This window comes from Artemia sp. Qi Xiang Cuo, unplaced genomic scaffold, assembly GCF_049724085.1.
Source record: "Artemia sp. Qi Xiang Cuo unplaced genomic scaffold, ASM4972408v1 HiC_scaffold_3132, whole genome shotgun sequence".
In the NCBI taxonomy this organism is placed as follows: Eukaryota; Metazoa; Arthropoda; class Branchiopoda; order Anostraca; family Artemiidae; genus Artemia; species Artemia sp. Qi Xiang Cuo.
In genome coordinates this window covers 144559-216647 of record NW_028300527.1, presented here as the reverse complement: position 1 = coordinate 216647, position 72089 = coordinate 144559, and positions in this window count along the sequence as shown.

The following is a 72089-nucleotide window of genomic DNA, read 5'->3' as shown; positions in this document are numbered from 1 at the left end:
ATCCAAGAAAAGAAGTTGATAGAGAATTTATTCACTCTGATACTTACATTTTGACAATGCTATCCGATATATCTGACCAAAGATGCTGATAAGGAATTTATTAAATCTGATACTTAGATTTTGTCAATTTTATCCAGATAACCGATGTATCCGGCATAGGATGCTGATAAAAAAATTTTTCGCGCTGATACTTAGATTTTGTTAATTTTATCTGACATATCCGAAAAAAGTGTTGATAAAGAATTTATTTATTCTGATACTTCGATTATGTAAATTTTATGCAATGTATCTGACAAAGATGATGATAAAAAATATATCAACTCTGATACTTAGATTTTCTTAATGTTATCCTACGTATTCGACAAATGATCTCGATAAATAGTGTTAATAAAGAATTTATTCACTCTGGTACTTAGATTTTCTCAATTTAATCAAGCGTGTCTGACAAATGTTGATGATAATAAATTTATTTGTTCTGATACTTAGATTTTGAGAATGTTATCCGACGTATCCAACAAAAGAAGTGGATAAAGAATTTACTCACTCTGATACTTAGATTTTGACAATTTTATTCGATGTAGTTGACAAAAAGTGTTGATAAAGAATTTATTCACTCTGATACTTAGAATTTGTCAATTTTATCCGATGTATCCGAAAAATGATGTTGATAAAGAATGTTAACAAGGAATGTATTCACTCTGATACTTTGATTTTGTCATTGTTATCAAACGTATTTGTCAAAGGACATTGATAAAGAACTTGTTCACTCTGATGCTTAGATTTTCTGTATTTTATAAGGCTTATCTGACAAAATATGATGATAAAAATTTATTCACTGATTTTGTGAATGTTATCTGATGTAACTGATAAAGGAAGTTGATACAAGAATTTATTCACTCTTATACTTAGATTTTGACAATGTTATCCAACGTATCCAAAAAAAGGTTGATGATAAAGAATTTATTCAGTCTGATAGTTCAATTTTTGTCAGTTTTATCCGATGTAATTGATAGAGTTGTTGATAGAAATCATTTATTCATTCTAATACTTAGATTTTGTCGATATTATCCTAAGTATCCGAGAATAGATGTTGATATAGAATTTAATCACTCTGATAGTTAGATTTTGATAATGTTAATCGATGTATCCAGTAAATTATGCTGATAAAGAATTTATCAGGAGGCCTTAGGTAGTGAATGACTAGACTGTTGCTCAAGCGCTAACCATCCACCATCCATTAATCACGCTCAATTTTTCTTTTATATAGTGACCCCCTTATATAAGGTCTTTGGATAATCGGCAGGGGTTCAGGATGCAAATTTGTAATTAATTATTAAAAACAGTTTAAACATTTTAAGAATATGAGTCTCGATTTCACCAGCCTGAGTGAATGAAATACACTAGCCCGCTCATATCATACCTTTTACTCAGTGGTAGTATACAATTTCTCTCGCCCGCCATTGCTAACCTATATTTTTTTATTGGGGTCCCATCTCCACCGCTTCTATTGCTAATCATTGCTAACCCAAAAGTCTCAGTCCAACAGCCTGAATTTTTGAAATCCACTAGATCAGAATTCGGGTCTCAGTCCACCAGCCTGAATATATTAAATCCCCTAGCTCATAATCGGGGTCTCAGTCGACCAGCCTGAATGGTTGAAATGCAATAGCTCAGAATTCTTAGTCCACCAGCCTGAATTGCTCAAAGCCGCCACCTCAGAATTGAGATCTCAATCCACCAACCTAAATGGTTGAAATCCAATAGCTCGGAATTGGGGTCTTTGTACACTAGCTTGAGTGGCTGAAATCGACCCCCAAAAAACTGTCCCAAACTCTTCTCTTACCTAAGCAGTGGTTAGCGGAAGCCTTAGGCAGTGAATGACTAGACTGTTGCTCTAGTACCAACAATCCGCCCTTTATCCATCACATTCATATTTTATACTCTACAGTGAGCACCTCACATATGGTGCGCGGATTATTGGCAGGGGTTCAGGGTGGAAATTTTTAATTAATTATTCAATAAAATTTTGATTATTTAAGACTTAGGGTCTCAAGTCCACCAGCCTAAATGGTTGAAATCCACTAGCCATTTCATCTCATACCATACACTCAGTGGTGGTACACCACTTCTAACGCTAACTATTGATAGCCCAATTTTTTTTTTCGTATGGGGTGTAATGTGCACAAGCTCAATCACTAACCATCGCTAACAAAAAAGTCTCAGTCCACCAGCCTGAATTGTTGAAATCAACTAGCTCAGAATTGGGGTCTTCAGAATTGTGCTATTTCATTCAAATAGCACAAAAAACAGCACCTTTTGTGCCACTTCTTAAGTTGAAAAGCTTTTAAGTATAAAACGGCACCATTGTGATAATTATTTTCCAAAACCCTTCACCGGAGATTTACAAGAGATTACCTTCCATATTACCCGTCCCGTAGACTCCCCCTCCCCGTCCCCTAAATAAGGCTAATTAGTGTGTTGGGAGACCTTACTATAAACTCTTTATGCTGTGAAACGGATAAGACAACACTCATGTCTAAACTAAGGGAGATTCTGGAGGGGACGTATCTCTGGATTTATACTAACCGACTTGTTATTAATGTTGAGAAATTTTGCGTTCTATTTTTTTCCCGGGTTGGAAGTTTCCCTCTGGAGATATGTGGTGTCCAGACATCCAGTGGTGTGATTTCTCGGCCAGAAAAGCGTTTTCCAAAATACCTAGGAATCCTCCTCGATGAGAACCTATCTTTCGTGCATCATATTCTAGCAGTAGAGTTGAAGCTATCCCGGAATTTTGGAATAATAAAAAAACTGAAAAGCGCCTTGCCGCAGAAAACGCTGGTCCTCCTGTACAACGCTCTTATAAAACCCCATTTACAGTATTGTGCAATGACCTTGCAATTAACTTTTAAATCCCACCTGCAAAAACTGAATTTGATTCATCAAAGATGCCTGATATTAATTGGAAAAAATGAAGAGTACTTGTCATTAGGGTCCCTGCATTAATTATCATGCTTGACCTTTGTGTTCAAGTTTTTAGCTGGAGAGTTGCAATCTGCGTTTAAAAGATTATTTCGACCTATTTCAGACCAGCATAATTTGCATACCCGATCATCATCAAACCTGCAAATACCCCTCACCCCGACCTTGTGATCAGATTTTGCTCCTAACGTAGCTTGTGCAAAGATATGGAACCTGATCCCAGAAGAGCTGAGAGGTAGGAGCTCCCTCGCATCATTTAAAAAAGAGTAATTAATTATTTAATAGCATTACGATAGAAAAGTTAATAAAAAAACAGAAAAAAAGAATTAAATGTAAGTAGTAAACTTAAATTACAAATGTATGATTTTTAATTATGACGGGGTGGTTTCCCCCGAGGTTAAGGAACGGGAAGGTAATAGTTTTAGTTATTTGGATAATGGGAGGTATGGTTGTGTCTGAGATTAGGAGTGGTGATCATTCTTCGTATTATGTTAAATTGTACAGATTTTGGTTCTCGGCGTCCAGGAATGGACTGAGTATTTTGGTTATGCGTTATTTATTATTTTTTTTGTTAATAAACCCATTGAACATTGAACCTAGCTTTACACCTTGACTTTATTCTGTATAATACGCAAGGACTATTTGAGCAGTGTCGTCAATATAAAATATGTCTTAGCATTGGGGTTTACTAAAACGTTGAAACTAATAAAGATGTAGATGCCAAGAAAAGAATTTTAATAGAGAAATTCAGAATAATCATTAGAAATCCGTAGACATCAACTATTTCGATGATATTGGATTCGAACCATCAAGGACCACAACCACCAATGAACCTAACCACCAAGAACCTCAACCTCCAAGGGCCCCCCTACCCCCAATCTCCATGGGGCCCCCTCGCTCTAACTTTTTGGGCCCCTCCCTCCATTTTTATACCTTTTCCGGAAGTTTTTTTTTATTTTTTTCTTCTTTTGTTAACATGGTATTTTTTCAACTTTTTTTTAAAGGTCTTAGAATAATATATAACATTGCATTATTTTTTACGTACCTTAAAATTAAATAAAATATTTATGCGGCTCTACCAAACGTAATCTATGCTTGCTCATAGACACGACGCAGCTTTTCCACTGGTACTCTCAGCCGTTGTCGGATACATCGAATAAAATTGAGGAATTCTAAGTATTATAGTGAATAAAATCTTTATCAGCATCATTTACTGGATACCTCAGTTAACATTATCAAAATCTAAGTATCAGAGTGATTAAATTCTATATCAACATTTATTCTCGGATACATAGGATAACATTGACAAAATGTAAGTATTTGATTGACTAAATGTTTTCTATCACCTTATCTGTCAGTTACATCGGATACAATTGACAAACTCGAACTATCAGATTGAATAAATTCTTTAACAAAATCTTTTGTCGGATATGTCAGATAACATTGTGAAAATCTAAGTATCAGAGTTTATAAATCCTTTTTTCATCTTCCATTGTCGGTTACATCAGATAATATTTACAAAAACTAAGTATAAACTCTTTATAAGCATCATTTACTGGATACAACGGTTAACATTATCAGAATCAAACTATCAGAGTGATTAAATTCTATCTCAACATCTATTATCGGATACATAGGATAATATCGACAAAATCTAAGTATTAGAGTGAATAAATGTTTTCTATCAACATCTCTATTAATTACATTGGATAAAATTGACAAAATCAAGATTTAAAATTGAATAAATTTTTTATCATGATCCTTTGTCGGATACGTCGGATAACATTTTCAAAATTTAAGTATCAGAGTGAATAAATTCTTTTATCAACTTCCTTTGTCAGTTACATCAGATAAAATTCACAAAATCTAAGTATCAGAGTGAATAAATTCTTTATCATCATCTTTTGTCAGATACGCTTGATAAAATTGAGAAAATCTAAGTATCAGAGTGAACAAATTCTTTGTAGGTGTCTTTTGACGAATACGTTTGATAACATTGACAAAATCTAAGCATCAGAGTGAATATATGCCTTATTAACATTCTTTATCAACTTCTTTTGTTGGACACATCGGATAACATTCACAGAATCTAAGTATCAGAGCAAATAAATTCATTATCATCGTCATTTGTCAGATAAGCTTGATAAATAATTTCTTAGACCACACTGCTTTTCCATTAAAAACAAAAAAAATTTTAAACAAGAAAAACGGGTTTTAATTTTCTATAAAGCAGTGAAATACAAAACAATTAATTATGCGCAAAAGCTCCGAATATTTCGGCCCCATATCCGGGAGTCTTTCTCAACGGAAAAAAATAAAATAAGATAAATAAATAAAAAAAAACTTAACTTACATCACAATAAAACATACTAAACACATAAAGTGAAAGAAAAAAAAACAAAAGAAAAATTATAAATAAATAAGAAACAAAACTCACATATTAAATAAACACTTCCATGCACTGAATGTCTATAATGGTTCAACTCGCCTCCTCCCAGTATATAAATGAAAAATATATTAAATAAACACTTCCATGCACTGAATGTCTATAATGATTCAACTCGCCTCCTCCCAGTATATAAATGGAAATCTATCAAAAATGAAGAATATATTTATACTTAGACCAAAACAATAAAAGGTCAACTAACCTCCCGACCCATAACCCCTAATTAAATTTCACAAGTTCTACTTGTGAAATTTCACAACTTGTGAAATTTAATTAGGGGTTATGGGCCGGGGGGTTAGTTGACCTTTTATTGTTTTGGTCTAAGTATAAATATATTCTTCATTTTTTAAAGATTTCCATTTATATACTGGGAGGAGGCGAGTTGAATCATTATAGACATTCAGTGCATGGAAGTTTTTATTTAATATATTTCCATTTATATACTGGGAGGAGGCGAGTTGAATCATTATAGACATTCAGTGCATGGAAGTGTTTATTTAATATGTGAGTTTTGTTTCTTATTTATTTATAATTTTTCTTTTGTTTTTTTTTCTTTCTCTTTATGTGTTTAGTATGTTTTATTGTGATGTAAGTTAAGTTTTTTTTTTATTTATTTATTTTATTTTTTTTTCCGTTGAGAAAGGCTCCCGGATGTGGGGCCGAAATATTCGGAGGTTTTGTGCATAATTAATTGTTTTGTATTTCACTGTTTTATAGAAAATCAAAACCCGTTTTTCTTGTTTAAATTTTTTTTTGTTTTTAAGCTTGATAATTTTGAGAAAATTTAAGTATCAGAGTAAATAAGTTTGTTATCAATGTCTTTTGACCGATACATTTCATAACATTGACAAAATCTAAGTATTGGAGTGAATAAGTTCTTTATTAACATTTTTATCGAAATCATTTGTCGGATACGTAAGATAACATTGAGAAAATCTATGTATCAGAGTGAATAAATTTTTTTCATCATCTTTGTAAGATTTTTCTTCTAAAATTTACAAAATCTAAGCATCAGAATGAATAAATTCTTTATCAAAATCTTTTGTCGGTTATGTCGGATAAAAGTGACAAAATCTAAGTATCAGATTGAATCAATTTCTTATAAAGATCATATGCCGGATACATCAATTATCCGGATAACATTGACAAAATCTAAGTATTAGAAGGAATAAATTCTTTATCAACATCTTTTGTTAGATATGTCGGATAGCATTGTCACAGTCAAAGCATCAGAGTGAATAAATTCTTTATTGATTTCTTTTGTTGGATACATCGGATAAAATTCCCAAAGTTTAATTATCAGAGTGAATCAATTTATTATCATCGTCATTTGTCAAATACGCTTGATAAAATTGAGAAAACCTAAGTAACAGAGTGAATAAATTCATTATCAATGTCTCTTGACAGATACATTTAATAATATTGAGAAAATATAAGTATCAGAACGAATTCACATTTTTCACATTTTTTATCAAGATCATTTTTCGGATACGTTAGATAAAATTGACAAAATCTATGTATTAGAATGAATAAATACTTTATCAACATCTTTTGTCGGATACGACGAAATCTAAGTGTAAGAGTGAATAAATTCTTTATCAATGTTCAAAAAGTTAGGTTAATTTAGGTTACTTAGTGCGGCTTACCAATATAAGTGAACCTAAATTAACCTAATTTTTTACACGTTGATAAAGAATTTATTCAATCTGAAACTTAGATTTTGTCGTATCCGACAAAAGATGTTAATAAAAAATTTATTCATTCTAATACATAGATTTTGTAAATGTTATCCAACGTATCCGACAAATGATGTCGATAAAAAATGTTAATAAATAATTTATTCACTCTGATACTTAGATTTTCTCAATGTTATTAAATATTTCTTTGAAAAGACCTTGATAACGAATTTATTTATTTTGACACATGGATTTTCTCAATTTTATCAAGCGTATCTGACAAATGACGATGATAATGAAGTCATTCGCTCTGATACTTAGATTTTGAGAATTTTAACCAATGTATCCAACAGATGAATTTGATAAAGAATTTATTCACCCTGATACTTAGATTTTGACAATGTTATCCGACATATCTGACAAAAGATGCTGATAAAGAATTTATTCAATGTGATACTTAGATTTTGTCAATTTTATCCGGATAACCGATGTATCCGGCATAGGATGTTGATAAAGAATTTATTCACTCTGATACTTACATTTTGTCAATTTTATCCGACATAACTGACAAAAGATGTTGATAAATAATTTATTCAGTCTGATACCTTGATTATGTAAATTTTATACAATTTATCTGACAAAGATTATGATAATAAATATATTAACTCTGATACTTAGATTTTCTTAATGTTATCCTACGTATACGACAAATGATCTTGATAAAAAATGTTAATAGCGAATTTATTCTCTCTGATACTTAGATTTTGTCAATGTTATTAAACATATCGGTCAAAAGACATCGATAACAAATTTAATCAGACTGATACTTAGATTTTCTCAATTTCTTCAAGTGTGTCTGACAAATGTTGATGATAATAAATTTATTCGCTCCGATACTTAGATTTCGTGAATGTCATCTGACGTATCCAACAAAAGAAGTGGATAAAGAATTTACTCACTCTGATACTTTGATTTTGACAATTGTATTCGATGTAGTTGACAAAAATTGTTGATAAAGAATTTATTCACGCTGATACTTAGAATTTGTCAATTTTATCCGATGTATCCGACAAATGATGTTGATAAAAATGTTAATAAGGAATGTATCTACTCTGTTACTTAGATTTTGTCAATGTCATCAAACTTATTCGTCAAAGAACATTGATAAAGAACTTATTCACTCTGATGCTTAGATCTTCTTAATTTCATCAAGCGTGTCTGACAAATGTTGATGATAATAAATTCATTCGCTCTGATACTTAGATTTTGTGAATATTATCCGATGTATCCAATAAAAAAAGTGGATAAAGAATTTACTCACTCTGATACTTAGATTTTGACAATTTTATTCGATGTAGTTGACAAAAAGTGTTGATAAAGAATTTATTCACTCTGTTACTTAGATTTTGTCAATGTTATCAAACGTATTTGTCAAAGGACATTGATAAAGAACTAATTCACTCTGATGCTTAGATTTTCTCAATTTTATCAAACGTATCTTACAAAAGATGATGATAAGAATTTATTCACTGATTTTGTGAATGTTATCTGATGTAACTGACAAAGGAAGTTGATAAAAGAATTTATTCATTCTGATTAGTATCAGAGTGAATAAATTCTTTATCAATATCATTTGACTGATAAGTTTGATAGTATCAGAGTGAATAAATTCTTTATCATCGTCTTTTGTCAGATATGATTCATTTAATTAAGAAAATCTAGGCATCAGAGTGATAAATTCTTTATCAATGTCTTGTGACAAATGCGTTTGATACCACTTACCAAATCTAAGTATCACAGTGAATAAATTCCTTATCAACTTCTTTTGTCGGATACATCAGATTACATTCAAAAAATCTAAGTGTCAGATTGGAAAAATTCTTTTTCATCGTCCTTTGTCAGATATACTTGATAAAATTGAGAAAATCTAAGTATCAGAGTGAATAAAATCTTTATCAATGACTTTTGACAGATATTACCCGTTGTCAGATACGTCGGATAAAATTGAGAAATTCTAAGTATTATAGTGAATAAATTCTTTATCAGCATCATTTACTGGATACCTCAGTTAACATTAGCAAAATATAAGTATCAGATTGATTAAATTCTATATTAACATCTATTCTCGGATACATAGGATAACTTTGACAAAATCTAAGTATTCGATTGATTAAATGTTTTCTATCACCTTATCTGTCAGTTCCATCGGATAAAATTGACAAACTCGAGCTATCAGATTGAATAAATTCTTTAACAAAATCTTTTGTCGGATATGTCAGATAACATTGTGAAAATCTAAGTATCAGAGTTTATAAATCCTTTTTTCATCTTCCATTGTCGGTTACATCAGATAATATTTACAAAAACTAAGTATAAACTCTTTATAAGCATCATTTACTGGATACAACGGTTAACATTATCAGAATCAAACTATCAGAGTGATTAAATTCTATCTCAACATCTATTATCGGATACATAGGATAATATCGACAAAATCTAAGTATTAGAGTGAATAAATGTTTTCTATCAACATCTCTATTAATTACATTGGATAAAATTGACAAAATCAAGATTTAAAATTGAATAAATTTTTTATCATGATCCTTTGTCGGATACGTCGGATAACATTTTCAAAATTTAAGTATCAGAGTGAATAAATTCTTTTATCAACTTCCTTTGTCAGTTACATCAGATAAAATTCACAAAATCTAAGTATCAGAGTGAATAAATTCTTTATCATCATCTTTTGTCAGATACGCTTGATAAAATTGAGAAAATCTAAGCATCAGAGTGAACAAATTCTTTGTAGGTGTCTTTTGACGAATACGTTTGATAACATTGACAAAATCTAAGCATCAGAGTGAATATATGCCTTATTAACATTCTTTATCAACTTCTTTTGTTGGACACATCGGATAACATTCACAGAAACTAAGTATCAGAGCGAATAAATTCATTATCATCGTCATTTGTCAGATAAGCTTGATAAATAATTTCTTAGACCACACTGCTTTTCCATTAAAACCAAAAAAAATTTAAACAAGAAAAACGGGTTTTAATTTTCTATAAAGCAGTGAAATACAAAACAATTAATTATGCACAAAAGCTCCGAATATTTCGGCCCCATATCCGGGAGCCTTTCTCAACGGAAAAAAAAAATAAATAAAAAAAAAAAAACTTAATTTACATCACAATAAAACCTACTAAACACATAAAGTGAAAGAAAAAAAAACAAACGAAAAATTATAAATAAATAAGAAACAAAACTCACATATTAAATAAACACTTCCATGCACTGAATGTCTATAATGATTCAACTCGCCTCCTCCCAGTATATAAATGGAAATATATTAAATAAGCACTTCCGTGCACTGAATGTATATAATGATTCAACTCGCCTCCTCCCAGTATATAAATGAAAATCTATCAAAAATGAAGAATATATTTATACTTAGACCACAACAATAAAAGGTCAACTAACCCCCCGGCCCATAACCCCTAATTATATTTCACAAGTTCTACTTGTGAAATTTCACAACTTGTGAAATTTAATTAGGGGTTATGGGCCGGGGGTTTAGTTGACCTTTTATTGTTTTGGTCTAAGTATAAATATATTCTTCACTTTTGATAGATTTCCATTTATATACTGGGAGGAGGCGAGTTGAATCATTATAGACATTCAGTGCATGGAAGTTCTTATTTAATATATTTCAATTTATATACTGGGAGGAGGCGAATTGAATCATTATAGACATTCAGTGCATGGACGGGTTTATTTAATATGTAAGTTTTGTTTCTTATTTATTTATATTTTTTCTTTTGTTTTTTTCTTTCTCTTTATGTGTTTAGTATGTTTTATTGTGATGTAAGTTAAGTTTTTTTGTTTTTTTTTATTTATTTTATTTTTTTTTACGTTTATAAATGCTAACGGATGTGGGGCCGAAATATTCGGAGCTTTTGTGCATAATTAATTGTTTTGTATTTCACTGCTTTATAGAAAATTAAACCCGTTTTTCTTGTTTAAATTTTTTTTTGTTTTTAAGCTTGATAATTTTGAGAAAATTTAAGTATCAGAGTAAATAAGTTTGTTATCAATGTCTTTTGACCGATACATTTAATAACATTGACAAAATCTAGGTATTGGAGTGAATAAGTTCTTTATTAACATTTTTATCGAAATCATTTGTCGGATACGTAAGATAACATTGAGAAAATCTATGTATCAGAGTGAATAAATTTTTTTCATCATCTTTGTAAGATTTTTCGTCAAAAATTTACAAAATCTAAGCATCAGAATGAATAAATTCTTTATCAAAATCTTTTGTCGGTTATGTCGGATAAAAGTGACAAAATCTAAGTATCAGATTGAATCAATTTCTTATAAAGATCATATGCCGGATACATCAATTATCCGGATAACATTGACAAAATCTAAGTATTAGAAGGAATAAATTCTTTATCAACATCTTTTGTTAGATATGTCGGATAGCATTGTCAAAGTCAAAGCATCAGAGTGAATAAATTCTTTATTGATTTCTTTTGTTAGATACATCAGATAAAATTCCCAAAGTTTAATTATCAGAGTGAATCAATTCATTATCATCGTCATTTGTCAAATACGCTTGATAAAATTGAGAAAACCTAAGTAACAGAGTGAAAAAATTCGTTATCAATGTCTCTTGACAGATACATTTAATAATATTGAGAAAATATAAGTATCAGAACGAATTCACATTTTTCACATTTTTATCAAGATCATTTTTCGGATACGTTAGATAAAATTGACAAAATCTATGTATTAGAATGAATAAATACTTTATCAACATCTTTTGTCGGATACGACGAAATCTAAGTGTAAGAGTGAATAAATTCTTTATCAATGTTCAAAAAGTTAGGTTAATTTAGGTTACTTAGTGCGGCGTACCAATATAAGTGAACCGAAATTAACCTAATTTTTTACACGGTGATAAAGAATTTATTCAATCTGAAACTTAGATTTTGTCGTATCCGACAAAAGATGTTAATAAACAATTTATTCATTCTAATACATAGATTTTGTAAATGTTATCCAACGTATCCCACAAATGATGTCGATAAAAAAATGTTAATAAATAATTTATTCACTCTGATACTTAGATTCTCTCAATTTTATTAAACATTTCTTTGAAAAGACCTTGATAACGAATTTATTTATTTTGACACATGTATTTTCTCAATTTTATCAAGCGTATCTGACAAATGACGATGATAATGAAGTCATTCGCTCTGATACTTAGATTTTGAGAATGTTATCCAATGTATCCAACAGAAGAAGTTGATAAAGAATTTATTCACTCTGATACTTAGATTTTGACAATGCTATCCGACATATCCGACAAAAGATGTTGATAAAGAGTTTATTCAATCTGATATTTAGATTTTGTCAATTTTATCCGGATAACCGATGTATCCGGCATAGGATGTTGATAATGAATTTATTCACTCTGATTCTTAGATTTTGTCAATTTTATCCGACATAACTGACAAAAGATGTTGATAAATAATTTATTCAGTCTGATACCTTGATTATGTAAATTTTATAAAATTTATCTGACAAAGATGATGATAATAAATATATTAACTCTGATACTTAGATTTTCTTAATGTTATCCTACGTATACGACAAATGATCTGGATAAAAAATGTTAATAGCGAATTTATTCTCTCTGATACTTAGATTTTGTCAATGTTATTAAACATATCGGTCAAAAGACATCGATAACGAATTTAATCAGACTGATACTTAGAGTTTCTCAATTTCTTCAAGTGTGTCTGACAAATGTTGATGATAATAAATTTATTCGCTCTGATACTTAGATTTTGTGAATGTCATCCGACGTATCCAATAAAAGAAGTGTATAAAGAATTTACTCACTCTGATACTTTGATTTTGACAATTGTATTCGATGTAGTTGACAAAAATTGTTGATAAAGAATTTATTCACGCTGATACTTAGAATTTGTAAATTTTATCCGATGTATCCGACGTTGATAAAATTGTTAATAAGGAATGTATCTACTCTGTTACTTAGATTTTGTCAATGTTATCAAACTTATTCGTCAAAGAACATTGATAAAGAACTTATTCACTCTGATGCTTAGATTTTCTTAATTTCATCAAGCGTGTCTGACAAATGTTGATGATAATAAATTCATTCGCTCTGATACTTAGATTTTGTGAATATTATCCGATGTATCCAATAAAAAAGTGGATAAAGAATTTACTCACTCTGATACTTAGATTTTGACAATTTTATTCGATGTAGTTGACAAAAAGTGTTGATAAAGAATTTATTCACTCTGTTACTTAGATTTTGTCAATGTTATCAAACGTATTCGTCAAAGGACATTGATAAAGAACTTATTCACTCTGATGCTTAGATTTTCTCAATTTTATCAAACGTATCTTACAAAAGATGATGATAAGAATTTATTCACTGATTTTGTGAATGTTATCTGATGTAACTGACAAAGGAAGTTGATAAAAGAATTTATTCACTCTGATTAGTATCAGATGAATAAATTCTTTATCAATATCATTTGACAGGTACGTTTGATAGTATCAGAGTGAATAAATTCTTTATCATCGTCTTTTGTCAGATATGATTGATTTAATTGAGAAAATCTAAGCATCAGAGTGAATAAATTCTTTATAAATGTCTTTTGACAAATGCGTTTGATACCACTTACCAAATCTAAGTATCACAGTGAATAAATTCCTTATCAACTTCTTTTGTCGGATACATCAGATTACATTCAAAAAATCTAAGTGTCAGATTGGAAAAATTCTTTTTCATCGTCCTTTGTCAGATATACTTGATAAAATTGAGAAAACCTAAGTATCAGAGTGAATAAAATCTTTATCAATGACTTTTGACAGATATTACCCGTTGTCAGATACGTCGGATAAAATTGAGAAATTCTAAGTATTATAGTGAATAAATTCTTTATCAGCATCATTTACTGGATACCTCAGTTAACATTAGTAAAATATAAGTATCAGAGTGATTAAATGCTATATCAATATCTATTCTAAGATACATAGGATAACACTGACAAAATCTAAGTATTCGAGTGAATAAATGTTTTCTATCACCATATCTTTCAGTTACATCGGATAAAATCGACAAAATCGAACTATCAGATTGAATAAATTCTTTAACAAATCTTTTGTCGGATATGTCGGATAACATTGTCAAAATCTAAGTATCAGAGTGGATAAATTCTTTTATCACCTTTCTTTGTTGGTTAAATCAGATAACATTAAAAAAAACTAAGTATAAATTCTTTATCAGCATCATTTACTGGATACAACGGTTAACATTATCAGAATCTAACTATCAGAGTGATTAAATTCTATATCAACATCTATTCTCGGATACATAGGATATTAACGACAAAATCTAAGTATTAGAATGAATAAATGTTTTCTATCAGCATCTCTATTAATTACATCGAATAACACTGACAAAATCGAGCAATAAGATTGAATCAATTTTTTATCATGATCCTTTGTCGGATACGTCAGATAACATTGTCAAAATCTAAGTATCAGATTGAATAAATTCTTTTATCAACTTCATTTGTCAGTTACATCAGATAATAATCACAAAATCCAAGTTTCAGATTGAATAGAATTCTTTGTCATCATCTTTTTTCCGAAACGCTTGATAAAATTGAGAAAATCTAAGCATCAGAGCGAACAAATTCTTTTTAAATGTCCTTTGACAAATACGTTTGATAACATTGACAAAGTCTAAGTATCAGAGTGAATACATTCCTTATTAACACTCTTTATCAACTTTTTTGTTGGATACATCGGATAGCATTCACAGAATCTAAGTATCAGAGCGAATAAATTCATGATCATCGTCATTTGTCAGATACGCTTGATAATTTTGAGAAAATTTAAGTATCAGAGTGAATAAATTCACTATTAATGTCTTTTGACTGATACATTTCATAAAAGTGTCAAAATATAAGTATTAGAGTGAATAATTTCTCTATTAGCATTTTTATCGAAATCATTTGTCGGATACGTAGGATAGCATTGAGAAAATCTAAGTATCAGAGTGAATAAATTTTTTTCATCATCTTTGTAAGATTTATCGTGTAAAATTTACAAAATCTAAGCATCAAAATGAATAAATTCTGTATCAAAATCTTTTGTCGGTTATGTCGGATAAAAGTGACAAAATCTAAGTATCAGAGTGAATCCATTTTTTATCAACTTCCTATGCTAGATCTATCAACTATCCGGATAACATTGAAAAAATTTAAGTATCAGATTGAATAAATTCCTTATCAGTATCTTTTGTCAGATATGTCGGATAGCATTGTCAAAATCTAAGTATCAGATTGAATAAATTCTTTATCAACTTCTTTTGTTGGATAACTCAGATAACATTCTCCAAGTTTAATTATCAGAGTGAATCAATTTATTATCGTCGTCATTTGTAAGATACGCTTGATAAAATTGAGAAAACCCAAGTATCAGACTAAATAAATTCGTTATCAATGTATTTTGACAGATATGTTTAATAATATTGAGAAAATATAAGCATCAGAGGGTATAAATTTTTATTCACATTTTTTATCGAGAAAATTTGTCGGATACGTTAGATAACATTGACAAAATCTATGTATTAGAATGAATAAATACTTTATCAACATCTTTTGTCGGATACGACAAAATCTAAGTGTTAGAGCGAATAAATTCTTTATCAACATGCAAAAAGTTAGGTTAATTTAGGTTCACGTAATGTGGTGCACCAATATAAATGAACCTAAATTAACCTAATTTTTTGCACGTTGATAAAGAATTTATTCACTCTGACACTTAGATATCGTCGTACCCGACAAAAGATGTTTATAAAAATTTATTCATTCTAATACATAGATTTTGTAAATAATATCCAACGTATCCGACAAATGATCTCGATAAAAAGTTTTTAATAAAGAATTTTTTCACTCTGATACTTAGATTTCATCAATGTTATTAAATATATCTTTCAAAAGACATTGATAATGAATTTATTCAATTTGACATATAGTTTTTATCAATTTTAACAAGCGCATCTGAAAAATGACGATGATAATGAACTCATTCACTCTGATACTTAGATTTTGAGAATGTTATCCAATGTATCCAAGAAAAGAAGTTGATAGAGAATTTATTCACTCTGATACTTACATTTTGACAATGCTATCCGATATATCTGACCAAAGATGCTGATAAGGAATTTATTAAATCTGATACTTAGATTTTGTCAATTTTATCCAGATAACCGATGTATCCGGCATAGGATGCTGAAAAAAATTTTTTTCGCGCTGATACTTAGATTTTGTTAATTTTATCTGACATATCCGAAAAAAGTGTTGATAAAGAATTTATTTATTCTGATACTTCGATTATGTAAATTTTATGCAATGTATCTGACAAAGATGATGATAAAAAATATATCAACTCAGATACTTAGATTTTCTCAATGTTATCCTACATATACGACAAATGATCTCGATAAAAAATTTTAATAAAGAATTTATTCACTCTGATACTTAGATTTTCTCAATTTAATCAAGCGTGTCTGACAAATGTTGATGATAATAAATTTATTTGTTCTGATACTTAGATTTTGAGAATGTTATCCAACGTATCCAACAAAAGAAGTGGATAAAGAATTTACTCACTCTGATACTTAGATTTTGACAATTTTATTCGATGTAGTTGACAAAAAGTGTTGATAAAGAATTTATTCACTCTGATACTTAGAATTTGTCAATTTTATCCGATGTATCCGAAAAATGATGTTGATAAAGAATGTTAACAAGGAATGTATTCACTCTGATACTTTGATTTTGTCATTGTTATCAAACGTATTTGTCAAAGGACATTGATAAAGAACTTGTTCACTCTGATGCTTAGATTTTCTGTATTTTATAAGGCTTATCTGACAAAATATGATGATAAAAATTTATTCACTGATTTTGTGAATGTTATCTGATGTAACTGATAAAGGAAGTTGATACAAGAATTTATTCACTCTTATACTTAGATTTTGACAATGTTATCCAACGTATCCAAAAAAAGGTTGATGATAAAGAATTTATTCAGTCTGATAGTTCAATTTTTGTCAGTTTTATCCGATGTAATTGATAGAGTTGTTGATAGAAATCATTTATTCATTCTAATACTTAGATTTTGTAGATATTATCCTAAGTATCCGAGAATAGATGTTGATATAGAATTTAATCACTCTGATAGTTAGATTTTGATAATGTTAATCGATGTATCCAGTAAATTATGCTGATAAAGAATTTATACTTAGATTTTGTGAATTTTATCTAATGTATCCGACAAAGGAAGTTTATAAAAGAATTTATTCAATCTGATGCTTAGATTTTGATAATGTTAACCGAGGTATCCAGTAAATGATGCTGATAAGGATTTTATTCACTATAATACTTAGAATTTTTCAATTTTATCCGACGTATCCAATAAAGGATGATAATAAAGAATCTATTCATTCTCATACATAAATTTTTTCAATGTTATCCGATTTATCCGACAAATGATACCGATAAAGAATGTTAATAGAGAATTTTTGTTCACTTTGATACTTATATTTTGTCATTATGATCAAACATATCTGTCAAAAGACATTGATAATGAACTTATTCACTCTGATGCTTAGATTTTCTTAATTTTATCAGACCTATCAGAAAAAGGACGATGATAAAGAATTTATTCACTCTGATACATAGATTTCGTGAATTTTATCTAATATATCCGACAAAAGAAGATGATAAAGAATTTTTTCACTATGATAAATAGATTTGGTCAGTGTTATCAAACATATCTGTCAAAAGACACTAATAACCAATTTGTTCACTCTGATACTTATATTTTCTCAATTTTATCAAGCATATCTGACAAAAGACGATAATAAAGAATTTATTCACTTTGATACTTAGATTTTGTGAATGTTATCTGATGTATCAGACAAAGAAAGTTGATAAAAAATTTTTCACTCTAATATTTCGATTTTGACAATGTTATCCGACGTATCCGACAAAAGATGTTGATGAAGAATTCATTCAATATGATACTTAGATTGAGTCAATTTTATCTAGTGTATCTGACAAACATGTTCATAGGAAAAATTTGTTCCCTCTGATGCTTAGATTTTATGAATGGTATCCCATGTATCTGACAATAGGTGTTGATACAGAATTTTATCATTCTGATACTTAGTTTTTGATAACGTTAACCGATAACGTTAACCATTAACGTTAACCGGGGAATGATGGGCATGGGGGGGGGCGAGTTACCGTCCAATCCCTTTTGACTATTAAAAAGGGCACTAGCACTTTGAATTTCCAACTGAATGAGCTTTTTTGAAGTTTCTACAACACCTTCTATAAAAAATTCATATTCCCCCCGTGCATAACTTAAAACCCTTTCCCTGAGGGCTGTGGGGGAGTATCCCCCTCAAAAACATATTTTATATCTGGAAATAAGCTGCGCTGAACAAAATGGCTATCTCAAAATTTTGATTGGATGTGTTTGCAGGAATGATGGGCGTGGGGGAGGGGGGCTAGTTGCCCTTCCATCACTTTCGAATATTATAAATGGCACTAGCCCTTTGAATTTCCAATAGAATGAGCCCTTTTTGAAGTTTCTACGACAACGCCTTCTATAAAAATCTTATATGCCCCCAGGGCATAATTTAAAAACCCTTGCCCTGAGGGTTGTGGGGGAGTGGCCTCCTAAAAACATATTTTGTATCTGGAAATCAACTATGCTGAACAAAATGGCTATCTCAAAATTTTGATTGGATGCGTTTGGGGAAACAATGGGTGTGGGGGAGCTAGTTGCCCTTCAATCACTTTCGACTATTAAAAAAGGAACTAGCCCTTTGAATTTCCAATCGAATGAGCCTCTTTTGAAGTTTCTACGACAACGCCTTCTATGAAAAACCTTATATGTCCCCAGGGCATAACTTAAAACCCTCGCCCTGAGGGTTGTGGGGGAGTGTTCTCCTCAAAAACATATTTTCTATCTGCAATCTCAATATTTTGATTGCACGTGTTTGGGGGAATGATGGGCGGAGGGGCGAGGGGCTAGTTGCCCTCCAATCACTTTCGACTATTAAAAAGCGCACTAGCCCTTTGAATTTCAAATTGAATGAGCCTGTTTTGAGGTTTCCACGACAACACCTTCTATAAAAACCATATATACCCCAAGGGCATAACCTAAAACCCTTGCCCTGAGGGTTGCGTTGGACTGTTCTCCTCAAAAAATATTTTCTATCTGTTCTCGTTTAATTTGGTATCACTTCTGCACGATGGCTCATTTTAATGCCTGGCTGTCGTTTTGGTTTTAAAAAGGACATGCCAGGATTACTTTGTAGACAAGTTTGAAGTATAGCAATCTTTATAGCATTACGATAAGAACTATAGAAGAGCTTTAGAATTTGTATCATAGCTTGAAATTTACTGCTGTATAGAGACAAATAACAATATTTTCAAAATTCATATTATGTCTTATTTGATCTTCATTTCAAGTAATACTAAAGCATATTTCTTAAATTTGAAGATTGTTTATTAATCACTATTGATATTATAGCTTAAAGTACTATTGAATATTATTCCGAATTGCTACCTGTTAAATCAATCCAATAATCTGTATGCTTCAATGACTTTGCGGTATTAAAACAATATATAATTATTTGCTTATGTTTTTAAGATAATTTTAATTGTATATGGAAAGTTACTGATGTCACAGCTGGTGCAAGAAAATGAAAAGCTTTATAGATTCGCTGATTTTTGTGTTTTCAGTAAAGCGCTAGTATTTTATAATCCTAGATACACAACATACACAAATATAGTTGGTTGGTTTATTTGTACTAGTTTGATTGATATGCATTAGATAGGCTGTGAAGCAATAATTTTTGTCCGTTTTAAGTTTCAACATCGCTCTTTACTTCCCTTGGGAAAACTTTGTATTTTAGATTAATCCATGCTCATTTTTTATTCAAGTAGAAACAGCCCTACCATGATCTTTTTTATTTATATTTTATAATTTTTTTTTAATATTTAATCCTAGAAACTACATTAACCGCTCTACTGAAAACACAAAAGTCAAGTATATAAAACAGGATTTTTTTTTATTTAATTGTCAAATCTTAGTATGTATCCTGACAAGACTAAACAAATCTATAAGGCATTTTATAGTCTTAAACCAGTTTCGACATTAGTAAATTTCAGTATACAATTACAATTATCTTAAAACATAAGTATAAAACTGAATATTTTTTAATAACCCCAAAGTAATTGAACAGAATACATAAATGTTTGATTTATTTATCAATCTGAATTTCCATCTCACCATCTATAATAAAAGTAATTCTTACAAAATCGCTCGATCAGCTGATAAATTACTCTATTATTGACTATAAATCACTAGAATTCTAATACTCATTATCTGTGTAATTAACAATTATTTTGCTTCTTTACCATGTTCTATTTTCTATACAGGTGCCCATATAGTAAGGGGGTAAAATTACCCCCCTATGTAATTAAAAATAACTTTAGATTGATTTTTTGTTGTTTCTCAAGCGAGAAATAACCTTGGAACTTTGGAAAATGTCTTTTCGGATTTTTATGAAGATAATAGGACAAAAATCCCTGCTCCCTCCATGTATTTTCCCAAATTGACACCATTGTATTATAACCAGATCACTGAAAATTTGTTATCGGTGATGTAATTGAAATATTTACTTTTTCTTTTTATTTTTTGTTATTTTATATTCAAAAAACTCCTGTTTTATCCAAAGAAAACATAATACTATTTCCTAGTGTGTTAACCTTTCAACTATACTAAGCTAAACGGCTATCTTAAGCTTTTAGTCGAGCAATTTGAGGGAAAAGATGGACATTAAGGGGGGCTAGTAGCCCTCAGATCTGTTTGGTCAAATTAAAGTGGCACTATAAATTTTGTATTCAGTTAATTTAGCATTATATCTATGTTATTTAACTGTAGTTTCTATATGAGCCCCCTGGTAAAAAATGACACAAATCCGGGATTTTTCTTCCGGCAATAAAAAATTAAAGTTTTTGCAGACAAGAACTTGAAACCGGTACTGCAGGGTTCGCTTACGCGGTTTCTCAGGGTGTGGTTTTATTGAAAATGATTTTACTTTCAGGACCATAACTGACGCCTGGAAGTCATAACGTAGAGAAGACCACCATATAACAAAGATAAACATTCAGGGGACATCAACTCCACATAAAAAAAAGAAAAAAAAAGCAACTATTCTGTTTGATTCTTAACTAAATGGTCCTTAAGAATCCTCTTGAAAGTGCCAAACGAGTGGCATTTCTGTACTGAAGAAGGCAGGGAGTTCTAAACCTGATGACAAGCGATGAGGGGATTCAAATCTGACCGCTCAGTGGGGAGTAGGAGAAAAGCAGATATTATGTGACGAACGAGGGTTATATGAAGCTGAATCAGAAATAAAACTGAGGAGTTTTTGAAGAGATTTTGGAAGATTACCATGAAGCTGATGAAAGAAAAAAGAAGCACAAGAAGAAAAGTAGATAAACTGTAGATTTAGAAGCGGTCTTGGTGAAAAACGGTTGTTGTCCATAACCAGACGCCGTGCTTTGTTATACATCATAGAAAGCGACCACAGTGTAGAAGGAAAAGTAGACATCCATACTATGGGGCAATAAGAGACATATGACTGGACAAGGCAGAAAAAAATAAGCTTCAGAATAGATCCAGGAAAGGTGTGTTTGAGTTTTCAAATGACACCCAAACTCCGTGAGACCTTAACCCTAATAATGGCTTTGTGGTGTCTAAACAAAAGGTTCTCATAAAGCAGGATACCAAGAAACTGGACCAACCGATTTTTTGGTCTACAAAAGGAGCCTTGTGACACTTGAAGCTGTGTCAGTCGAGGGAAAGCTACACCTATTCAAGAAAAATTAAGAAAATGGGACTTGGCGAAATTCAAGGCCAAGTAATTCGTATCAAACCATGAAACTACTCTCTCAAATATTGCCACCAGGTTAGACCTGATATCACATCCCGCCTTCCCTAGAGTCCCAAAAGTGCTGTCGTCAGCAAAATCAACGAGGCAATCTTCATTAGAAGTAGCATTAGGACACAAAAAATTATCCGGATGACACAGATTGCAGCATACTAGAAGAATGGTAATCTTGACTGCTGAAATCAGATCATTGACGTAAATCCGAAATAAAACGGGGCCAAGAACAGATCCCTTGGGGACGCCACATTCTACTTCAGAAGGGTTCCGGAAAAGCGGATCAATTGAAATAAGTCTACCAGAAAGATATGATTCAAAACAAAAGAAAGCATTTGATCTTAACCAATATGCGATAGTTTCCAAAGAAGAATTTGATGAGTCAAACAATTAAAAGCTTTACGAACATCCAAAAATAAAGCTGCCGGGATAATACCAAAATATACTGCCAAATGAACTAAATTCAAAAGAGATGCGTAAGCATGCTCTGTAGAGTGATTCACTCGGAATCCGAACTGGAAATCATGGACAAATATCTTTACATCCAGAAAACTAAGAAGCCTGGTTAACATAGCCTTCTCAAAAATTTTGCTGAAAACAGATAGAAGAGAAATTTACCTATAATTAGCAGGATCACTCCGGGACCCACTTTTGTATAGCACTATAACCTAAGCTCACTTGAGTAATTCAGGGAAAATTTCTTTCACGAAAGACGCATTGACAAGCTTAGTCAATGGTGACAGAATAGCAGGCAGAACGGCACGGATAACCCTTGTAGGAATTCTGTCTGGCCCTGAAGACGATGAACCTTTAAGAGCATTTACGATCCGAGCTACCTCAAACTCAGAAACAGCGTGCAAGACCATTGACTTTAAACATGGGGGTCCAAGATAGGCTCTAAAATCGCAACGAGGAGTTGCAGAGCTCACAGAGGAAGCTGTCGTCTTTTCTATATTAGCAAACTAAGACATAAGCTCTAGCTGAACATTTTCTTCTCCTTGGGCAATTTTACCATCGACTATCAGCGTTGTTGGAACTGGCGGCAGAGCGGGAGTAGGTCTAAGTACAGAATCAATAATTTTCCATGTCCTCCCTAAATCTTTTCCAAACTCAGAAAATTTCCTGTGATAAAACTGAGACTTGACCTTCCGACACAGAGAATTAAATATACTCCTATAGACCTTGAACCGCTGATGATGAAAAGCAGATGACGAAGCCTTGTATAGCTTCTACAGATAATTTTTCCTTTTACAGCTTTTATAGAGACCTGGAGTCATCCACGGATTCAGCAGTACTATCCTTTTCGAGGTAGGAGGCGCTGAATTCTAGTTGCAAACTTCTAGGATACCTTCTTTTACTGAATCATAAGAGAAATCAAAAGAGCGATTAAAATCCAATTCAGAATCCAAACCATTCCAAGGCTAATCAGACAATTGAAATTTAAGTAGACTGATCTCACTGACAACAAAACGGAAAAATGGGAGATTAGATGGCGAAGCTTACGCTGTGATCGATCTCTAGTCCTATATCGTGAAATAGCAGATAAATGATCAGAAATATCACTAACCATCACCGAATTATCTAAGATATCTAGTGATGAAAAAAATATTATCAATAAGTATCCATAAGATTTCAAAATATCACTTGAAACACTGCAAGCTTCATTGCTACCAGTCCGTGGGGGCTGTTTCAGGAGAAAGTACCATCTTGCATTTCAGAAATTTTAGAACACGCTATTGCAGAGCAACAAGGTATCATTAGATATTGAAGCTGCACTCACGGATTTGTACAATCTGTCAAATTTGAATCATGTTAAAGAACAAGAAGCCAAGGCAATCTCCTTTTCCTATGCGCGAAGAAATTCTAGTAATACCATGCAATTGATAGATTTAGTTGAGACGATGGCCTGGGAAGATTGTGTTGGCACAGCTGTGGTTTCATTTATTGAAACAGCAAATGGTACAGTTTAATGGCTGTGTCATACACATTATCCAAAGAATCTATCACCAGAAAACGATTTGGCTATTAAAAATCTAGATTTTTGTTAGGTTTGCAAGAAAAAAATCAATGAGGGGATGCAAAAGCCAGCGATCATGACCATTTATGGCAAGGAATTCCATCAAGGGGAAGTAACTTTCGGGGAGTTGCGCACAAATTGTCTAATGTAAATGTTAGACAACAATACTTTTTACCGGTTTACAAGCACAATTTCAACTGTGATTTCAAATTCATATTGCCAGCGTTGGCACAATTGCGGAAAGGTGAAGTTGTAGATATCACATGCGTAGATGACTTTTTTTTCTTATGGTATCATACCTAAATCATCTGAAAAGTGGCTAGTACTATAAATAAAACCGTAAATGATTGATAATTGTAAAATGGTATTATAAAATCAGTTTTTTAGAGTAATATAGTTTCTTCCCCAAATCTCACAGTCAACACATCAAAGTACAGACAATTCAAGATATTAATAGTTTCCCTCTCCTCAAACAGTACTTTCTAGATGAGAAAATGTATGATTTATTAATGTGTGAGGGCATATACCCATACTAGCACGACAGCTCCATCTTGAAGCTAAGTGAGGAAAAATTACTCCCCATCACCAATCTTTATGATTCACTTCGCGATCGTCAGTGTACCACCGCTGATTATGAATTTGTCAAGATGGTTTGGGAAAAGCGAGGGTGTAAAAATAACTGGGATTAGTTTTAAAATGTACATGGAAAGTGATGTATTGACGTTGTTGGACATTTTCTGTAAAAACACGCACAAAATTCACGAAGAATTTGGGTTTGATGTTCGGTGGTATTTTTCAATTACTCATCTGATGATGGATTTAATTCTTAAAATTAGTGGAGCAGAAATAAGTCTGATATCTGACGAGTATCAGCAATTATTTGCAGAGAGATCCATGTGGGGAGGGTATATTTTCCACGGGGATTATATCCATGAGACTGACCCGACCGGACAACGCACCGGTGAAAAGTCGAATGCCATTTTCTGGATATGAATTCTCTTTATCCGTCAGCAACTTTTCACTTGTGTTTGCGCTGTGGGAATTACCAATGGATTGAAAATTATTCTGCTCCAGATTGTCCTAGCATTCACACTGTTGAGGAGAATAAGCCACAAGGATGGTTTTGCATACTTTACAGTTAAAAATCTTTTGAATGTCAGGACTCTGTAAAAGACTTTGTTTTACCGTGCATAAATTTACCAGTGCCTCGGGACTCTTTCAGTCCCTAAAATTATCTTTGGTACAAAACAAAGGTATGCATTGGACACCTTCAAAGCAAAAGCTTATTGCCGACCTTGAACCGAAACGAAATATTGTTGTTCACCATGTTCTTTTACGTTGGCAGCTGGCCAATAATTTCAATGTCTCAAAGATTGATAGAGCCCTCTAGTTTGATTAAAAACATTATACGGAGACGTTTGTTGATACTTAAAGATTGATATAGCCCTCCAGTTTGATCAAAAATATTATATGAAGACGTTTGTTGACACTTTTGTCAACAAACAGTCTCAGGCAAAAACAAAGGTCGACAAAGAAATCTTTAAGCTCATTTTGAATTCAGTTTAGGTAAGATGTGTGATCATGTTGGAGTTTCATTACAATTTGTGTAAGCGCCAATCGCCAAGGGGGGCTGGGCAAGTTCAGGAGGATGTTGGAGACACCTAGTCACGACTGGTGGAAATTAACACGGATAATCTGTTAGAAAAGTTGAAAAATGGAGAGTATATTAGCTCCCGGATGGACTACCCCAAATGGGATGAGTCAGTTTATCCGGAGCTGGTGAAGCGTCAGGCCCCAAATCAATTGCTGAAATAAAATCCAAGATGAGGAGTAACTTGGCATCCCAGGGTGTGTTTTCTAGTCCGAAGGTGTACTGCGTAGAAACGCACAATGAGGTTACCAAAAAAATTTGAAAGGGGGTGCCGTCACACTATTTAAAAAAATGTTTTCCTATTAGTTTTAATAAGAACAGTATAGACAACAATTTAGCTCCAAAAGTGAGTGTCCTGGCCAGTCCCTCTTTAAAAAATAAAAACTATACAGTTATGGTTGAAAAAATGCTATGTCAACTATATCGAGTAAAAACTAAGTGCGCGCGAGCGGTATAGAGGTACTACCACACGGTCATTACTTTACTTCAGATTTAATTGAATGTTAAAATTCCAGAAAGAAACTCGGTCTGTATACCACCCTATAGGGGAGGGAGGGGGGAAGGGTGGGCAGGGGAGGGAAAAAGACCGTGTGTCCATCTCCATCTCAGAACGGCCTATATTTTTTACCTAGTAATTTTTACAGTGTCTTTATATAAATTTTTTCGTTGCGAAAAGCGTTAATTTTTAAGTGTTTATTTTAAAGTGTTTTTACTTGTTGTTGCTAACCCATCGCGGGGAACTTCTGTACACCAGCCAGCACGGGTGTAGGTCGGGTCGCCGAGGGGACCTTTCGTCTGCTGGCCGCTGTGGGGCACCACCCCTAGCATGGGCATATTCAACATGTTATCAAAAGACGGGGAAGTGGTTATGCATTTTTCAAACAAGAAACAATATAGGATTTTCGATCCTGTTGGCCTACCGTATATATTCTATACATCTCACATTAAAAATTATTTTGAGCAAATTGGCACATCTATTATTCAAAATTGAAAGCGGGTACAAGATCTATCGATTAAAAGCTGTGGTTTTCAAGCAGTATTATATTTTATTTTTCGATGTTGTATACATACAAACAATCAATTCATCAAGATTTATGGCGAGAGTCTAAGATTGAAAGATATTCTTGTTGAAAATACTCTTTCTCACCTCTATAGCATAGATTTCGTCCCCTTAACAGTGAAAGGCTTTAAAAATGTTTTTTAAATTTGTTTATTCATATAATTTGTGTATAAAGGAAATACTTTGTCCTTTTACATTTATTTTTCTATTAACTGTTAATCATCAGGCTCGCCAAGTGGCAGCAGCTCTTCAGGATTTAACTTGTATTCATCATGGCAAGCAAATCCTGAGTCCTATTTTCTACAATAGATAGTAGTCAATAAAGTCATCTTTTTAAAGTCAATAAGAATATTCTGATTCATGTTATAAAATACACATATTTCAACTGGCTTGTTTGAAGCAATGTTACATACAAAATTATCATATAAAGAATTACTTTCTGTAACAGCCAAATTAAAGCCTGTAGGTTTATTATCAAAGTAGGCGGTATCTTCACAGCGATCTAGTAAAAACCAGAATCTTTTATTATTTCAATAATTGAAGCTTGGATCATGTTCTTCTTCCCAAAACAATTTAAAGCCATGACCATATCAGTCACTTAAAAATATGTTGAACACAAGTTTAGGGTTTTTTGCAATCATCCCAGGGTAAGCATTTTCCCCTTGATCGCATTTGCCACAGTAACAATTGGAGCATAAGATTTCTCTAATAACAGATCACAAATCTCTTCAAGACAGGACTTACAGTCTTTAATTTGCACAGAATATCCTTTATGCTATTTAAATGCATTGCATAAATAACGCCTTTCATTATGCTCATCAGCAAAAATACAATTCTAAAAGTATATCCAAATGCCCAATGTAAACAATCATTATGGTCCTGTGTAAAACATTTGTTTATGTTGACTGTCTCACTTCAACAAATAATCTGACTTACGATCAATAAAAATGGATTTTAGGACATAAAAAAATGGCAATCATAGTATTTTATGAGATCAAAACTACACTATAATTTTGTTTCGTCTCAATTAGAATATCTATAAATTGAGCAAAAGCAGCTGGAGAACGACGGCAGAGTCTCATACAATAGTCCAAAGATGGAGAATTAGTTCCCATTGTGTTGTTAAGGAGTTCTCGAGAAAATATTTCCCGTTGAAGAGATAATTCCTGAAATTTGTCATCTAAAATTAAACTTTTTTCCAATTTTACTAGATTACGTAAAATTTTCTGGTTCTCAAATCTAGCCACTTTAACACTCTCACTACCAAATACAGAGTAGCAATTGCTAGTAACAAAACATTTTCTATAAATTGTTTTCTTCAATATATTTAGCTAACACATTTAATCCGTCTTGTAGTCTCTGTATATGCACTATATTCAATGTAGCTGCAAGGAATAATTAGTTTTCCGAATTGAACTTCCTTGATGATGAAACATATTCTGCGTACATAGTATCTCATTAAAAGGTTAATAAGCAACCCCTTGCACTGTTCACTGCTACTTTAGGCACTGTAGGTTCCATCTCGTTAATACTTTCAATGTCCAGTAATTTGTAAGCATCCATTTTGATGTTGGCACTCTGAAATAATTAATAATACTGGAGAAATACCAGAACACCTGGATATCCGCCGGGGATTAATGAAAAAATCTTTCCGATAAATCAGTTTTTCAAAGAAAAGTAAAGGTTATTTTAAACTTAAGCTCTGAAAATACAAATACCTTTTAAAATTAAAACTCAAAACGACCAGAAATTACTATTAAAGAATAAATGAAACCCAAAACGAACAGAATTAAATAAACAATCATAGCAAAAAACACACAAAAAGTAATAATACGAATGAATAAATAGATCTTGAAGCGAGTATTTCTTAGACTTAGTATTAAAATCAATCTTAAGACGAAAAAAATATTTAGAAATTGAAGAATAAATGAAAATTAATACGAAGAGAAATTAAATAAATAATCAATAAGAACAACATATAATAGATATTAATGTAAATGAATAAATAAATCATAAAACAAGTGAAACTGAAATTCAATACGCAAATCAAGCCTGAATCGAATAAAAATAACTACAAACAAGAGTTTAGGTATCGCCTCACTGCAGAAGCGTAAAACTTACTGCGTCATTGGCGCTTTACTTGTATTTTAAAACGTATTGACCTTTATTTTTATTTGTAAAACTGATTTTTGGTAAAGTTTTTTTTTAATTAATTTTTGTTCGTTTTTGATTGCAAAAATTTTCTAGTTTTTAAGGCATGGGGGGCCTCCTTACTTCCGTTATTCTTGACTTTAAAAAACGGAACTAGAACTTTTGATTTAAATCAAATGAGCCTTTTTTAAAGTTTTTATGATTATCTCTTTGATAAAAACTTATATATGAATAATGGACAGCTTGCATAACTTGTGGACAGCGATTGACAACAATGACTGGATTGAAAAAAATAGTTTCAATAAGGGTGCTTAGACCATTCCACGTGCTGAAACAGAGAGATCAGGACTATTTGGAATTGACCTTAATAGGATTTTGTATGCCAAAGCAATTTTGAATTTATCGCAGAGTATTTTAACCTTATTCTAAGTATGGCAGTAATTTTATTTATTTATGCATTTTCAGTTTCAGAGAATTTCTGGGAGTAGCTGTATAGCCAATTATTTATCTAGTTCTAATTAGTGTATTTTAATATGTCTTAACGTCCCCTCAGAATTTCTATATACAGTTATACAGAATAGTTACAGTTAATGGAACCTTTGAAAAAATCAAAACGGATACCGTAATTTCATTTTTTATTGGATATTTTTTGCATACTATGGAGAAAGACTTGTTCTCTAAACATGTTTATTTATTAATAGCCCTTATGTAGGCTAAATAGAAAAATTGAAAACCTCTTATATAGAAATTTTTAGGGGACCTTAAGACACATCAAAATACACTAATTAGAACTAGACAAAGAATTGGCTATACAACTACACCCGGAAATTCTCTCAAACTGAAAATTCTAAAATAATTAAAATTGCTGCCATACTTAAAATAAGGTTAAAATACATACTCTGCGATAGATTCAAAATTGCTTTGGCACGCAAAATCCTATTAAGGTCAATTCCAAACAGTCCTGATCTCTCTGTTTCAGCACGTGGAATGGTCTAAACATCCTTATTGAAACTATTTTTTTCAATTAAGTCATTGTTGTCAATTGCTGTCCACAAGTTATGCAAGATGTCCATTATTCATATCTAAGTTTTTGTAAAAACTTTAATCTTAAAAACTTTTAAAAATGATAATTTTTTTCAAATCAAAAGTCTAGGTTATTTTGTTGAAGTATATAATAATCGTAGATTAAGCAGCCCCCCCCATTAATTTAAAAAGATAAAAATTTTGAAATCAAAAACGAACAAAAATTTCGTGCAAAAAAAATTTCAGGAAATTCATTTTTCCGAAGTAAAATAAACGTCAAAAAGTTTTCAATAAACGTAACTCGCCAATGACGCAGTCCGTTTTATGCTGCTGAAGTGAGGCGATACCTAAATTCTGGTTTGTAGTTATTTTTATTCGATTCAGGCTTGATTTGCGTATTCAATTGAAGTTTCACTTGTTTTAAGATTTATTTATTCATTTACATTAATATCTATTGTATGTTTGTTTGAATTGATTGTTTATTTAATTTCTGTTCGTTTTAAGTTTCATTTATACTTCAATAGCTAAATATTTATTTTCGTCTTAAGCTTGATTTTCATATTCAGTCTAAGCATTAGTCGCTTTAAGATCCATTTATTCATTCGTATTAATACTTGTTGAATTTTTTTGTTATTATTGTTTATTTAATTTCTGTTCGCTTTGGGTTTAATTTATTCTTTAATAGTAATTTATGGTCGTTTTTAGTTTTAATTTTTAAAGGTATTTTTATCTTCCGATCTTAAGTTTAAAAAGGCCATTACATTTACTTTAAAAACTTATTTTTCGGAAAGTTTTTTTTTAACTAATACATGGAAGATATACAGGTTCTCTAGTTTTTCTCCAGTATTAAAAAATACTTCAGCGTGTCAACATCAAAATGGATGCTTACACATTACTGGACATTGAAAGTATTAGCAAGATGGAACCTAGAGTGCCTAAAGTAGCAGTGGACATTGCAAGGGGATGATTATTAACCTTTGAATGGGAAAAAATGTACGCAGGATATGTTACATCATGAAGGAAGTTCAAGTCGAAAGACTAATTATTACTTACAGCTAAATTAAATATAGTGTACATACAGAGACTAGAAGATAGATTAAATGTGTTATGAAAATATTCTAAATAAAAGAATCGATAGAGTATCTTTTATTACGACCAATTTCTAGTATCTATTTGGTAGTGAAAGTGTTAAAATCGCTAGATTTTAGAAAATGAGAATTTTAATTACTCTAGTAAAATTTTAAAAAAGTTTAATTTTAGATGATAAACTTCAGGAATTATCTCTTAAACGTGAAATATTTTCTCGAGAAATCCTTAACAACTCAATGGTAACTAATTCCCCATCTTTGGACTATTGTATTAAAGTTTGCCGTCATTCTTCAGCTGCTTTTGCTCAATTTATAGATATTTTAATTGAGACGAAACAAAATGATATTGTTGTTTTGCTCTTATCAACTACTCTGATGGACATTTTTTGAAGTCCTAGAAGACAATTTTATTGATCGTGAGTCAGTTTCTTGATGCTTGTATACATTTGGCAGTTGGACATACTGTGAGAATTGTACTTTTGCTGATGAGTATAATGAAAGGTGTTAATTATGCAATACATTTAAATTGCATAAAGGATATTCTGTGCAAACTAAAGACTGTAAGAGATCTGTCTTGAAGAGATTTTTGACTCTCATATTAGAGGATTCTTATGCTCCAATTGTCACTGTGGGAAATGCGATCAATGGGAAAATGATTACCCTGGGATGATTGCAAAAAACCCTAAACTTGTGTTAAATATATTTTTTAGAGACTGATATGTTCATGGCTTTAAATTGTTTTGGGAAGAAGATGATCCAATATTCAATTATTGGAATAATAAAAGATTCTGGTTTTTACTACATCGCTGTGAATATACCAGCTACTTTGATTATAAACCTTAAGACTTTGATTTGGCTGTTACAGAAAGTGGTTCTTTATATGAGAATTTTGTGTGTGAAATTTCTTCAAACAAGCCAGTTGAAATACGTGAATTTTATAACATGAATCAAAATAGTCTTATTGACTTTAAAAAGATGACTTTATTGACTACAATATATTGTAGAAAATGGGACCCTGACTTTGCATGCCAAGATGAATACAAGTTGAATCCCGACGATCTGCTACCACCTATCGTTTCTGATGATTACCTGTAAATAGAAGAATAAATGTAAAAGGACAAAGTATTTTCTTTATATATAAATTTTATTAATAAACAAATTTATATACATTTTTAAATAATTTAACTGTTAAGGGGGCTAAATCTATATTATAGAGGTGAGAAAGAGTATTTTAAACAAGAATGTCTTTCAGTCTTGGATTCTCGCCATAAATCTTGACGAATTGATTGCATGTATGTATATGACATCAAAAAATAAAATATAATCGTGCATGAAAACCACAGCTTTTCGTCGATAGATCTGGTACCCGCTTCCGATTTTGAATAATAGATTTGCCAATTTGCTCAAAATAATTTTTAATGTGAGATGTATAGAATGTATACGATAGCCCAACAGGATCGAGAATCCTATATTGTTTCTTGTTTGAAAAATGCATAACCACTTTCCCGTCTTTTGATAACATGTTTAATATGCCCATGCTAGGGGTGGTGCCCCGCAGTGGCCAGCAAACCAAAGGTCCCCGTGGTAATGGGGCCTGTACCCGCGCTGGCCGGCGTACGGAAGGTCCCCGTGGTGGGTTAGCAACAACAAGTAAAACACTTTGAAATATACACTTAAAAATTACCTCTTTTCGCACCGAAAAAATTTATATAAAGACACTTTAAAAATTACTAGTTAAAAAAATTAGGCAGTGCTCAGCTGGAGACGGAAAAACGGCCCTTCTCTCCCCACTGACCACCCCTCCCACCCTCCCGCAACGATAGGGTTTTCTCCAGTCCAAGAGTCTTTCTGTAATTTACACATTTAACTCGATCTGAAGTAAAGTAATGACCGCGCGCTAGTACCTCTTCACCGCCCGCGCGTACTTAGATTTTATTGGATATAGTGGAAATAGCATTTTTCAACCATAACTGTATAGTTTTTATATTTTAAAGAACGAATGGCCCTGACACTCACTCTTGGAACTAAATTATTTTTTATACAGTTCCTATAAAAACTAATGGGAAAATATTCTTTTAAATAGTGTGACGGCACCCCCTTTCTACATTTTTGGTAACCTCATTGTGTGTTTATAAACAGTACACCTTCGGACCGGAAAAAACACCCAGGGATGCCAAGTTACTCCTCGTCTTTGAGTTTAATTTACTCCCGTGATGTGTGGCCTGGCGTTTCACCAGCTCCTGATACACGGACTCCTACCAGTTGGTTTTGTTCCTCCGGGAGCTACTGTACTCTAGATTTTTAAAATGTTTTACCAAATTCTCTGTTGTAATTTTCAACCGGCGTGACTCGGTGTTTCCATAATACACCTGAACTTGTCCCCCCCCCCTCGGCCCGGGGCGCGTACACACATGGTAATAAAACTCCACCATGAGTTTTTTCAAAATGTCAATCCGCGCCCGGCCAGCGGCAATGTGTCTATTTAAAACTACCGGTCTTTTCTTTCTTTTTAGTAGGATAATATTGGAGTCTATGATCGTGAACGATGTGAAGTTCGGATGTGCAGTGATTCGGGCTCATTTTTTTGGGTAATTTACAATTTCACAACGGTTCCTGGTGCGCACAATCTCAAACATATGACCTACACCGACTTCAAAATAAGATTAAAGATCTCTTTGTCGACCTATGCTTGTGTCTAAGATTGTTTGTTGACAAAAGTTTAAAAAAACGTCTTTATAGACATTTTGTGTTCAAACTGGAGGGATCTATCAGTCTTTGAGACATTTAAAGTATTGAACAGCTCCCAACGCAAAAGAATATGGTGAACAACAAAATTCTGTTTCGGTTCAAGGTCGACAATAAACTTTTGCTTTGAAGGTGTCCAATGCATACCTTTGTTTTGTACCAAAGAATAAATTTTAGGGACTGAAAGAGTCCCTAGGGACTGGTAAATTTATGCACGGGAAAACGAAGTCTTTTACAGAGTCCTGACATTCTAAAGATTTTTCACTGTAAAGTTTGCAAAACCATCCTTGTGGCACATTCTCCTCAACAGTGTGAATGCTAAGAAAATCTAGAGCTGAATAATTTTCAAGCCATTGGTAATTCCCACAGTGCAAATAGAAGTGAGAAATTGCTGAGGGATAAAGAGAATTCATATCCAGAAAATGGCACTCGACTTTTCACCGATGCATTGTCCGGTCGGGTCAGTCTCATGGATACGATCCCCGTGGAAAATATACCCTCCCCGCATGGATCTTTCTGCAAATAATTGCTGATCCTCGTCAGAGATCAGACTTATTTCTGCTCCACTAATTTTAAGAATTAAATCTATCTGCAGAAGAGTAATTGAAAAATGCCACCCAAAATCCAACCCAAATTCTTCGTGACTTTTGTGCGTGTTTTTACAGAAAATGTCCAACAACGTCAATACATTACTTGCCAGGTACATTTTAAAACTAATCCCAGTTATTTATACACCATCCCTTTGCCCAAACTATCTTGGAAAATTCATAATCAGCGGTGGTACACTGATGATCGTAAAGTGAATCATGAAATTCGGTGATGGGTAGTAAGTTTTCCTCACTTAGCTTCAACGTGGACCTGTAGTGCTAGTATGGGTATATACCCTTACACATTAATAAATCATACATTTTCTCATCTAGAAAGTACTGTTTGAGGAGGGGGAAACTATTAAAATCTTTAATTTTCTGTACTTTAATCAATTGACTTAGGGATTTGGGGAAGAAACTATAGGAATCTGAGAAACGGATTTTATTCTAGCACATTTTAACATTATCAATTGTTTTCGGTTTGAACTCTAAGACTAGCAACTTTTCAGATGATTAATTAAAAAAAAACTTTCCGAAAAATAAGTTTTTCAAAGAAAAGTAAAGGCCATTTTAAACGTAAGCTCAGGAAATACAAATACCTGTTAAAATTCCAACTAAAAACGACCAGAAATTACTATTAAAGAATAAATGTACCCCAAAACGAACAGAAATTAAATAAACAATCATAGCAAAAAAATACAAGTAATATGAAATACAAGCTTAAAACGAAAACAAATATTTTGCTATTAAAGTATACATGAAACTTAAAATGAATAAAAATTAAATAAACAATCAATGCGAACAACCATACAATATTTATTAATGTAAATGAATAAATAAATCTTCAAACGTGTGAAACTTAAATTGAATATGCAAATCAAGTTTGAATCGAATAAAAACAACTACAAACAAGAGTTTGGGTATCGTCTCACTGCAGGAGTCTAAAACCTGCTGCGTCATTGGCGCTTTACTGAAAACAATTCTTTGAAATATTTTCACTTTTGTAACTTTAAGAAATCAAAAATTAATTAAGATTTTAGGGAATAAATATCAGCATATGTATATTAAATTGACGATGCACTCTTTTTCAGTAAATTCATTTGAATTTTTATTCAGTAGAGTACAAATTATATTCTGGCTTTTAGAAAGCATAGGGGTTTTGAACCCTACTCACATTAATTTATGCTCATTTTCAGTTTGACTCTAATATTTATTTAAATTTTTGTTCGTTTTGGGTTTTATTTATTTATTGATACTGATTTGGGGTAGTTTTATGCTTGGTAGATTATATGATAGTCCGGACGCCAGGTGTTGAAAATGTGAACCATACCAAGATGGAAGGGGGCTGCTAAGAGAATTAGCCTACCCTCCACCCCCTAAATTGACCATGCAGACTCAAAAATACCAATAGCACTTGCTTGCAAGGGGGGGGGGAAAACTCCGAAACTTGAAATTTAATTATATTTTGGTGTTTCATGCAAGAAAATGCATGTTCCGCAAAGTTTGAGGTGCAGTTTTCCGCTCAAATAGAAATGCCTAGAAGCCATAGAATGTTTTATAACAAACTAAGTTACAAAAAATGTTATAAGTTACATAAACACGATAAGTTACAAAAAATGGCAGAGTTAAAAAAATGGCAAAACTGTATGAGTCTGGAGCAGTCTTGGAAAGTATAAACAGAATCAAATTGAATATTAGATATATAATGATATTAATTGTTGAAAGATCCATCAGTTAAAGATTTTTTTTCTCTGTAATTTTTATTTTCATTTTCAATGCTGTAAGAACTGGAAAATAATAAATTTGTAGTATAGGAGTAATTCGTTTTCAGTGAAGCACCAATGACGCAGAAGGCTTTAGCTTTTTACAGTTAAAGAAGGGGGCGGTATCCAAATTTTGCTTGTAGTTAAACTATATTTGTATTGACCAATGTCGAAAACAACTAATAAATTAAACTGAGTATTTGATGCATAATAATATTAATTTCTAAAAGCTCATCAGTTCAAAATTTTACTGTAATTTTAATATTTATTTTCAATATTAAGTAAAAAAGAAAACATTTGTAATATAATTCGTTTTCAGTAAAGCACCAATGATGCAGTAGGTCTTAGGCTTCTGCAGTGAGACGATACCAAAACTCTTGTTTGTAGTTATTTTTATTCGATTCAAACTTGATTTGCATATTCAATTTAAGTTTCATACGTTTTAAGATTTATTTATTCATTTAAATTAATATATATTGTATGGTTTTTCGCATTGATTGTTTATTTAATTTATGTTTGTTTTAAGTTTCATTTATACTTTAATAGCAAAATATTTGTTTTCATTTTAAGCTTGATTTTCATATTACTTGTTGTATGTTTTTTGCTATGATTGTTTATTTAATTTCGGTTCGTTTTGGGAATCATTTATTCTTTAATAGTAATTTCTGGTCGTTTTGAGTTTGAATTTTAACAGGAGTTTGTATCTCCTGAGCTTAAGTTTAAAATGGCCCATACTTTTCTTTGAAAAACTTATTTTTCGGAAAGTTTTTTTTAATTAATTTTTTTCGTTTTTGATTGCAAGAAGTTTCAAGTTTTTATGGCATGGGGGGTGCTTAATTTCCGATTATTCTTGACTTTAAAAAACGGACCTAGAACTTTTTATTTAATTCGAATGAGGCTTTTTTCAAAGTCTATACGATTACCTCTTTGATATAACCCTTATATATGAACAATAGACAGCTTGCATAACTTGTGGACAGCGATTGACAACAATGAATTGATTGAAAAAAATAGTTTCGAAAGGGGGTTTAGACCATTTAACTTGCTGACACAAAGGGATCACGACTGCTTGGAATTTAGCTTAATAGGATTTTGTGTGTCAAAGCAATTTTGCATCTATCACAGAGTATGTATTTTAACCTTATAATTTGGATAATTATAATAGGTTTCCTATGAGTTCTTCCCATACAAAAACCCTTCCCGTAAGTTATAAGCCCCCCTTAATAAGTTATGCCCCATGGCATAACTTACAACGCCTACCCTTGGGCCCTGGTGGGCTATGTCGACACCGGAGTAATTTTGTGATCAGAACTTTGAACTATTTTAACAAAATGTCTATCTAAATTTTTATATCTGATGCATTTAGGGCGTGGAGGAGGGAGAGGGGCTATTTGCCCTTCAATCTCTCTTGACTCTTAAAAAGTTAACAAGAACATTCAATTTTCAACCAAATGAGCCCTCTCTAAAGTTTATACGAGCATCCCTTCCATAAGAAATAATATGAAGGATTCGGAGAATCCTTAAATTACAACCCTTGCCCTGAGGGCTTTGGATGAGTTGTAATCCTCAAAGACCTAATTTCCAGAACTTAAAACTACGTTAAATAAAATGGCTGTCTTACAATTTTGATTGAATGTGTGTGGGGAAAAGGTGGGCGTCAGAGGGGGGTTAGTTGCCCTCAAATCACTTTCGACTATTACAAAGGGCACTAGCCCTCGGAATTTCTAATCAAATGAGCCTTTTTTTGAAGTTTCTACGACACCGCCTTCTATAAAAACCTTATATGCCTCCAGGGCATAATTTAAAACCCTTGCCCTGAGGGTTTTGGGGGATTATCCTCCTCAAAAACATATTATCCATCTGGAAATCAACTACGCTGAACAAAATAGCTATCTCAAAATTTTGATTGGATGTTTGGGGGAATGATGGGCATGGGGCGGGGGTTAGTTGCCCTCCAATCACTTTCGACTATTATAAAGGGCACTAGCCCTTTGAATTTCCAATTGAATCTGCCTGTTTTGAAGTTTCTAAGACAACACCTTTTATAAAAACCTTATATGCAGCCAGGGCATAACTTAAAACCTTTGCCCTGAGGGTTATGGGGGAGTGTCCTCCTCAAAACATATTTTCTATCTGGAAATCAACTACACTGAACAAAATGGCTGTCTCAAAAGTTTGATTGAATGTGCTTGGGTAAATGATGGGCATGGGGGGGCTAGTTGCCCTCCAATCACTTTAGACTATTAGCCCTTAATTAATGGGCACTAGCCCTTTAATTTCCAATTGCATAAGCCTGTTTTGAAGTTTCTACGACAACGCCTTCTATAAAAACCTTATTTGCCCCCAGGGCATAACTTAAAACCCTTGCCCTGAGGGTTGTGGGGGAGTGTCCTCCTCAAAAATATATTTTCAATCTGGAGTTCAACTACGCTTAACAAAAATGGCTATCTCAAAATTTTTATTGGATGTGTTTGGGGGAATGATAGGCGTAGGGAAGACTAGTTCCCCTCCAATCACTTTCGACTAATGAAAAGGGTAGTAACCCTTTAATTTTCAATTGAATGAGCCTGTTTTGAAATTTCTACGACAACATCTTCTATAAAAGCCTTATATGCCCCCAGGGCATAACTTAAAACCCTTGCCCTGAGGGGTGTGGGGGAGTGTCCTCCTCAAAAATATATTTTCAATTTGGAAATCAACTACGCTGAACAAAATGGCTATCTCAAAATTTTGATTGGATGTGTTTGGGGGAATAATAGGCGTGGGGGGGGGGGGTGGCTAGTTGCCCTCTAATCATTTTCGACTATTAAAAATGGCACTAGCTTTTTGAATTTCCAATCGAATGAGTCTTTTTTGAAGTTTTAACAACAACGCCTTCTATAAAAACCTGATGTGTCCGCAGGGTATAACTTAAAACCCTTACACTGAGGGTTGTGGGGGAATGTCCTCCGCAAAACTACATTTTCGATCTGGAAATCAACTACGCTGAACAAAATGGCTATCTCAAAATTTTGATTGGATGTGTTTGCGGAAATGATGGGCGTTGGGGGGGGGGGGGGGGGGGGCTATTTGCACTCCAATCACTTTCAACCACTAAATAGGGCACTGGCACCTTAATTTACAATCGAATGAGCCTGTTTTTAAGTTTCTACGACAACGTCTTCTATAAAAACCTTATATGCCCCCAGGGCATAACTTAAAACCCTTGTCCTGAAGGTTTTGGGGGAGTTTCCTCCTCAAAAACATATTTTCTATCTGAAAATCAACTACGCTGAACAAAATACATATCTTAAAATTTTGATTGTATGTGTTTGGGGGATTAATGGGCGTGGGGGGATAGTTGCCCTCCAATCACTTTCGACTATTAAAACGGGCACTAACTTTTAGAATTTCCAATCGAATGAGCCTGTTTTGAAGTTCCTACGACAACGCCTTCTATAAAAACCTTATATGCCCCCAGGGTATAACTTAAAACCCTTGCCCTGAGGGTCGCGGGGAAGTATCATCCTCAAAAATATATTTTTTAACTTGAAATCAACTACGCTGAACAAAATGGCTATCTCAAAATTTTGATTGGATGTGTTTGGGGAAGTGATGGGTGTGGGGGGGGGGGAGGAGGGCTAGTTACACTCCAATCATTTTCGACGATTAAAGAAGGCACTAGTCCTTTAATTTCCAATAGATTGAGCCTGTTTTGAAGTTTTTATGACAACGCCTTCCATAAAACCTTATATGCCCCCAAGGCATAACTTAAAACCCTTGCCTTGAGGGATGTGGGGGAGTGTCCTCCTCAAAAATATATTTTCTATCTGGAAATCAACTACGCTGATCAAAATGGCTATTTCAAAATTTTGATTGGTTGTGTTTGGGGGAATGATGGGCGTGGAAGGGGGGGGGGGCTAGTTGCCCTCTGATAATTTTTGACTAATAAAAAGGGCATTAGAACTCTCGATTTCCAATCGAATGAGCCCCTTTTGAAGTTTCTACGACGACCCCTTCCGTATGAAGTGCCTCTGGGAAAAAAAATATAATAAAACATTGGAGCCGTATGGCCTTTACTATAGGCAACGCTACAGCGTTGCCTTTGATTTAAGTATGATGTTATAAGAAAAAAGCCATCTACTTATGTGCCATCTACAACTTCTCTTTTCTGCAATCGTGCCAACGCTGGTAATATGTATTTCAAATCACAGTTGAAATTGTGCATTTGCAAACCGGTAAAAAGTATTGTTGTCTAACATTTATATTACACGATTTGTGCGCAACTACCCGAAAGTTACTTCCCCATGATGCAATTCATTGCCATAAATGGTCATGATCACTGGATTTTGCATCCCCTTCATTGATTTTTTTCTTGTGAACCCAGCAAAAATCTAGATTTTTAATAGCCGAATCGTGTTCTGGTGATAGATTCTTTGGATAATGTGTATGACACAGCCGTGAAATTGCATCATTTGCTGTTTCAATAAGTGAAACCACAGCTGCGCCAGCACAATTTTCTCCAGCTAAAGTCTCAACTACATCTTTTAATTGCAAGGTATTACTAGAATCTCTTTGTTCATTGGAAAAAGAGACTGAAATGGCATCATGTTCTTTAACATGATTCAAATTTGATAGATTGTACGCATCCGTGGATGCAGCCTCATGTCTAATAATATCTTGTTGCTCTGCAAGAGCGTGATCTGAGAACTTCTGAATCGCAAAATGGTGTTGTCTCCTGAAACAGCACCCACGGACTGGTAGCCATGACGCTTGCAGTGTTTCAAGTGATATTTTGAAATCTTATTGATACTTACTGATAATATTTTGTCGTCACTAGATGTCTTAGATAATTCGGTGATGGTTAGTGATATTTCTGATCATTTCCCTGCTATTTCACGATATAGGACTGCTGATTGATCGCAGCTTAAAGCTTCGCCATCTAATCTCCCATTTTTCCGTTTTGGTGTCAGGGAGATCAGTCTACTTAAATCTCGTTTGTCTGATCAGCCATGGAATAGTTTGGATTCTGAATCAGATTTTAACCGCTCTTTTGATTTCTTTTATGATTTAGTACAAGAAGGTATCCTAGAAGTTTTCCACCAGAATCCTGCACCTCATACCACGAAAAGGATAGCACTGCTGAATCTGTGGATGACTCCAGGTCTCTATAAAAGCTGGAAAAGGAAAATATATCTGTGGAAGCTATACAAGGCTTGGTCATCTGCTTCTCATCATCAGCGGTTCAAAGCCTATAGGAGTATATTTAATTCTCTGTGTCGGAAGGCCAAGTCTCACTATTATCACAGGATATTTTCTGAGTGTGGAAAAGATTTAGGAAGGACGTGGAAAATTATTAATTCTGTACCTAGATCTACTCCCGCTCCACCTTCAGTACCAACGACGCTGATAGTCGATGGTAAAATTGTCCAAGGAGAAGAAAATGTTCAGCTAGAGCTTATGTCTTATTTTACCAATATAGGAAAGACGACTGCTTCCTCTGTGAGCTCTACAACTCCTTGTTGTGATTTCAGAGCCTATCTTGGACTCCCATGTAATTCAATGATTTTGCACCCTGTTTCTGAGTTTGAGGTAGCTCGGATCGTAAATGCCCTTAAAGGTTCATCGTCTTCAGGGCCAGACAGAATTCCTACAAGGGTTATCCGTGCCGTTCTGCCTGCTATTCTGTCACTATTGAATAAGCTTGTCAATATGTCTTTCGAGAAAGAAATTTTCCCTGAATCACTCAAGCGAGCTAAGGTTATAGTGCTGTATAAAGGTGGGTCCCGGAGTGATCCTGCAAATTATAGGTCAATTTCTCTTCTATCTGTTTTCAGCAGAATTTTTGAGAAGGCTATGCTATCCAGGCTTCTTAGTTTTTTGGATGTAAAAAAATTTTTCCATGATTTTTAGTTCGAATTCCGAGCGAATCACTCTACAGAGCATGCTTGCGCATCTTTTTTGAATTTTATTCATTCGGCAATAGATTTTGGTCTTATCCCGGCAGCTTTATTTTTGGATGTTCGTAAAACTTTTGATTCTTTGCCTCATCAGATTCTTCTTTGGAAACTATTGCATATTGGTATAAGATCAAATGCTTTCTCTTGGTTTAAAATCATATCTTTCTGGTAGACTTATTTCAATTGATCTGCTTTTCCGGAGCCCTCCTGAAGTAAAATATGGCGTCCCCCAGAGATATGTTCTTGGCCCCGTTTTATTTCTGATTTACGTCAATGATCTGATTTCAGCAGTCAAGATTACCAGTCCTCTAGTATGCTGCAATCTCAGGTAAACAAAAACTAGCTTAAGAATATAGGCCGTCAAATTCCAATAGCGCTAATTTTCAAAACTGTCCAAAGCCTTACTTTTCACATCTGAAGTAGTATTTTGATTAACCTTTTATTCATTATTGATATGTTAAATGTAATATATTGATGATTATTTTTATAAAAACAATTTTTTGATAGGTATGCACAAATGTTTTGTTTAAAAAAGACAATAGCCTACATTTCATTAAAAAATATATATATATGACCTGAATACATAGACGTATCTTTTGAAAATAATATTTGAACACTGGATACAAAGATTCCTATGGTAGTTTTTTCACCAGCATTATCAATTAAGATTTCCAAACACAAAAAAAGCGTCAGAGAGAAAAAAGCTAGACGATATTTCGGAAATCTCTCTTGTTCTGGATGCCAGTTATATACAACTGCCATCTACATATTATTTCCCTAGCTAAAACAATCTTTGTAAACCCACTTTCGAATAAAACGACACAAGTCCTTGGGTAAAACCCATTTCTAAGCAATATAAAAAAAAATGGCACCAAAGCTCAATTTATATACCAGACAGGTACAATTGTGACGCCCCTGGGAGTAAACTTTAACAGGCGCCACATTTCAACAATGTTAAGAGATACGGTAGAGAAATACACACACACTTGAGAATTAGTAAAGTGGCCAAAACATGCGTACCTAGTCACTAACTCATTTAACTATTTAACGTAACTTATTTTTCGGAAAGTTTTTTTTAAATTAATCATCTGAAAAGTGGCTAGTCCTAGAGTTCAAACCGAAAAAGATTGATAATGGTAATATGTGCTTGAATAAAATCCGCTTCTTATATTCCTATAGTTTCTTCCCCAAATCTCTAAGTCAATTGATTCAAGTAAAGAAAAGTAAAGATATTAATAGTTTCCACCTCCTCAAACTGCACTTTCCAGATGAGGAAATGTATGATTTATCAATGTGTGAGGGTATATACCCATACTAGCACGACAGGTCCATCTTGAAGCTAGGCAAGGAAAAATTACTACCCCTCACCAATCTTTATGATTCACGTCGCGATCGTCAGTGTACTACCGCTGAGAATGACCGTTCCAAGATGGTTTAGTCAAGGCGATTGTTTAAAAATAACTGGAATAAGTTTTAAAATTTACCTGGCAAGTAATGTATTTTCGTTGTTGGACAGTTTCTGTAAAAACACGCACAAAATTCACTACGACTTTTGGTGGGATATTCGGTGGTCTTTTTCAATTACTCATCTGGTGATGGATTTAATTCTTAAAATTAGTGGAGCAGAAATAAGTCTGATCTCTGACGAGGATCAGCAATTATTTGCAGAGAGATCCATGTGGGGAGGGTATATTTTCCACTGGGACCGTATCCATGAGACTGACCTGACTGGACAACGCACCGATGAAAAGTCGAATGCCATTTTCTGGATATGAATTCCCTTTATTCGTCAGCAATTTCTCACTTCTATTTGCGCTGTGGAAATTACCAATGGATTGAAAATTATTCTGCCCCAGATTTTCCCAGCATTCACACTGTTGAGGAGAATGAGCCACAAGGATGGTTTTTCAAATTTGACGGTGAAAAATCTTTGGAACGTCATGACTCGGTAAAAGACTTCGTTTTACCTTGCATAAATATACCAGTGCCTAGGGACTCTTTCAGTCCCTAAAATTTATCTTTGGTACAAAACAAAGGTATGCATTAGACACCTTCAAAGCAAAAGCTTATTGCCGACCTTGAACCGAAACAGAATTTTGTTGTTCACCATGTTCTTTTACGTTGGCAGTTGGCCAATAATTTCAATGTCTCAAAGATTGATAGAGCCCTCTAGTTTGATTAAAAACATTATATGAAGACGTTTGTTGATACTTAAAGATTGATAGAGCCCTCCAGTTTGATCAAAAATATTATATGAAGACGTTTGTTGACACTTTTGTCAACAAACAGTCTCAGGCAAAAACAAAGGTCGACAAAGAAATCTTTAAGCTCATTTTGAATTCAGTTTAGGTAAGATGTGTGATCATGTTGGAGTTACATTACAATTTGTGTAAGCGCCAATCGCCAAGGGGGGGGGGCAAGGGCAGGGGGATTTTGGAGACACCGAGTAACTCCTGTTGGAAATTAAAACAGATAATCTGTTATAACATTTGAAAAATGAAGAGTACATTAGCTCCCGGATGGACAACACCAACTGGAAGGAGTCCAGTTATCCGGAACTGGTGAAACGCCAGGCCCCAAATCAATTGCTGAAATTAAAATCCAAGATCAGGAGTGACTTGGCATCCCACGGTGTATTTTCTAGTCCGAAGGTGTACTGCGTAGAAACGAACAATGAGGTTACCAAAAAAGTATGCAAGGGGGGGCCGTCACACTATTTACAAGAATATTTTCCCATGAGTGTTAATAGGAACTGTATAGACAACAATTTAGCTCCAAAAGTGAGTGTCCTGGCCATTCGCTCTTTAAAATATAAAAACTATACAGTTATGGTTGAAAAAATGCTATGTCAACTATATCGAGTAAAATCTAAGTACGCGCGGGCGGTATAGAGGTACTACCACACGGTCATTACTTTACTTCAGATTGAGTTGGGTTTTTGGATTGATTGAGATTGTTTTTTGCAATCATCCCAGGGTAAGCATTTTCCCCTTGATCGCATTTGCCACAGTAACAATTGGAGCATAAGATTTCTCTAATAACAGATCTCAAATCTCTTCAAGACAGGACTTACAGTCTTTACTTTGCACAGAATATCCTTTATGCAATTTAAATGCATTGCATAATTTACACCTTTCATTATACTCATCAGCAAAAATACAATTCTCAAAGTATGTCCAAAGGCCCAATGTATACAAGCATCATGGGCATGTGTAAAACATTTTTTGATGTTGACTGTCTCATTTCCAAAAAGAAACTGACTCACGATCAATAAAAATGTCTTATAGGACTTCAAAAAATGGCCGTCAGAGTAGTGGATGAGAGCAAAACAACAATATAATTTTGTTTTGTCTCAATTAGTATATCTATAAATTGAGTAAAAGCAGCTGGAGAACGACGGTAAAGTCTTATGCAATAGTCCAAAGATGGAGACTTAGTTCACATTGTGCTGTTAAGCATTTCTCGAGACAATATGTCCCTTTTAAGAGATAATTACTGAAATTTATCATCTAAAATTAAACTTTTTTCAAATTTTACTAGATTACGTAAAATTCTCTGGTTCTCAAATCTAGCCACTTTAACACTCTCACTACCAAATAGAGAGTAACAATTAATAGTAACAAACGATTTTCTATAAATTGTTTTCTTCAATATATTTAGCTAACACATTTAATCCGTCTTGTAGTCTCTGTATATGCACTATATTTAATTTAGCTGTAAGTAATAATTAGTTTTCCGACTTGAACTTCCTTGATGATGAAACATATTCTGCGTACATAGTATCTCACTAAAAGGTTAATAATCATCCCCGTGCAATGTTCACTGCTACTACAGGCACTGTCGTGTCCATCTCTTTAATACTGTCAATTTCCAGTAATGTGTAATAATCCATTTTTATGTTGACACGCTTAAGTATTTTTTAATAATGGAGAAATACCATAACACCTGGATATCCGCCGGGGATTCATGAAAAAATCTTTACGAAAAATAAGTTTTTCAAAGAAAAGTAAAGGCCATTTTAAACTTAAGCTCGGCAAATAAAAATACTTTTCAAAATGAAAACTCAAAACGACCAGAAATTACAATTAAAGAATAAATTAAACCCAAAACGAACAGAATTAAATAAACAATCATAGCAAAAAACACACAAAAAGTAATAATACAAATGAATAAATAGATCTTAAAGAGAGTAATGCTTAGACTGAATATGAAAATCAAGCTTAAGAAGAAAAAAATATTTAGCTATTGAAGTATAAATGAAACATAAAACTAATATAAATTTAATAGATGATCAATGCGAACAACATACAATAGATATTAATTTCAATTAATAAATAAATCTTAAAACAATTGAAACTTAAATTGACCGCGTAAATCAATACTGAATCGAATAAAAATAACTACAAACAAGAATGTGTGTCTGGGCTCACTGCAGAAGACTCAGACTTACTGCGTCAGTGGCGCGTTACTTGTCTTGGAAAACTTATTGACGTTTATTTTTCTTCGGAAAACTTATTTTTCGGAATTTTTTTTTAATTAATTTTTGTTCGTTTTTTTTTAGAAAAATTTTCTAGTTTTTAAGGCATGGGGGGGGCTCCTTGCTTCCAATTATTTTTGACTTTAAAAAAAGGAACTTGAACTTTTGATTTAAATCAAATGAGGCTTTTTCAAAGTTTTTACGACTACCGCTTTGATAAAAACTTATATATGAATAATGGACATCTTGCATAACTTGTGGACAGCGATTGACAACAATGACTTGATTGAAAAAAATAGTATCAATAAGGATGCTTATACCATTCCACGTGGTGAAACAGAGAGATATGGAATATTTGGAATTGACCTTAAAAGGATTTTGTGTGCCAAAGCAATTTTTAATCTATCGCAGAGTATGCATTTTAACCTTATTCTAAGTATGGCAGTAATTTTATTTATTTATGCATTTTCAGTTTGAGAGAATATCTGGGAGTAGTTGTATAGCCAATTATTTATCTAGTTCTAATTAGTGTATTTCGATATGTCTTAACGTCCCCTCAAAATTTCTATATTCAGTTATACAGAATAGTTAAAGTTATTGAAACCTTTGAAAAAATTGAAACGGATACCGTGATTTCATTTTTATTGGATATCTTCTTCATACTATAGAGAAAGACTTGTTCTCTAGACATTTTTATTTATTTATAGCGATTATGTAGGCTAATTTTAAAAATGTAAAATTTCTTTTATAGAAATTTTGAGGGGACGTTAAGACACATCAAAATACACTAATTGAACTAGATAAAGAATTGGCTATACAACTACATCCGGAAGTTCTCTCAAACTGAATATGCTAAAATAATTAAAATTACTGCCATACTTAAAATAAGGTTAAAATACATACTCTGCGATAGATTCAAAATTGCTTTGGCACGCAAAATCCTATTAAGGTCAATTCCAAACAGTTCTGATTTCAGCACGTGGAATGGTCTAAACATCCTTATTGAAACTATTTTTTTCAATTCATTCATTGTTGTCAATTGCTGTCCACAAGTTATGCAAGATGTCCATTATTCATATATAAGTTTTTGTCAAAAAGGTAATCGTACAAACTTTGAAAAAGCCTACGTCTATTTAAATCAAAAGTCTTTGTCATTTTTTTAAATTAAAGAATAATAGTACATTATGCAGCCCCCCCCATTAAGTTAAATAGCTAAAATTTTTGCAATCAAAAACAAACAAAATTAATTAAAAAAAAATTCCGAAAAATAAGTTTTACAAAGAAAAATAAAGGTCAATAAGTTTTCAAGAAAAGTAAAGCGCCAATGACGCAGTAAGTTTTAGGCTTCTGCAGTGACGCGATACCCAAATTCTTGTTTGTAGTTATTTTTATTCGATTCAGGCTTGATTTACGCGTTCAATTTAAGTTTCACTTGTTTTAAGATTTATTTATTCATTTACATTAATATCTATTGTATGTTTGTTTGCATTGATTGTTTATTTAATTTCTGTTTGTTTTAAGTTTCATTTATACTTCAATGGCTAAATATTTATTTTCTTCTTAAGCTTGATTTTCATATTCAGTCTAAGCATTAGTCGCTTTAAGATCTATTTATTCATTCGTATTAATACTTGTTGTATTTATTTGTTATGATTGTTTATTTAATTTCTGTTATTTTGGGTTTCATTTATTCTTTAATTATAATTTCTGGTCGTTTTGAGTTTGAATTTTAGCAGGTATTTGTATCTGCCGAACTTAATTTTAAAATGACCTTTACTTTTCTTTGAAAAACTTCTTTTTGGGAAAGTTTTTTTTAACTAATCCCTGGAAGATATCCAGGTTTTCTAGTTTTTCTCAAGTATTAAAAAATACTTCAGCGTGTCAACATCAAAATGGATGCTTACACATTACTGGACATTGAAAGTATTAGAGAGATGGAACCGAGAGTGCCTGAAGTAGCAGTGGACATTGCAAGGGGATGATTATTAACCTTTGAGTGGGAAAATATGTACGCAGGATATGTTACATCATCAAGGAAGTTCAAGTCGAAAGAATAATTATGCTTTGCAGCTACAGTGAATATAGTGCATATACAAAGACTACAAGATGTATTAAATGTGTTATCACAATATATTGAAGAAAAGATTTTATAGAAAATGGTTTGTTACTAGCAATTGTTACTCTGTATTTGGTAGTGAGAGTGTTAAAATTGCTAGATTTGAGAACCAGAAAATTTTACTTAATCGAGTAAAATTGGAAAAAAGTTTAATTTTAGATTATAAATTTCAGTAATTATCTCTTAAACGTGACATATTGTCTCTAGAAATGATTAACATCACACTTTTAACTAAGTCTCCATCTTTGGAATATTTAATAAAACTTTACCGTCATTATCAAGCTGCTTTTGCTCACTTTATATATATATTAATTGAGAAAAAACAAAATGATATTGTTGTTTTGCTTCTATCCACTACTCTGATGGCCATTTTTTGAAGTCCTAGAAGACAATTTTATTGATCGTGAGTCAGTTTCTTTTTGGAATTGAGACTGCCAACATCAAAAAAACTTTTACACATGCCCATGATGCTTGTATACATTGGGCAGTTGGATATACTGTTAGAATTGTACTTGTGCTGATGATTATAATTAAAGGCTTAAATTATGAAATACATTTAAATTTAGTAAAGGATATTCTGCGCAAAGTAAAGACTGTAAGTCCCGTCTTTTAAAGATTTGTGACTCTAATACTAGAGGATTCTTATGCTCCAATAATCACTGTGGGAAATGCGATCAATGGGAAAATGCTTACCCTGGGATGATTGCAAAAAACCCTAAACTTGTGTTAAATATATTTTTAAGAGACTGATATGGTCATGGCTTTAAATTGTTTTGGGAAGAAGAACATAATCCTAGCTTCAATTATTGGAATACTAAAAGATTCTGTTTTTTACGACATCGCTGTGAAAATACTGTCTACTTTGATTATAAACCTTCAGACTTTGATTTGGCTGTTACAGAAAGTGATTCTTCATATGAGAATTTTGTATGTGACATTGCTTCAAACAAGCCAATTGAAATATGTGAATTTTATAACATGAATCAGAATAGTCTTATTGACTTTAAAATAATGACTTTATTGACTACAATATATTGTAGAAAATCTGACCCTGACATTGCATGTCAAGATGATTACAAGTTGAATCCTGATGAGCTTATGCCACTTATTGTATCTGATGATTACCTATACATAGAAGAAGAAATGTAAAAGGACACAGTATTTCCTTTGTATACAAATTTTATTAATAAGCAAATTTAAAAAACATTTTTAAAGCATTTCACTGTTAAGGGGACTAAATCTATATTATAGAGGTGAGAAAGAGTATTTTCAACAAGAATGTCTTTCAGTCTTGTATTCTCGCCATAAATCTTGAGGAATTGATTGTATGGATGTATACGACATCGAAAAATAAAATATAGTAGTGCATGAAAACCACAGCTTATTGTAGATAAAGATGGGACCCGCTTCCGAATTTTAATAATAGAAGTGCCAATTTTCTCAATATAATTTTTAATGTGAGCTGTATATACTATATACGATAGGCCAACAGGATCGAGAATCCTATATTCTTTCTTGTTTGAAAAATGAATAACCACTTTCCCGTATTTTGTTAACATGTTGAATATGCCCATGGTAGGGGTGGTGCCCCACAGTGGCCAGAGAACCAAAGGTCCCCGTGGTAATGGGGCCTGTACCCGCGCTGGCCGGCGTACGGAAGGTCCCCGTGGTGGGTTAGCAACAACAAGTAAAAACACTTTAAAATAAACACTTAAAAATTAACGCTTTTCGCAACGAAAAATTTTATATAAATAAAATGGAAAATTTAATAGTTAAAAAATTTAGGCAGTGATGAGATGGAGACGTACAAACGGGCCTCTTCTCCCCCCTGACCACCCTCCCCCCCTCCCTCCCCTATAGGGCGGTATACCGTCCGCGGGTCGGGCTGGAATTTTCACAATCGACACGATCTGAAGTAAAGTAATGACCGTGTGGTAGTACCTCTTCACCGCCCGCGTGTATTTAGATTTTATTGGATATAGTTGAAAAAGCATTTTTTCAACCATAACTGTATAGTTTTTATATTTTAAAGAGAGAATGGCCATGACACTGACTCTTGGAGCTGAATTGTTGTTTATACTGTTCCTATTAAAACTAATGGGAAAATATTCTTTTAAATAGTGGGACTGCAACCCCTGTCAAATTTTTTTGGTAACCCCATTGTGCGTTTACAAACAAGACACCGTCGGACCGGGAACAAACCATTGGAGACCAAGTCGCTCCCCGTCTTGGATTTTATTTACACCCCTGCTTTGGGGCCTGACGCTTCACCAGCTCTGGATAAACGGACTCCTCCCAGTTGGTTTAGTCCATCCGGGAGCTAATGTACTCTTCATTTTTAAAATGTTTTACCAGATTATCTGTTTTAATTTTCAACAGGAGTGACTAGGTTTTTCCATAATACCCCTGCACTTGTCCCCCCCTCGGCCATTGGCGCTTACACACATTGTAATAAAACTCCAACGTTATTTTTTCCAAAATTTCCAAAAGGGCACTGCCAGCGGCAATTTTTCTATTTAAAACTAAATTTCTTTTCTTTCTTTTTAGTTGGTTAATATTGGAGTCTTTGATCGTGAACGATGTGAAGTTTGGATGTGCAGTGATTCGGGTTCTTTTTTTGGGTAAGTTACAACGTTACAACGGCTCCTGTTGCGCACAATCTCAAACATCTTACCTAAACCGAATTCAAAATAAGCTTAAAGATCTCTTTGTCAGCCTATGCTTTTGCCTTAGATTTTTTTTGACAAAAGTGTCAAAAAACGTCTTTATATAATGTTTTTGATCAAACTGGAGGGATCTATCAATCTTTGAGACATTGAAATTATTGGCCAGCTACCAACGCAAAAGAACATGGTGAACAACAATATTCCGTTTCGGTTCAAGGTCGACAATAAACTTTTGCTTTGAGTTGTCCGATGCATACCTTTGTTTTGTACCAAAGATAAATTTTAGGGACTGAAAGAGTCCCAAGGCACTGGTATATTTATGCACGGGAAAACGAAGTCTTTTACCGAGTCCTGACATTCTAAAGATTTTTAACTGTCAAGTTTGCAAAACCATCCTTGTGGCTGAGTCCCTTCGACAGTGTGAATGCTATGAAAATCTGGAGCTGAATAAATTTCAAGGCATTGGTAAGTCCCACAGCGCGCATAGAAGTGAGAAATTGCTGACGGATAAAGGGAATTCATATCCAGAAAATGGCACTCGACTTTTCACCGATGCATTGTCCGGTCGGGTCGGTTTCATGGATACGGTCCCCGTAGGAAATATATCCTCCCCACATGGATCTTTCTGGAAATAAGTGCTGATAGTCGTCAGAGATCAGACTTATTTCTGCTCCACTAATTTTAAGAATTAAATCTATCACCAGATGAGTAATTGAAAAATACCACCCAACATCAAACCCAAATTCTTCGTGAATTTTATGCGTGTTTTTATAGACAATATCCGACAACGTCAATACATCACTTGCCAGGTAAATTTTAAAACTTATCCCAGTTATTTATACACCATCCCTTTGCCCAAAATATCTTGACAAATTCATAATCAGCGGTAGTACACTGACGATCGTGAAGTGATATCATGAAATTTGGTGATGGGTAGTAAGTTTTCCTCACTTAGCTTCAAGTTGGACCTGTAGTGATTGTACGGGTATATACCCTTACACATTAATAAATCATACATTTCCTCATCTAGAAAGTACTGTTTGAGGAGGGGGAAACTATTAAAATCTTTAATTGTCTTTTCTTTAATCAATTTACTGAGTGGGGTGGGGAAGAAACTACATTACCATAAGACACGGATTTTATTCAAGCACATTTTACCATTATCAATCGTTTTCGGTTTGAACTCTAAGACTAGCAACTTTTCAGATGATTAATTAAAAAAAAACTTTCTGAAAAATAAGTTTTTCAAAGAAAAGTAAAGGCAGTTTTAAATTTAAGCTCTCACAAGTGTTCATAAGCGTGTACAAGTGTTCATAAGCGTGTACAAGTGTTCATAAGCGGTCACAAGTGTTCATAAGCGTTTACAAGTGTTCATAAGCGTTTACAAGTGTTTATAAGCATTTACAACTGTTCATACAACTGTTAATAAGCGTTTACAAGTGTTCATAAGCGTGTACAAGTGTTAAGCGTTTACAAGTGTTTATAAGCGTGTACAAGTGTTCATAAGTGTTCACAAGTGTTCATAAGCGTTTACAAGGGATCAAATGCGTTTACAAGTGTTCATAAGCGTGTACAAGTGTTCATAAGCGTTGAAAAGTGTTCATAAGCGTTAACAAGTGCTCATAAGCGTGTACAAGTATTCATAAGCGTTCACAAGTGTTCATAAGCGTTTAGAAATGTTCATAAGTGTTTACAAGTGTTAGTAAGCATGTACAAGTGTTCATAAGCGTTTACAAGTGTTCAAAAGCGTTTACAAGTGTTCATAAGCGTTTACAAGTGTTCATACAACTGTTAATAAGCGTTTACAAGTGTTCATAAGCGTGTACAAGTGTTCATAAGCGTTCACAAGTGTTCATAAGCGTGTACAAGTGTTTATAAGCGTTCACATGTTTTCATAAGCGTGTACAAGTGTTCATAAGCGTGTAAAAGTGTTCATAATCGTTCGCAAGTGTTCATAAGCGTTTACAAGTGTTCATAAGCGTTTACAAGTGTTCATAAGCGTGTATAAGTGTTCATAAGCGTTTACAAGGGTTCATACAACTGTTCATAAGCGTTTACAAGTGTTCATAAGCGTTTACAAGTGTTCATAAGCGTTCACAAGTGTTCATAAGCACTTACAAGTGTTCATAAGCGTTTAAAATGGTTCATAAGCGTGTACAAATGTTCATAAGCGTGTACAAGTGTTCATAAGCGTTCACTAGTGTTCATAAGCGTTTACAAGGGTTCATATGCGTTTAAAAGTGTTCAAAAGCGTGTAAAAGTGTTCATAAGCGTTTACAAGTGTTCATACAACTGTTAATAAGCGTTTACAAGTGTTCATAAGCGTTTACAAGTGTTCATAAGCGTTTACAAGTGTTCATAAGCGTTTACAAGTGTTCATAAGCGTTTACAAGTGTTCATAAGCGTTAACAAGTGTTCATAAACGTTTACAAGGGTTCATATGCGTTTACAAGTGTTCATAAGCGTTTACAAGTGTTCAAAAGCGTTTACAAGTGTTCATAAGCGTTTACAAGTGTTCTTAAGCGTTTACAAGTGTTCATAAGCGTGTACAAGTGTTCATAAGCATTTACAAGTGTTCATACAACTGTTAATAAGCGTTTAAAAGTGTTCATAAGCGTGTACAAGTGTTCATAAGCGTTCACAAGTGTTCATAAGCATTTACAAGTGTTCATAAGCGTGAACAAGTGTTCATAAGCGTTTCAAAGTGTTCATACAACTGTTAATAAGCGTTTACAAGTGTTCAGAAGCGTCTACAGGTGTTCATAAGCGTGTACAAGTGTCCATAGGTATTTACAAGTGTTCATACAACTGTTAATAAGCGTTTACAAGTGTTCATAAGCGTGCACAAGTGTTCATAAGCGTGTACAAGTGCTCATAAGCGTTTAAAAGTGTTCATAAGCGTTTAAAAGTGTTCATAAAACTGTTAATAAACGTTTAAAAGTGTTCATAAGCGTGTACAAGTGTTCATAAGCGTTTACAAGTGTTCATAAGCGTTTACAAGTCATAAGCGTTTACAAGTGTTCATAAGCGTGTATAACTGTTCATAAGCGTTTACAAGTGTTCATACAACTGTTAATAAGCGTTTACAAGTGTTCATAAGCGTGTACAAGTTTTCATAAGCGTGTAAAACTGTTCATAAGCGTTCACAAGTGTTAATAAGCGTTTACAAGTGTTCATAAGCGTTTACAAGTGTTCATAAGCGTTTACAAGTGTTTTAAAACTGTTAATAAGCATTTACAAGTGTTCATAAGCATGTACAAGTGTTCATAAGCGTTTACAAGTGTTCATAAGCGTGCACAAGTGTTCATAAGCGTGTACAAGTGTTCATAAGCGTTAACAAGTGTTCATAAGCGTTTACAAGGGTTCATATAAGTTTAAAAGTGTTCATAAGCGTGTACAAGTGTTCAAAAGCGTTTTAAAGTGTTAATACAACTATTAATAAGCGTTTACAAGTGTTCAGAAGCGTGTACAAGTGTTCATAAGCGTTTACAAGTGTTCATAAGCGTTTACAAGTTTTCATAAGCGTGTACAAGTGTTCATAAGTGTCTACAAGTGTTCATAAGCGTTCACAAGTGTTCATAAGCGTTTAAAAGGGTTCATATGCGTTTACAAGTGTTTATAAGCATGTAAAAGTGTTCATAAGCGTGTACAAGTGTTCATAAGCGTGTAAAACTGTTCATAAGCGTTCACAAGTGTTAATAAGCGTTTACAAGTGTTCATAAGCGTTTACAAGTGTTCATAAGCGTTTACAAGTGTTTTAAAACTGTTAATAAGCATTTACAAGTGTTCATAAGCATGTACAAGTGTTCATAAGCGTTTACAAGTGTTCATAAGCGTGCACAAGTGTTCATAAGCGTGTACAAGTGTTCATAAGCGTTCACAAGTGTTCACAAGCGTTTACAAGGGTTCATATAAGTTTAAAAGTGTTCATAAGCGTGTATAAGTGTTCATAAGCGTTTAAAAGTGTTCATACAACTATTAATAAGCGTTTACAAGTGTTTAGAAGCGTGTACAAGTGTTCATAAGCGTTTACAAGTGTTCATAAGCGTTTACAAGTTTTCATAAGCGTGTACAAGTGTTCATAAGAGTGTACAAGTGTTCATAAGCGTTCAAAAGTGTTCATAAGCGTGTACAAGTGTTCATAAGCGTTAACAAGTGTTCATAAACGTTTACAAGTGTTCATATGCGTTTACAAATGTTCATAGGCGTTCACAAGTGTTCATAAGTGTTTACAAGGGTTCATATCCGTTTAAAAGTGTTCATACAACTATTAATAAGCGTTTACAAGTGTTCAGAAGCGTGTACAAGTGTTCATAAGCTTTTACAAGTGTTCATAAGAGTTTACAAGTTTTCATAAGCGTGTACAAGTCTTCATAAGCGTTTACAAGTGTTCATAAGCGGTTACAAGTGTTCATAAGCGTTTACAAGTGTTCATACAACTATTAATAAGCGTTTACAAGTGTTCAGAAGCGTGTACAAGTGTTCATAAGCGTTTACAAGTAATCATAAGCGTTTACAAGTTTTCATAAGCGTGTACAAGTGTTCATAAGCGAGTACAAGTCTTCATAAGCATTTACAAGTGTTCATACAACTGTTAATAAGCGTTTACAAGTGTTCATAAGCGTGTACAAGTGTTCATAAGCGTTCACAAGTGTTCATAAGCGTTTACAAGGGTTCATATGCGTTTACAAGTGTTCATAAGCATGTAAAAGTGTTCATAAGCGTGTACAAGTGTTCATAAGCGTTTACAAGTGTTCATTGAACTGTTAATAAGCGTTTACAAGTGTTCATAAGCGTTTACAAGTGTTCATAAAACTGTTAATAAGCGTTTACAAGTGTTCATAAGCGTGTACAAGTGTTCATAAGCGTTTACAGGTGTTCATAAGCGTTTACAAGTCATAAGCGTATAAAAGTGTTCATAAGCGTGTAAAAGTGTTCATAAGCATTTACAAGTGTTCATAAAACTGTTAATAAGCTTTTAAAAGTGTTCATAAGCATGTACAAGTGTTCATAAGCAGGTATAAGTGTTCATAAGCGTTCACAAGTGCTCATAAGCGTTTACAAGTGTTCATAAGCGTTTACAAGTATTCATAAGCGTTTACAAGTGTTCATACAACTGTTAATAAGCTTTTACAAGTGTTCATAAGCGTGTACAAGTGTTCATAAGCGTTCAAAAGTGTTCATAAGCGTTTACAAGTGTTCATAAGCGTGTACAAGTGTTCATATGTGTTTAAAAGTGTTCATAAGCGTGTACAAGTGTTTATAAGCGTTTACAAGTGTTCTTACAACTGTTAATAAGCGTTTACTAGTGTTTTTAAGTGTCTACAAGTTTTCATCAGCGTTTACAAGTGTTCATAAGCGTTTAGAAGTGTTCATAAGCGTGTACAAGTGTTCATAAGCGTGTACAACTGTTTATAAGCGTTCACAAGTGTTCATAAGCGTTTACAAGTGTTCATAAGTTTTTACGAGTGTTCATAAGCGTTTACAAGTGGTCATACAACTGTTAATAAGCATTTACAAGTTTTCATAAGCGTGTACAAGTGTTCATAAGCGTTCACAAGTGATCATAAGCGTGTAGAAGTGTTCATAAGCGTGTACAAGTGTTCATAAGCGTGTACAAGTGTTCATAAGCGTTCACAAGTGTTCATAAGCGTTTACAAGTGTTCATAAGCGTTTACAAGTGTTCATAAGCGTTTGCAACTGTTCATACAACTGTTAATAAGCGTTTACAAGTGTTCATAAGCGTTTACAAGTGTTCATAAGTGTGTACAAATGTTCATAAGCGTGTACAAGTGTTCATAAGCGTGTACAAGTGTTCATAAGTGTTCACAAGTGTTCATAAGCGTTTACAAGTGTTCATAAGCGTTTACAAGTGTTAATAAGCGTTTTCAACTGTTCATACAACTGTTAATAAGCGTTTACAAGTGTTCATAAGCGTTTACAAGTGTTCATAAGATTTTACAAGTGTTCATAAGGGTGTAGAAGTGTTCATAAGCGTTCACAAGTGTTCAAAAGCGTTTACAAGGGATCAAATGCGTTTACAAGTGTTCATAAGCGTGTACAAGTTTTCATAAGCGTTGAAAAGTGTTCATAAGCGTTTACAAGTGCTCATAAGCGTGTACAAGTATTCATAAGCGTTCACAAGTATTCATAAGCGTTTACAAGTGTTCATAAGCGTTTACAAGAGTTAATAAGTGTGTACAAGTGTTCATAAGCAGGTATAAGTGTTCATAATCGTTCACAAGTGCTCATAAGCGTTTACAAGTGTTCATAAGCGTTTACAAGTGTTCATAAGCGTTTACAAGTGTTCATACAACTGTTAATAAGCGTTTACAAGTGTTCATAAGCGTGTACAAGTGTTCATAAGCGTTCAAAAGTGTTCATAAGCGTTTACAAGTGTTCATAAGCGTGTACAAGTGTTCATATGTGTTTAAAAGTGTTCATAAGCGTTTACAAGTGTTCATAAGCGTTTACAAGTGTTTTTACAACTGTTAAAAAGCGTTTACAAGTGTTCGTAAGCGTGTACAAGTTTTCATAAGCGTTTACAAGTGTTCATATGCGTTTAGAAGTGTTCATACGCGTGTACAAGTGTTCATAAGCGTGTAAAACTGTTTATAAGCGTTCACAAGTGTTCATAAGCGTTTACAAGTGTTCATAAGTTTTTACAAGTGTTCATAAGCGTTTACAAGTGGTCATACAACTGTTAATAAGCATTTACAAGTTTTCATAAGCGTGTACAAGTGTTCATAAGCGTTCACAAGTGTTCATAAGCGTTTAAAAGTGTTCATAAGCGTGTACAAGTGTTCATAAGCGTTCACAAGTGTTCATAATCGTTCACAAGTGTTCATAAGCGTTTACAAGTGTTCATAAGCGTTTACAAGTGTTCATAAGCGTTTGCAACTGTTCATACAACTGTTAATAAGCGTTTACAAGTGTTCATAAGCTTTCACAAGTGTTCATAAGCGTGTACAAGTGTTCATAAGGGTGTACAAGTGTTCATAAGCGTGTACAAGTGTTCATAAGCGTTCACAAGTGTTCATAAGCGTTTACAAGTGTTCATAAGCGTTTACAAGTGTTTATAAGCGTTTACAACTGTTCATACAACTGTTAATAAGCGTTTACAAGTGTTCATAAGCGTGTACAAGTTTTCATAAGCTTTTACAAGTGTTCATAAGCGTGTACAAGTGTTCATAAGCGTTCACAAGTGTTCAAAAGCGTTTACAAGGGATCAAATGCGTTTACAAGTGTTCATAAGCGTGTACAAGTGTTCATAAGCGTTGAAAAGTGTTCATAAGCGTTTACAAGTGCTCAAAAGCGTGTACAAGTATTCATAAGCGTTCACAAGTATTCATAAGCGTTTACAAGTGTTCATAAGCGTTTACAAGAGTTAATAAGCGTGTACAAGTGTTCATAAGCGTTTACAAGTGTTCATAAGTGTTTACAAGTGTTCATAAGCGTTTACAAGTGTTCATACAACTGTTAATAAGAGTTTACAAGTGTTCATAAGCGTGTACAAGTGTTCATAAGCGTTTACAAGTGCTCATAAGCGTGTACAAGTATTCATAAGCGTTCACAAGTATTCATAAGCGTTTACAAGTGTTCATAAGCGTGTACAAGTGTTCATAAGAGTTTAAAAGTGTTCATAAGAGTTTACAAGTGTTAATAAGCGTTTACAAGTGTTCATAAGCGTTCACAAGTGTTCATAAGCGTTTACAAGTGATTAAATACGTTTACAAGAGTTCATAAGCGTGTACAAGTGTTCATAAGCGTTGACAAGTGTTCATAAGCGTTTACAAGTGCTCATAAGCGTTTACAAGTATTCATAAGCGTTTACAAGTGTTCATAAGCGTTTACAAGTGTTCATAATAGTTTACAAGTGTACATACAACTGTTAATAAACGTTTAAAAGTGTTCATAAGCGTTTAAAAGTGTTCATAAGCGTTTACAAGTGTTAAAAATAGTTTACAAGTGTTAATAATCGTGTAAAAGTGTTCATAAGCGTTTACAAGTGTTAATAAGCGTTTACAAGAGTTCATAATAGTTTACAAGTGTTCATAAGCGTGCTAAAGTGTTTTTAAAAGTGTTAATAAGCATTTAAAAGTTTTCATAAGCGTTTACAAGTGTTCATAAGCGTTTACAAGTGTTCATAAGCGTTTACAAGTGTTAATAAGCGTGTACAAGTGTTCATAAGCGTTTACAAGTGTTCATAAGCGTTTACAAATGTTCAGAATCGTTTACAAGTGTTCATACAACTGTTAATAAGCGTTTACAAGTGTTCAGAAGCGTGTACATGTGTTCAAAAGCGTTAACAAGTGTTCATAAGCGTGTACAAGTGTTCATAAGTGTTCGAAAGTGTTCATAAGCGTGTACAAGTGTTCATAAGCGTGTAAAAGTGTTCATAATCGTTAACAAGTGTTCATAAGCGTTTACAAGTGTTTATAATCGTTTACAAGTGTTCATAAGCGTTTACAAGTGTTCATAAGCAGGTAAAAGTGTTCATAAGCATTTACAAGTGTTCATACAACTGTTAATAAACGTTTAAAAGTGTTCATAAGCGTTTAAAAGTGTTCATTAGTGTTCAAAAGTGTTCATAGGTGCTTACAAGTGTTCATAAGCGTTTACAATTGTTCATAAGCGTGTACAAGTGTTCATAAGCGTTTACAAGTGTTCATAAGCGAGAACAAGTGTTCATAAGCGTTTACAAGGGTTCATATGCGTTTAAAAGTGTTCAAAAGTGTGTACAAGTGTACATAAGCGTTTACAAGTGTTTTTACAACTGTTAATAAGCGTTTATAAGTGTTCAGAAGCGTGAAAAAGTGTTCATAAGCGTTTAAAAGTGTTCATAAGCGTTTAAAAGTTTTCATAAGTGTGTACAAGTGTTCATAAGCGTTTACAAGTGTTAATATGAGTTTACAAGTGTTCATAAGCGTTTACAAGTGTTCATAAGCGTTCACAAATGTTCATAAACGTTTACAAGTGTTAATAAGCGTTTACAAGTGTTCAGAAGCGTGTACAAGTGTTCATAAGCGTTTACAAGTGTTCATAAGCGTTTAAGAGTGTTCATAATAGTTTTCCAGTGTTCATAATAGTTTTCATGTGTTCATAATCATTTAAAATTGTTAATACAAGTGTTAATCAGAGTTTACAAGTGTTCATAAGCGTGTACAAGTGTTCATAAGCGTTCACAAGTGTTCATAAGAGTTTACAAGTGTTCATAAGCGTTAACAAGTGTTCATAAGCGTTTAAAAGTGTTCATAAAACTGTTAATAAGCGTTTACAAGTGTTTATAAGCGTGTACAAGTTTTCATAAGCCTTTAAAAGTGTTCATAAGCATTTACAAATGTTCATACAACTGTTAATAAGCAATTACAAGTGTTCATAAGCGTGTACAAGTGTTCATAAGTGTTCACAAGTGTTCATATGTGTTTAAAAGGGTTCATATGCGTTTACAAGTGTTCATAAGCATGTAAAAGTGTTCATAAGCGTGTGCAAGGATTCATAAGCGTTTACAAGTGTTCTTACAACTGTTAATAAGCGTTTAAAAGTGTTCATACGCGTTTACAAGTTTTCATAAGCGTTTACAAGTGTTCATAAGTGTTCAAAAGTGTTCATAAGCGTGTACAAGTGTTCATAAGCCTTTACAAGTGTTCATAAGTTTTTACAAGTGTTAATAAGCGTGTACAAGTGTTCATAAGCGTTTACAATTGTTCAAAAGTGTGTACAAGTGTTCATAAGCGTTCACAAGTGTTCATAAGCGTTTACAAGTGTTCATAAGCGTTTACAAGTGTTCATAAGCGTTTACAAGTGTTCATAAGCGTTTACAAGTGTTCATACAACTGTTAAAAAGCGTTTACAATTGTTCATAAGCGTGTACAAGTGTTCATAAGCGTTCACAAGTGCTCATAAGCGTGTACAAGTGTTCATAAGCGTTCACAAGTGTTCATAAGCGTTTACAAGTGTTCATAAGCGTGTACAAGTGTTAATATGGGTTTACAAGTGTTCATAAGTGTGTACAAGTGTTCATAAGCGTGTACAAGTGTTCATAAGCGTTCACAAGTGTTCATAAGCGTTTACAAGTGATTAAATGCGTTTACAAGAGTTCATAAGCGTGTACAAGTGTTCATAAGCGTTTACAAGTGTTCATAAGCGTGTACAAGTGCTCATAAGCGTGTACAAGTGTTCATAATCGTTTAAAAGTGTTCATAAGCGTTTACAAGTGTTCATAAGCGTTTACAATTGTTCATACAACTGTTAATAAGCATTTACAAGTGTTCATAAGCGTTTACAAGTGTTCATAAGTGTTTAAAAGTGTTCATAAGCGTTTACAAGTGTTCATAATCGTTTAAAAGTGTTCATTAGCGTTAACAAGTGTTCATAAGCGTTTACAAGTGTTCATAAGAGTTTACAAGTGTTCATAAGCGTTTACAAGTGTTAATAAGCGTTTAAAAGTGTTCATAAGCGTTTACAAGTGTTCATAAGCGTTTACAAATGTTCAGAATCGTTTACAAGTGTTCATACAACTGTTAATAAGCGTTTACAAGTGTTCAGAAGCATGTACATGTGTTCAAAAGCGTTCACAAGTGTTCATAAGCGTGTACAAGTGTTCATAAGTGTTCGAAAGTGTTCATAAGCTTGTACAAGTGTTCATAAGCGTGTAAAAGTGTTCATAATCGTTCACAAGTGTTCATAAGCGTTTACAAGTGTTTATAAGCGTTTACAAGTGTTCATAAGCGTTTACAAGTGTTCATAAGCAGGTAAAAGTGTTCATAAGCATTTACAAGGGTTCATACAACTGTTAATAAACGTTTAAAAGTGTTCATAAGCGTTTAAAAGTGTTCATTAGTGTTCAAAAGTGTTCATAGGTGCTTACAAGTGTTCATAAGCGTTTACAATTGTTCATAAGCGTGTACAAGTGTTCATAAGCGTGTACAAGTGTTCATAAGCGTTCACAAGTGTTCATAAGCGTTTACAAGGGTTCATATGCGTTTAAAAGTGTTCAAAAGCGTGTACAAGTGTACATAAGCGTTTACAAGTGTTCTTACAACTGTTAATAAGCGTTTACATAAGTGTGTACAAGTGTTCATAAGCGTTTACAAGTGTTCATAAGCGTGTACAAGTGTTCATAAGCGTTTACAAGTGTTCAAATGCGTTTACAAGTGTTCATAAGCGTTTACAAGTGTTCATAAGCGTGTACAAGTGTTCATAAGAGTTTAAAATTGATAATACTACTGTTAATAAGAGTTTACAAGTGTTCATAAGCGTTTACAAGTGTTCATAAGCGTTCACAAGTGTTCATAAGAGTTTAAAAGTGTTCATAAGCGTGAACAAGTGTTCATAAGCGTTTCAAAGTGTTCATAAAACTGTTAATAAGCGTTTACAAGTGTTTATAAGCGTGTACAAGTTTTCAGAAGCGTGTAAAAGTGTTCATAAGCATTTACAAATGTTCATACAACTGTTAATAAGCTATTACAAGTGTTCATAAGCGTGTACAAGTGTTCATAAGTGTTCACAAGTGTTCATATGTGTTTAAAAGGGTTCATATGCGTTTAAAAGTTTTCATAAGCATGTAAAAGTGTTCATAAGCGTGTTCAAGGATTCATAAGCTTTTACAAGTGTTCTTACAACTGTTAATAAGAGATTACTAGTGTTCATAAGCTTGTACAAGTTTTCATAAGCGTTTACAAGTGTTAATAAGCTTTCACAAGTGTTCATAAGCGTTTACAAGTTTTCATAAGCGTTCACGAATGTTCATAAGCGTTCACAAGTGTTCATAAGCGTTTACAAGTGTTCATAAGCCTTTACAAGTGTTCATAAGCGTTTACAAGTGTTCATAAAACTGTTAATAAGAATTTACAAGTGTTCATAAGCGTTTACAACTGTTCAGAAGCGTTCACAAGTGTTCATAAGCGTGTACAAGTGTTCATAAGGGTGTACAATTGTTCAAAAGTGTGTACAAGTGTTCATAAGCGTTAACAAGTGTTCATAAGCGTTTACAAGTGTTCATAAGCGTTTACAAGTGTTCATAAGCGTTTACAAATGTTCATACAACTGTTAATAAGCGTTTACAAGTGTTCATAAGCGTGTACAAGTGTTCCTAAGCGTGTACAAGTGTTCATAAGCGTGTACAAGTGTTCATAAGGGTGTACAAGTGTTCATAAGCGTGTACAAGTGTTCATAAGCATTCACATGTGTTCATAAGTGTTTACAAGTGTTCATAAGCGTTTACAAGTGTTCATAAGAGTTTAAAACTGTTCATACAAGTGTTAATAAGAGATTACAAGTGTTCATAAGCGTGTACAAGTGTTCATAAGCGTTTACAAGTGTTCATAAGCGTGTACAAGTGTTCATAAGCGTTCACAAGTGTTCATAAGCGTTTACAAGGGATCAAATGCGTTTACAAGTGTTCATAAGCGTGTACAAGTGTTCATAAGTGTTGACAAGTGTTCATAAGCGTTTACAAGTGCTCATAAGCGTGTACAAGTTTTCATAAGCGTTAACAAGTGTTCATAAGCGTTTACAAGTGTTCATAAGCGTTTACAAGTGTTAATAAGCGTGTACAAGTGTTCATAAGCGTTTACAAGTGTTCATAAGCGTTTAAAAGTGTTCAGAACAGTTTACAAGTGTTCATACAACTGTTAATAAGCGTTTACAAGTGTTTATAAGCGTTTACAAGTGTTCATAAGCGTTCAAAAGTGTTCATAAGCGTGTACAAGTGTTTATAAGCGTTCACATGTTTTCATAAGCGTGTACAAGTGTTCATAAGCGTGTAAAAGTGTTCATAATCGTTCGCAAGTGTTCATAAGCGTTTACAAGTGCTTATAAGCGTTTACAAGTGTTCATAAGCGTTTACAAGTGTTCATAAGCAGGTAAAAGTGTTCATAAGCGTTTAAAAGTGTTCATACAACTGTTAATAATCGTTTAAAAGTGTTCATAAGCGTTTACAAGTGTTCATTAGCGTTCACAAGTGTTCATAAGCGCTTATAAGTGTTCATAAGCGTTTACAATGGTTCATAAGCGTGTAAAAGTGTTCATAAGCGTGTACAAGTGTTCATAAGCGTTCACAAGTGTTCATAAGCGTTTACAAGGGTTCATATGCGTTTAAAAGTGTTCAAAAGCGTGTACAAGTGTTCATAAGCGTTTACAAGTGTTCTTACAACTGTTAATAAGCGTTTATAAGTGTTCATAAGCGTTTACAAGTGTTCATAAGCGTTTACAAGAGTTAATAAGCATTTACAAGTGTTCATAATAGTTTACAAGTGTTAATAAGCGTTTACAAGTGTTCATAAGCGTTTACAAGTGTTCATACAACTTTTAATAAGAGATTACAAGTGTTCATAAGCTTTTACAAGTGTTAATAAGCGTTTACAAGTGCTCATAAGCGTTTACAAGTGATCATAAGCGTTAACAAGTGTTCATAAGCGTTTACAAGTGTTCATAAGCGTGTACAAGTGTTCATATGGGTTTAAAAGTGTTCATAAGTGTGTATAAGTGTTCATAAGCGTGTACAAGTGTTCATAAGCGTTCACAAGTGTTCATAAGCGTTTACAAGGGATTAAATACGTTTACAAGTGTTCATAAGCGTTTACAAGTGTTCATAAGCGTTTACAAGTGTTCATAAGCGTTTACAAGTGTTCATAAGCGTGTACAAGTGTTCATAAGCGTTTAAAAGTGTTCATAAGCGTTTACAAGTGTTCATAAGCGTTTACAAGTGTTCATACAACTGTTAATAAGAATTTACAAGTGTTCATAAGCGTGTACAAGTGTTCATAAGTGTTTACAAGTGTTAATAATCGTTCACAAGTGTTCATAAGCGTTTACAAGTGTTCATTAGCGTTAACAAGTTTTCATAAGCGTTTACAAGTGTTCATAATCGTTTACAAGTGTTCATAAGCGTTTACAAGTGTTCATACAACTGTTAATAAGCATTTACAAGTGTTCATAAGCGTGTACAAGTGTTCATAAGCGTTTAAAAGTGTTCATAAGCGTTTACAAGTGTTAATAAGCGTGTAAAAGTGTTCATAAGCGTTTACAAGTGTTCATAAGCGTTTACAAATGTTCAGAATCGTTTACAAGTGTTCATACAACTGTTAATAAGCGTTTACAAGTGTTCAGAAGCGTGTACATGTGTTCAAAAGCGTTCACAAGTGTTCATAAGCGTGTACAAGTGTTCATAAGTGTTCGAAAGTGTTCATAAGCGTGTACAAGTGTTCATAAGCGTATAAAAGTGTTCATAATCGTTCACAAGTGTTCATAAGCGTTTACAAGTGTTTATAAGCGTTTACAAGTGTTCATAAGCGTTTACAAGTGTTCATAAGCAGGTAAAAGTGTTCATAAGCATTTACAAGGGTTCATACAACTGTTAATAAACGTTTAAAAGTGTTCATAAGCGTTTAAAAGTGTTCATTAGTGTTCAAAAGTGTTCATAGGTGCTTACAAGTGTTTATAAGCGTTTACAATGGTTCATAAGCGTGTACAAGTGTTCATAAGCGTGTACAAGTGTTCATATGCGTTTAAAAGTGTTCAAAAGCGTGTACAAGTGTACATAAGCGTTTACAAGTGTTCTTACAACTGTTAATAAGCGTTTATAAGTGTTCAGAAGCGTGTACAAGTGTTCATAAGCGTTTAAAAGTGTTCATAAGCGTTTAAAAGTGTTCATTAGCGTTCACAAGTGTTCATAGGTGCTTACAAGTGTTCATAAGCGTTTACAATGGTTCATAAGCGTGAACAAGTGTTCATAAGCGTTTACAAGTGTTCATATGCGTTTAAAAGTGTTCAAAAGCGTGTACAAGTGTACATAAGCGTTTACAAGTGTTTTTACAACTGTTAATTAGTGTTCAGAAGTGTTTATAAGTGTTCAGAAGCGTGTACAAGTGTTCATAAGCGTTTAAAAGTGTTCATAAGCGTTTAAAAGTTTTCATAAGTGTGTACAAGTGTTCATAAGCGTTTACAAGTGTTCATATGCGTTTACAAGTGTTCATAAGCGTGTACAAGTGTTCATAAGCGTTAACAAGTGTTCATAAACGTTTACAAGGGTTCATATGCGTTTACAAGTGTTCATAATCGTGTACAAGTGTTCATAAGAGTTTACAAGTGTTCAAATGCGTTTACAAGTGTTCATAAGCGTTTACAAGTGTTCATAAGCGTGTACAAGTGTTCATATGCATTTACAAGTGTTCATACTACTGTTAATAAGCGTTTACAAGTGTTCATAAGCGTGTACAAGTGTTCATAAGCGTTCACAAGTGTTCATAAGCGTTTACAAGTGTTCATAAGCGTGAACAAGTTTTCATAAGCGTTTCAAAGTGTTCATAAAACTGTTAATAAGCGTTTACAAGTGTTTATAAGCGTGTACAAGTTTTCATAAGCCTGTAAAAGTGTTCATAAGCATTTACAAATGTTCATACAACTGTTAATAAGCAATTACAAGTGTTCATAAGCGTGTACAAGTGTTCATAAGCGTTCACAAGTGTTCATATGAGTTTAAAAGTGTTCATATGCGTTTACAAGTGTTCATAAGCATGTAAAAGTGTTCATAAGCGTGTGCAAGGATTCATAAGCGTTTACAAGTGCTCTTACAACTGTTAATAAGAGTTTACAAGTGTTCATAAGCTTTTACAAGTTTTCATAAGCGTTTACAAGTGTTCATAAGCGTTTACAAGTGTTCATAAGCGTGTACAAGTGTTCATAAGCGTGTACGAATGTTCATAAGCGTTCACAAGTGTTCATAAGCGTTTACAAGTGTTCATAAGCCTTTACAAGTGTTCATAAGCGTTTACAAGTGTTCATACAACTGTTAATAAGATTTTACAAGTGTTCATAAGCCTGTACAAGTGTTCATAAGCGTTCACAAGTGTTCATAAGCGTGTACAAGTGTTCATAAGGGTGTACAAGTGTTCATAAGTGTGTACAAGTGTTCATAAGCGTTCACAAGTGTTCATAAGCGTTTACAAGTGTTCATAAGCGTTTACAAGTGTTCATAAGCGTTTACAACTGTTTATACAACTGTTAATAAGCGTTTACAAGTGTTCATAAGCGTGTACAAGTGTTCCTAAGCGTGTACAAGTGTTCATAAGCGTGTACAAGTGTTCATAAGGGTGTACAAGTGTTCATAAGCGTGTACAAGTGTTCATAAGCATTAACATGTGTTCATAAGTGTTTACAAGTGTTCATAAGCGTTTAAAAGTGTTCATAAGCGTTTACAACTGTTCATACAACTGTTAATAAGCGATTACAAGTGTTCATAAGCGTGTACAAGCGTTCATAAGCGTTTACAAGTGTTCATAAGCGTGTACAAGTGTTCATAAGCGTTAACAAGTGTTCATAAGCGTTTACAAGTGATCATATGCGTTTACAAGTGTTCATAAGCGTGTACAAGTGTTCATAAGTGTTGACAAGTGTTCATAAGCGTTTACAAGTGCTCATAAGCGTGTACAAGTATTCATAAGTGTTCACAAGTGTTCATAAGCGTTTACAAGTGTTCATAAGCGTTTACAAGTGTTAATAAGCGTTTACAAGTGTTCATAAGCGTTTACAAGTGTTCATAAGCGTTTAAAAGTATTCAGAACAATTTATAAGTGTTCATACAACTGTTAATAAGCGTTTACAAGTGTTCATAAGCTTGTACAAGTGTTCATAAGCGTTCACAAGTGTTCATAAGCGTGTACAAGTGTTCAGAAGCGTTCAAAAGTGTTCATAAGCGTGTACAAGTGTTCATAAGCGTGTAAAAGTGTTCATAATCGTTCACAAGTGTTCATAAGCGTTTACAAGTGCTTATAAGCGTTTACAAGTGTTCATAAGCGTTTACAAGTGTTCATAAGCAGGTAAAAGTGTTCATAAGCGTTTAAAAGGGTTCATACAACTGTTAATAAACGTTTAAAAGTGTTCATAAGCGTTTACAAGTGTTCATTAGCGTTCACAAGTGTTCATAATCGCTTATAAGTGTTCATAAGCGTTTACAATGGCTCATAAGCGTGTACAAGTGTTCATAAGCGTGTACAAGTGTTCATAAGCGTTCACAAGTGTTCATAAGCGTTTACAAGGGTTCATATGCGTTTAAAAGTGTTCAAAAGCGTTTACAAGTGTTCATAAGCGTTTACAAGTGTTCTTACAACTGTTAATAAGCGTTTATAAGTGTTCAGAAGCGTGTACAAGTGTTCATAAGCGTTTAAAAGTGTTCATAAGCGTTTACAAGTTTTCATAAGTGTGTACAAGTGTTCATAATCGTTTACAAGTGTTCATAAGCGTTTACAAGTGTTCATAAGCGGTTACAAGTGTTTATAAGCGTTCACAAGTGTTCATAAACGTTTACAAGGGTTCATATGCGTTTACAAGTGTTCATAAGCGTGTACAAGTGTTCATAAGCGTTTACAAGTGTTCAAAAGCGTTTACAAGTGTTCATAAGCGTTTACCAGTGTTCATAAGCGTGTACAAGTGTTCATAAGCATTTACAAGTGTTCATACTACTGTTAATCAGCGTTTACAAGTGTTCATAAGCGTGTACAAGTGTTCATAAGCGTTCACAAGTGTTCATAAGCGTTTCCAAGTGTTCATAAGCGTGAACAAGTGTTCATAAGCGTTTCAAAGTGTTCATAAAACTGTTAATAAGCGTTTACAAGTGTTCATAAGCGTGTACAAGTGTTCATAAGCGTGTACAAGTGTTCATAAGAATTTACAAGTGTTCATACAACTGTTAATAAGCGTTTACAAGTGTTCATAAGCGTGTACAAGTGTTCATAAGCGTTCACAAGTGTTCATATGTGTTTAAAAGGGTTCATATGCGTTTACAAGTGTTCATAAGCATGTAAAAGTGTTCATAAGCGTGTAAAAGTGTTCATAAGCGTTTACAAGTGTTCATAAGCGTTTACAAGTCATAAGCGTTTACAAGTGTTCATAAGCGTGTACAAGTGTTCATAAGCGTTTACAAGTGTTGATACAACTGTTAATAAGCGTTTACAAGTGTTCATAAGCGTGTACAAGTGTTCATAAGCGTGTAAAACTGTTCATAAGTGTTCACAAGTGTTCATAAGCATTTACAAGTGTTCATAAATGTTTACAAGTGTTCATAAGCGTTTACAAGTGTTTATACAACTGTTAATAAGCATTTACAAGTGTTCATAAGCGTGTAGAAGTGTTCATAAGCGTTTACAAGTGTTCATAAGCGTGTACAAGCGTTCATAAGCGTGTACAAGTGTTCATAAGCGTTCACAAGTGTTCAAAAGCGTTTACAAGGGTTCATATAAGTTTAAAAGTGTTCATAAGCGTGTACAAGTGTTCATAAGCGTTAACAAGTGTTCATACAACTATTAATAAGCGTTTACAAGTGTTCAGAAGCGTTTACAAGTGTTCATGAGCGTTTACAAGTGTTCATAAGCATTTAGAAGTTTTCATAAGCGTGTACAAGTGTTCATAAGCGTGTACAACTGTTTATAAGCGTTCACAAGTGTTCATAAGCGTTTACAAGTGTTCATAAGCGTTTAAAAGTGTTCATAAGCGTTTACAAGTGTTCATAAGCGTTCAAAAGTGTTCATAAGCGTGTACAAGTGTTCATAAGCGTTCACATGTTTTCATAAGCGTGTACAAGTGTTCATAAGCGTGTAAAAGTGTTCATAATCGTTCTCAAGTGTTCATAAGTGTTTACAAGTGTTCATAAGCGTTTACAAGTGTTCATAAGCGTGTATAAGTGTTCATAAGCGTTTACAAGGGTTCATACAACTGTTCATAAGCGTTTACAAGTATTCATAAGCGTTTACAAGTGTTCATAAGCGTTTACAAGTGTTCATAAGCGCTTACAAGTGTTCATAAGCGTTTACTATGGTTCATAAGCGTGTAGAAGTGTTCATAAGCGTGTACAAGTGTTCATAAGCGTTCACTAGTGTTCATAAGCGTTTAAAAGGGGTCATATGCGTTTAAAAGTGTTCAAAAGCGTGTAAAAGTGTTCATAAGCGTTTACAAGTGTTCATACAACTGTTAATAAGCGTTTAAAATTGTTCAGAAGCGTTTACAAGTGTTCATAAGCGTTTACAAGTGTTCATAAGCGTTTGCAAGTGTTCATAAGCGTTTACAAGTGTTCATAAGCGTTCACAAATGTTCATAAACGTTTACAAGGGTTCATATGCGTTTACAAGTGTTCATAAGCGTTTACAAGTGTTCATAAGCGTTTACAAGTGTTCAAAAGCGTTTACAAGTTTTCTTAAGTGTTTACAAGTGGTCATAAGCGAATACAAGTCTTCATAATCATGTACAAGTGTTCATACTACTGTTAATAAGCATTTAAAAGTGTTCATAAGCGTGTACAAGTGTTCATAAGCGTTCACAAGTGTTCATAAGCATTTACAAGGGTTCATATGCGTGAACAAGAGTTCATAAGCGTTTAAAAGTGTTCATACAACTGTTAATAAGCGTTTACAAGTGTTCATAAGCGTCTACAAGTGTTCATAAGCGTGTACAAGTGTTCATAAGCATTTACAAAGTGTTCATACAACTGTTAATAAGCGTTTACAAGTGTTCATAAGCGTGTACAAGTGTTCATAAGCGTTAACAAGTGTTCATAAGCGTTTAAAAGGGTTCATAAGCGTTTACAAGTGTTCATAAGCATGTAAAAGTGTTCATAAGCGTGTACAAGTGCTCATAACCGTTTAAAAGTGTTCATAAGCGTTTACAAGTGTTCATACAAGTGTTAATAAGCGTTTACAAGTGTTCATAAGCGTGAACAAGTGTTCATAAGCGTTTACACGTGTTCATAAGAGTTTACAAGTGTTCATAAGCGTTTACAAGTGATCATAAGCGTGTACAACTGTTCATAAGCGTTCACAAGTGTTCATACAGCGTTTACAAGTGTTCATAAGCGTTTACAAGTGTTCATAAGCGTTTACAAGTGTTCATACAACTGTTAATAAGCATTTACAAGTGTTCATAAGCATGTACAAGTGTTCATAAGCGTTTACAAGTGTTCATAAGCGTGTACAAGTGTTCATAAGCGTGTACAAGTGTTCATAAGCGTGTTACAAGTGTTCATAAGCGTTCACAAGTGTTCATAAGCGTTTACAAGTGTTCATAAGCGTTTACAAGTGTTCATAAGCGTTTTCAAGTGTTCATACAAGTGTTCATAAGAGTTTACAAGTGTTCATATGCGTGTAGTAGTGTTCCTAAGCGTGTACAAGTGTTCATAAGCGTGTACAAGTGTTCTTTAGGGTGTACAAGTGTTCATAAGCGTTTACAAGTGTTCATAAGCATTAACATGTGTTCATAAGCGTTTACAAGTGTTCATAAGCGTTTACAAGTGTTCATAAGCGTTTACAACTGATTATACAACTGTTAATAAGCGTTTACAAGTGTTCATAAGCTTGTACAAGTGTTAATAAGCGTTTACAAGTGTTCATAAGCGTGTACAAGTGTTCATAAGCGTTCACAAGTGTTCATAATCGTTTACAAGTGATCAAATGCGTTTACAAGTGTTCATAAGCGTGTACAAGTGTTCATAAGCGTTTACAAGTGTTCATAAGCGTTTACAAGTGTTCATAAGCGTGTACAAGTATTCATAAGCGTTAACAAGTGTTCATAAGCGTTTACAAGTGTTCATAAGCGTTTACAAGTGTTAATAAGCGTTAACAAGTG